Genomic DNA, 72,089 nt, shown 5'->3' with positions numbered 1-72,089 from the left:
TGTGACAACAGTGCATAAACTATCGTCGACTGCAGCCTTCCTACCTCCCATGTTATTTGCCCTTCACACTTCTCGGTACTGTTGCAAATGATCAAATCAAGCCTCTTTGCATGTCGGGTCGGTATATCCATCTATATCTTCTATGTGCGCATTCATGTCGCCTGTATAATTATCTCGCACTCTCTTCCTAACTCCTGAATTTCCTTTAATATACACTCTACCATTGTCTGGTTTTCCTCTCTGGCCTCACCTATCGCATGCATAGTCATGCGAAACATAATTAAACTTTGGAGCTGGATATCTCAGAGCCCAGATGTGCTAGAAAAAAAATTTCCAACTGAAGCCGTGTACAACCATCACTGTCTACATTTTTTAAATATAAACATGCCAACTTACCGAAGCCAGTAAAAAGTTAATTTTTAAATCTTAGTTATTTGGGTAACTGACAGCAATAATTATCATCTAATTTTCTGTTCCCCTGACCACTTAAATTATTTGCATATGCGGTTCTCACGTGATTTGAACGTCCAATTTAAAAAATCATAAAACTTAACTTTGAACACCCGGTATACATTCAGAGTAATCAGATAGCTATAACAATGATTTCTTTGCTACACTAAAACCGAGTGAAAATACATAACCTAGCGCATAGCTACCTTCATTCTCAACGACGGAAGGCCTACATGTGACTCAGCGACGACATTGTTAATTTGTTCACATTGTGAGGAATTTCTTCATGCGTAATAATTGCCAGTTCAGTGAATAGGAAAGGCCCGCAACGTATGCAGGTCCTCACACACCCATCTGATATATTTATACTTTGAATGATTAGTATTAAAGCAGATACAAGTAAAAAAATAGAACAGCAGCAACATGATTTGGGCACGAGCCTCTAACGTGGTGCGGAATCGGCAACTTCGTCAACCTTCCTACAGATGGCAGTGGTGTTGCATATGGCATAGATTCACTGTATATGCTACCTTTAAAGGTAGTATATACAGTAACTCTAATATGGTATGTTCATCCGCGTCACGTTTAGGCAATGCGAACGCGCCTACGGCACGATGCGCACTGCAGGTATTGGATGCCCTGAATCCAGTGCTTGCCAACGTTGCGTAAACACAATGATTCGCTGAAGTGTCACATTCGGACTGCCATTAATTCGTGCAGTAAGCTCACTCTTGTGTTGTCAATGAAGGAGCAGAGAAGTGTAAATTTAGGAGCTCATTTTCTTTGTTAGACACCATAATAACGAAAATGAACAGACAATGATGCCCAGATTGGTATAGGGGATGCTATTTGAAGTAATTGCAAAAGAAGTGTGCAGAAAGAAAAGTGGATGAAAAGATAACTTGCCACCAGCAGGATTCGAACCTGCAACCTTCAAATAACGTGTCCGATGCTCTACCACTGAAATATGGGTGCGATGATCCCCCCAACCACATTATTGGGTATATATGTGCATTTAAACGTGGCAGCGTCAGTCAGCGCCACCTGTAGCCCTTGCGGCGAGCGTGCAACACTCTTTTTGCTTGCTGGCGTCACGTAGCACCTGATCTTATTACGAGCTGGCAGCTGATCAACAATCCCTCGCATAGCACCTGATGGCATACAAGATTGCCACAACGAAACCCTTGCTATGAATGAAGGACAGAAGTCTAAATCTAAGGGCTCATTTTCTTTGTTAGACGCAATATCAATGAGAAATAAGAGACATTGATGTCAAGAGAAGTATGACAGATGTTATTAGAAGCAATTGCTATGTAAGTGTGAAGAAATAAAAGTGGACGAAACGCATTGGACGCATGGGCGCTTCAGTCGGGGGGAAGGGGGGCGCGAGCTCCCGCCACTGAGAAAAGTGGGGAGGAGGGGCCTAACACCCCCACTTTCGACAGTGGTTTCTCTTGGCTGCACGCTGGGGAAACCTAGAAGTAAGGCAAAGTTTTTCGTCACAACAGTAATCACTCAATTCGGTTTTACGAGAGAATGAAAATGTTACGAGGCTATGTTACAACATAGTGAAATTTTGCCAACATTTCCGCTGTGATGATTTTACTGGTAGGCTCTTCATGGTGTAAGTCCCCCATGCGACGCTTTTGCGTCTTGCGGTGTAGTATTGCATAGCAGGCAAGCGCCGAAGAGGGGCCCTGTAATATTACGTCACTTGTTCATGAATTTATTCTGCTGTGACTTGTTCATGCAGTTACGAATGGGAACGAGCAAACTTACTTAAAGAACAATGACAGCATTTGCTGTTTCCGAAAAATAATTTTCTTCGAAAATGATATATCATGACTGCTGCTCTTTCAAAACTGTTGCGAGCCGATGAGTGTGACGAATAACTTGAAGTGCGAAGCATTTCTTAGCGAACTTCGGCGACTGTAAGCGTATCTATCTATCCATCTATCTATGTATGTAGGCGTTTACGTTTGGGGGCTCTCGTGGTCACCCCCTTAACTTGGCGTGAACCAAAATTAGCATATCAGGGTGAGATGGTTTGACAAATATAACGCTCTGACAAATATAACGCTCTGGTCAAGACATGAACAATGTCACAATCCCGTCACGTACGGCGTCAAACACTTCGTGCCAGACAGTGGCACATACCCACGGGCGCGTATGTGGCACAGGTGATTGACACTTAGTATCTACCCAGTAACGACGAGAACACACATGGGCAATTTTAACGTGCAAGCGTTAAGAAATACCCGACATCGGTGACGTCGACCTGTCTAATGCAAAGAATTAAATGTTAGGGTCACTGCTGGAATCAAACCCAAGCATTCTGCGTGACAATGAAGCATTTTACCATACAACTACGCCAGGTCTCGGAACTACTTTTCAACTAGGCGCCAATTTTCGTGAAACGTCAATAGTGGCGGCAGTGCTGCCTACCCAATTTTATAAACATTACATACGAGGCGTTCTTTTTTCCTAAAAGAGCCAAATGCAGAAACCTGAACTAGGCTAAATTTCACTCCAACATAAAGCATGCCTAGGTATCTTCACTTTCTAGAACAGTTCTAATCAAAATAGAGGAATTTCTTATTGCAACATAAGCTCAAACAGGCAGTGTCTATTTAAAAATGAGCCAAGTACCCCAACTGTTTCAATCAAATAAGTGACCCAAGTTCATTAAACCAGCACTACGCTAATAAACATATTCATAACAACCAACAAGGTCCCACCCAAAATGTTTCATTTGTGTCTTAGTTGCTTTGTTATCGTATTTATGTTCTACAATTTGGTTTTCTAGCCCGAGTTGGCACTTACTGAAGGACATGATGTTGCATGACAAAACTCGATTGTAAAGAGTAAAAGACTGACTTGCTGGCTTCTTTTTGCATTGTAGTGATTCTTTTCGACTTTAGCACAACAATATCTTGTCCTCCGTTCCCTCCAACATGATATATTTGTAATAACATAAGCATGAAATAAAGATATTGGGCGTCTGTCTATTCTCTAAAGAAGAAAACGTGGTCAGAAACAGCATGGCACAAAACTAACTGGAACACTTTTCAAGGTCTTCAATAGGTATCAGAAACAAGAAAACATTGATGACAGTCCAGAATGGTGCGCGTTTTGCCAGGAAGGTCCCCTCACTCTTTAAGTCTAGTAATCGCGCTGTACGCACATGCGTTGAAGCACGGCACCAACGAAAGCACAAGTATGATGTCAATTTTATCGCAAAATAATGCTACACCGTACATTCGAACCATTTTACACTTATTTTACAAGTTAATTCCTGTCCAAGTGAAATTCTTTAATCTATACGAGCCAAATATAAACTTTACTTCACAATACTGACGACATTTGGCTATGTCCATTTGAGCCACAATAAGGCTTTGTGGTATTTAAGGGATAGGAACATACTAGCAAAAAGTTGTTTGAGCAGGCCCAACCATATTGTCAGTAGAAAAAAAGTGCGTTTTTCTCAGTTTCATTTGAAGTGCATTTGTCACTTTTAGAAACAAAACGCCTTATACGTACTCCTTTGATACAGCCGTCAAGTCGGGTTAATGTCAAAAATTGTTTCCGCTTAATTTTCTCATAAACCTGATCAGCCTTGCTTATGGTAACTTGGAGTCAGAGCGGCAGCTTGCAAAGTGGCGTAGAATAAAGCAGTGGACTCAGCATTTAAACTTTCCCCACAACTTGACCTACCAGACCAGAGAGAAGGTGAAAGACTAGCGGTGTTTACCACCATGGAAGCTTAGTTAAGAGTCGGGCTAGTTGGCTTTCACTCAACTTTAATTGCCAGTTCAAAATACATCTCCGACAGCAAAGAAGCACACACCTTCAGTGCTGCCTATTTCTCTCTCTTCCTCTTTTTCTCAGCAAGTATGAGCTCACAGAGACATATGCGCACACAAACTACGAAACGCCGTTACGCTGCAGTTGCAAATGTTTTTTTTAACTTATAATCTATCTCGCCAGCTGCCATAAGTAGCCGCTACTTATTTGATTGGCAGCTAGCCTATACTTGAATTACATTTAGAAGGAGACGCACTCCCGCTTTGTGACGTCATGTAACAAGCAGGAAATTTTGTGGCCCATGGAAAATTTTAAATGCTGAAAAATTAATGGTAAACAATTTGCCCCAAGGAAAAGAGTTTATTCTCCTCTTTTTACGTGGTCGTGCATAAGTGGCCATCACGTGATGGATCATTTTTGCGTCATATATGTTGCCTCGTGTGACAAGGTGGTCCTGTGTGCATGACAAGACTGTTTAAACCAATCATATTCCGCTAATGATCATTTCGAAAGGAATCAAGGAGGGATAGTTTAACGTTATAATTGCCCACATTTTGTTCTTTCAAAGGAACGTTTTGTTTACATCGTTTGAATTGGCGTATTTATGCAGGTGCCTGGGGGCCCCTTAAGAAATGGTAATACAAATACAATGAGTGTAAACATTGTAGTAAGCCCCTAACACCACATATTACACGCATTAAAAGAAAATGGTTGAGACGTTGATAAAAAGTGAATAACAGTCATATAACATTAGCAAAACTAGTATTACTTGCACGCTCCAGAAACAGTGCTCAGACTATTAGCTAACAAGGCAAATTGTAATACACACAAGCCTGAATATGTGCAAGAAAGTGTAATACTCATTATGAAAAACTACAACAGCAATCATTCGTTGAAAAATATAGGTTGCTCCCCCCGTCATGGAAATCGGCATAAAGCACGAAGGTAAAACGCACCTTTACAGGGGTAATTAAATGTTTCTGGTACATTGATAAAGGAGGGTTTGCCGAATGTATACGTTTTGGTGTTTGGCAGCTGTAGCCCCGTTCAACGTGGATATCTCCTCGTATACGCTTGGTATATTTCAATTCCGACGACTACAATTCATGATAAATTTAATTAACAAACTATTGTGTTATCTGTTGATTTTAACCGCAAAAGCATAATCAGAGAAAGAGGCGTGATAGCAAGATGAGCGTCGCATATTGGACGCGGAAATCGGGTTAAAGGCGCCATTCCTCGGCCTGTTAAAGTGTAATTGAACTTCACGGTATCAAAGAAAGCGCGTCGTGTAACCTCTGTGTACGCGAATTCATATCGACAAATTGCAAGCAGAGTGATAAAGTTCTCTCTCTCTCTCTCTCTCTCTCTCTATATATATATATATATATCTATATATATATATATCTATATATATATATTTATATATATATATATATATATATATATATATATATATATATATATATATATATATATATATATATATATATATATATATATATATATATATATATATATATATATATATATATATATATATATATACATTTCGGCTGACGAGTGAGGTAGGTTTGCCTTCCACCCCGCCCCGCCACTCGCAAAAGAGTTGGTACGTCACAGATCGGACGCGTTATTCGAAGGTCGCAGGTACGAATCCTGCCGATGGCATGTTATCTTCTTGCCACTTTTCTTACTTCACATTTACATTGCCATTACTTCTAATAACATCAACCATACTTCTCTAGGCATCAGTGACTGTTAGCTATCATTAATCTTCTGTTGTGAGAATTTCGGGTTTCCAACGGCCAATTGAACAATAACTTCATGAGCAAGTAGTTGGCTCAATTATTCAACACACCAGGCTATACGTCACGTAAGGCGACACGGTCACCTTTAGTGTCCGTTTCAGAATACGGAGCTCGGCGTTTCGGCTGCCATCACTGATAGCGTTGACGCCGAGTGACTCCGGTAAACGAAACGCCAGGGACGCCTGCGGAATCGCTCCATGTGTGTCGGGCTTTACATGATATCAGTCTTTAGTCAATTTCGGTGATAATTCTGAGTTTGTATACTTATACAGAGAATCTCTAAATCCATGTGTCAAAACCATGACAAACGCTGCCTACCACAAATGCAGTTTTTTTTATGCCAAGAAAGTGTATTTTTTGGTCATCTACAGCACGGAAGAGAAGTAACACGCTTGAAGTGATTCCGGCCATCGTATAAGCGCAAGAGTGCACCCGACTGCGCTGCCTCGGCGACTCACAAATGATGCTGCTGTCGGCACTGCTGAGCTACACTCAGATAAGTTGCCCACTTTGGCGAAGGTAGCTTTCACCGTTCAGGACTCTGCATAGCAACTCCTCTGGGCAAGTTGCCGCCCGAGCCTCCATTATGGTGCATCACACATCGCTACTTCTCCTTCTAGTTTCCATCTTGATTGGTGGTTCCTTGGGACAGTTTGGGTGAGTCAAATTATATTAATAAAAAAACCAACACTACGGAAAAGATACTGCTTCTCCCAAGCTGACTCTCACAATGTCACCTGTAACACGATATGTGTGGAGTCCCAAAATGTATTTAGTTATGTATCATATTTTCCCGGCCATGTTCCTCTTATCATTATTCTTTCCATCGGCAAGCATATAGTGCTCTCGTTCTCATGACGGACTTGTATCGGTGGCGCGTATACTATGCATCCATGTGGTTTCGTATACCTTACTGTGTAGCATAAAAAATTATTGCATAACAATAAAAATATTGCCTGTGCAGTTTATTATTAACGTTAATATTGCACAAGATATTGCACAAGATTAAGAGAAAATAAATACACGTTTTGTACTCGCCACACTTATTTTCTGTCGTATTTTATTACCCTTCTCACTAAAGCATCCCTTCACATTGATTCCATTATGCACTCCGTAGATTTGCATAGTTTTTTTTTTTGCTTTCAAACAAGCTGTACTGTGCTTCATCAAATATAATATTATACGTATATTAACACGTTTGTGCAACATAGCTTGGTGATTGTGCAATATAACCTGATTTATTTGTCTAACTTATTTTTTGCGCTCGCAGCATCCAGCTGCACTGCACAGATCCCAATGTAACAGAGATCCTAGGACAAGCGCCTGGTGACTCCATTCCCATAATCCTGGAGAACTACGAAAACGTAAGCAGGCTGACAAGTGCAAATGTAATATTTCTTTAAGCGTGCTGATTAGACAGCAGCCTAATGGTATTCTAAAGAACACGAAGCTAATGAAATTCTTCGCTAGTATGCCCCAATATGCCACAGCAAACAGCATTTTATGTACACGCAAAGATTCTTCATGAAGTTAGTACTTCAGCGCAGTTTAAACAACGAGATGACCCTTTGGTTCACTTCACTGGAACAGTATTGACGCATGAAGCAGTAACACCAGCATGAGACTGGGTGTATTCGTTTTTGCTTAATATTCAGTATAAGTTGTGCAATATAAGTAATGGTGTCTTTAACCAGCTTATTAAAACGCGAAACATAGCTCGTGTTGTACTATTTCTCATTTCCCACCCCTTGTACTCACAAACAGATGCAATACTTCGGCGTCCTGACCATTGGAACCCCACCTCAATCGTTCAAGGTGCTCATGGATACAGGCTCCAGTAACTTTTGGGTACCGTCAGTAAAGTGCGACGACAGCATGCTCTGCCGTGAGTAACCGCAGGCGATCGTATCGCATCACAGACTGATGTTTGGAAACTGATGTCGACAATCGATGCGAAGAGGGAATGGAAGGGCAGGGAAACATATGGCCGATGTGTTTTGCCTACTGCGTAAACGTTACATGCAAGACGCGCGCTTTAGTAATTAGTGGAGCACTAAATGATACTAATACATACTTAAGCGTTACTTTACATTTCAATTCTCCTTAGAATCAAAACTAAGTCAATATTTGTGCCTTACGTGTTGAAAAGCAAATATACTCATATATTTGTACATCTAAAACAGCATACCGTCAGTGATTGTAAATAAATTCAACGATTGTAATACGACAGTTTTTCATTATTGTAATGTGTGAATGATACCAGCACTCTTTCTAGATTATGAACTAGATGAAAGCGAATACCTTTATTTTATCTTAATAACTCTATGTAGCGTAGCTTTTAGTCTTTCTAAACTTCCTCACGGAATTGGCATATAATTTGGTATCTCTGACGGCTAGATGGAGTACTTGGAAGACATCACATTGTAGCCACATTGCTTGTAGCGTAAGGACAGTGTGGTCCACTGTTAGAGGGAACACTCGAGTGCGTGGCCGGCAGTCCGCGGAGCGCGAACTGGTCGTGAGATTTGGAAATACGGCGCTTATGCCTAGATTCATGAGCACGGTGCATGCTCTGCACCGTCTGCTATTTCTCTGTTCATGCGCTCGGCGTGTGCTAGCGAGCCGCGATTCTTCGGGCTTTTTGTTTTCATACTGTAAATCAACTGATACCAACTCGGTCTCCCGCGTTAGTAAGAAAATAGTTCGTAACTGCGGGGGTGAGCTCAGGAACGTTCGCTGCATCAGACTTTAATAGCTTTAACTGTTATCAAAAGTGGCCAGTTGCAGCTAGCAGTATGGGAAAAATATGACGCGCTTTACGGCGAGAGCTTGCGAAAAACGGCAACGATAGATAAAGCCACACATTCTTTGTACTTGCTAGAAATTCGACGAGCACAGCTTTGCCGCAAAGACGAAGCAATTAACACTATAACAACAAATTAGAAAGTCACGCTCCGAATGGCACGCAGATAGAAACGTTCCCCGCGTTGCTCACGCACAAATAATGCACGAAACGTACTCACAGGTGCAGATGATTGCAAATAAGCGTGTCAGTTGTTACTTAGCTGTGTTTGAAAAGCGCGCTTTTTTTCGCAAACGGAGACTGTGCAACGATTACAGTGACCTTTGTGCACCCGGTAACTACAACAGAAACGTTATAGTGAAAGCCCAATGCCAGCCAAGACGTACAATCGTTCTCACCGCGAGATAAGGGCGCGCGAGCGAGCGTCGACCTTTTCCACTCTGAGGGGTAAAGTAGTCGTAGGAGATGAGAACGCGCGACGCCGCACGCTCATTGAGCCATCTTGCTGGTAATGCTGAAAACACGATAGTCCCCCACCCCAAGATGCGCATCACCAGCGGTAAGGGGTAAATACAAATAGCTTGCCGTTCGTACGTTGAATGACGTTCTTGTCGATGGTCAGATCGTCATCAACATCTTACGACACCTGGACTGCAAATAGCCGTTGCGAATGCTCAATGCAGCTTGCGTTGCGTCAAACAAAGGCAGGTGCAAATACGGAATAAAAAAATGCTATCATGTGTAAAGAAAAAGAACCACCTTTTGAAATTCACACATGGTTAGCCAGGGATGCTATGCAGAATGGCCCGAGTTTCTCGGGCAGACGAGTCATAGAGTAACATAAAAATTGCAAGAGTGATCAATCACTCGGGCCAAAAGCGGGGAGCTGCACAGCTTCCCTCCAGCCGTAAGATGCCAACACATCACTCACTGCTTCAAGGAAACACGCGTACTAGTTATTTACTACTGTTCCTTTTCTAGATAATTATACGTCTACGTGTTCTTGCGACTGTGATAGTGGCATCGAGGAAGGAAACAATTCAGGAGAGGCCCTGGCTTAACTCCTTGTGAAGCCGTAGTGAAGCTGAAAGTCAGCCATATTGACTGGGCAAATTCTCCTTTCTTGTTACACCCGAATGTAAAGCAGAAGGCGCGACTATTTCTAGGGCCAAAAAAGCACGTGGGCTGCGCGGCGCGCGTGTCGTGGTGATCCGAAACTAACGGAACGGGGCTCAACACGCTGGGCCAGCGCGATGCCGTTGGCGAAACCATTTCGTCCGAGTATTACCAGCGAGTAAAAGCTCGTCGACCACGACGCAAGCACAAGAGAATTCGCAAACCACGCGCGCTGGATGCACTGACAACGGCGAGTGTTGTGTCAGGGCTTTGACGCCATTGATTCACGCTCTGTACAGACAACACGGTCGGCCGGGCGCCGCTTTCTGCGGTTGCATTCCATCTCTCACGTGGTCGACGCGGCGTCCGGTCATCGTGCCCTTTTTCTAAGTAAAACTCACCGGCCTCAGCATTGTGCAACCGCAGTGACTCTGTGCATGGTAAAGTGACACTCGAACGTGGTTGCTTTAATGCCAAAGGGGCGAGCATAGCAGGCGAAGCTGAAAAGGTGTTTCAATGCGCACGTGCAAGCTGTTACTGTACACATGTCGACACATACATGACGTCCATACATACACGACGTCCTCAGCAAAAATTTTTCGTCCATTGTCACAAACGGAAATCGTGAACAACCTTCACTGACCTGCAAGGACTTTGTCGTGATCGTGTTTTTTCATGTTGCCAAAATGCGATTTCTCTGAGCACTTCAATTACTTCATCCGTCTCACGACATTTGGATATACACGCTCGTTCCATGCACTGTTGAGGCCCCGTGGCAAACAATGGGTTTCGTAAACGTTGCCACTCGTACAACAACCACCGCAAGAGCACTGCGTAGCCAACAACGTGGCACAAAGCACGTATTTTCTTCGCTACGCATCAGTATACGAGACCTACGCAAGTGCACACGCCACCACCATGCCCGCCATTGTGCCCAGTAGATATAGACGCCATGACGTCATTTTCTCCGCACGTTTCACTTAGCGTGCCGACTAGGCATGCCCTCTCTTCTTATTCCTTCTTCTGTGAATAGTGGCCTGAATCCGTATTTGTCTGCGATTGTACGGTGCGATATTGTCGGGCTGGGATCAGGCATGAATCAGATGAGAGAGAAGTGCCAATCGCGTCGACGTGACGGCAACGTCGTCACACTCCGCGTTCATGAGCATTTAGGGCAATGAAGAAGTACGGGCAGCAGCAAGGAGACGCCATAAAAGATAAGCGATAACGTGCCCGGTGTGCATCGTGGTCTTCGCTTGTTTCATCTGCCACTCAGCTTGGCTGTTGCTAGGTACAAACTGGTGATAATTTATATGTGGGGTTTAACGCCACAAAACCATCATATGATTATTAGAGATGCTGTAGTGAATGGCTCCGGAAATTTTGACCACCTGGGTTTCTTTAACCGAAATCTGAGCATATGGGCCTACAGCGTTTTTGCCTCCATCGGAAATGCAGCCGCCACAGCCGGGAGTCGATACCGCGACCGGCGGGTCAGTAGCTGAGTACCTTATCCTCTAGACCTCTGCAGCAGGGCTCTAGGTACGAACGCCATCAATACTTTGTTGCGTATTGCATTTATCATTCAAGCCTTAACCTAACATTTCTGGCATTGTAGTGTTCGGCGCTGAGATCTTTTTGTGCTCTTCACATCACGCACAGCTTTCGTGGATGGCTTCACACGAAAGAAAACTGTTTTTAGTGTTTCGCAGCACGTATGCGAGAAAATTATTTCTTCACTCGATAATTCGAGTGACCGCTCGCGTTGTTAGGTTTTCTTTGCGTCGCTACATGCATTCGAATTCACTGCATGAGTGAGATTTTGTGAAAAGTGCAGCTATGCTCAGTATCGTTATCTGTGCCGTTCGCAAATCGCTTAAAGCTCTAGCGAGCCCAATAAGAGAGAAGTAGTGAATCTAGAAAAATGTATGTTAGGTAAAGCTAAGACGCAATCTTTGAGTAAACACTTGTGCCTCGTTAGCGCCTTGAATGACACCTAAAATTGCTTTATTTTTGCTTTGTTAACTGCCTGTGACTGTTTTTCACAAAATAGTGATGTAAAGTGTGTAGGAGAAAATTAGTGCGAGGGTGGGCAAGATAGCATAGCCAACATTTTTCTTTTCTTTTTTCGGTTCATGTCAAAGTCAAGTAATGAGGCAACTACTGCCGTGTCGCGCTTTGCACCGTATGTGTAGTTGTGTGCGTTTATTGCAGTTTTACTCTTCTGCGGGTCTCGTTATATTGTTGCCTATGTGTTTATTTCTTACTTGTAATTTGTAATCATGATATGGCAGCTGTATTTTCGCGTCTCGCAGTGCAATGAACATCTCTTGGTGCCTTTATGTATCAAACTTTAACAAAGGGGGCATGCACTTTCCAAGAATATAACATGAAAATGAAAGTTCTTGCTCCTCCAATGATTCTCATGTCTCAATTAAAATGTGTGCGTAGACACACATTGGCATCGTGTGCTTGCCGCTCTAGCAGTGGAGCTTGCACGAAGCTCATCGATGCATGCAAACGACGGGTTAAAAAAGTATAGCCACAGAGAAGAGCACGCGAGTAAAGGTGGTATCGGAGGCTGTATAATAGACCTCTACCGGGGCACGTCACAGCGTGACGTCATCGGTGCACGTGCAAGGCGGTGGTTGGCAAAACACTCCCGCTGGTGGCTGAGTCGGGTGCAGTCGCTCGGTGCTTAGGGCAACGTTCGTTGGCTTGGGGCAAGTTTTTTTTTTTCTGAGCGATTAATCTTCATCTCACAGTGGCAACATTAGCTGTAGTATGTGTCAGAGAACATCTAGGTGTGTGGTAAAGTGCGTGATGAAATATCTGCCACGCTGGCTAGCTGTTTATCTCGGAGAAGTGAAAACACGTGGCGGCCTGCGATTCATTTAATGATATGTGGGGTTCAACGTCCCAAACCCACCATATGATTATGAGAGACGCCGTAGTGGAGGGCTCCGGAAATTTCGACCACATGGGTTTCTTTAACGTGCACTCAAATCTGAGCACACGGGCCTACAACATTTCCGCATCCATTGGAAATGCAGCCGCCGCAGCCGGGATTTGATCCCGTGACCTGCGGGTCAGCAGCCGAGTACCTTAACGTGGCGGCCTGTGCGAGGAACAGCGGCATCTTCGAAAATGCGCAGTGTTGACTTTGTCGTGCAGCGTGCGTTGAAATGCATCGATAATATTGGTTGATCTTTACGAACGGTGAAACTGGGAATATTGTGCGTGGTGTGTGCAGTGTGAATAATGTTTGCAAAAACACTAGTATTCGTTGTGAGCCAGTTACAGTAACCGGTAGTCGATGGAACTTTGCGATATGACATTTTAGCCAAGGTAAAAATGCATTTGACGCGATCATCTGTGACTGGGTACATCTCAGCATATGCGCGGCGTGCAGAAAAATAAAAGTGCATGATCTCCCTGGTGATATATGACTGCGCATGAACTATAAGCATGTTGTAGCGTGGCAGAATCTGCATATACGCTTCACCACGACCATAACTCGTATTATCGGATACCTCATAAGTGTTAATGGAAACAGCGGAGATTTTCGTTTCGTATCTACTTTGTACTTTTACGGCTCGATCCTTATGAAGTGACAATGCGCGTTAGAAGTTTGTGTATAAGGCCTAAAAGAGCAATATAGGTATGAAAAAACGTTATAGGTGTAAAACTCAGCATGGTAACTGTGCCAGATAATACTATATATTATTAGGTTGTCAGATTTTACATCACATCATTTTTCACTGGGTTATTGAGAAATGCAGCGGCCGAATTTTACTTTAATTTTTACGAGGATATGTTAACCTCACCCTAACGCACGGAAGAAGTGCTTCTTTTCTTTTTTTTATCCATCTCCGATCACACGTTTGCGCAATGAGTGAGAATCTTATCCGCGACGTCAAGCACAGCAGCTCAAAACCACGCTGCCGCCAATGCTGCACCTCGTTTAAAACTGCATTGCGCATGTCACGATGGAAATTGAATAAGTTTACATCCATCTCATATAAATATTCCTCAAAGTGCCAGTCACCGTGTACATTCAAAACATTCGCTGTCGAAAAAGATCAGATTGTTTATAGCTGCCATCTACGTGGGTGAAACCCAGTGCGTGCTATAGTCGTGTCTCTCAGTACTCAAAATAGTTTTTCCATCCATCCATCTACGAAGAGCAAATTTCCACACTATGAACAGTGACCCTTCAGTGACCCCTTTCTTTTCAAAGCTGTGACTCTAGGACATAGTGATCCAGGACATAGTGGTCTCTAGGACATAGACTCTAGGACATAGTGGTCTTTGATCTATGAGGCTCCGAAGGTTCCCAACGACAATAAAGTTTTATACAATAATGACTAGAGGGGTATCTGGCGCTATTGTCTACGCGGGCTCCTTCAGCGCCGCTTGTACCCCCATGGGAATTATGGGAAGGAAGTACAAGCTTCGGATCCGCTTTGAATGGATTACATTCTTGAGATTCGCGATGCTTCTTTTGTGAGTGTAAAACAAAGTGATATGAACATTTGTTTGATTGAAACTTGCTTGATTTATTTGTATGCAGCTTTATTGCAAAATGTTTTTGTGACGAGGCGGCTAAAGTGAAACTTGGGCAAATTTAATCGTCACGGTTTGCTTCGCTCTGCCATTTTGTTCCAGATTTAGCATCAAGACTTAATAAATTATATTTTACAACACTTCAAAATAAGCATGCTTGCTTTTCTCCCAAAAGTACGCATTATGTAAGTATGGAAATAACAGTACAGCGTTGAGTGGGAAACACTTAACGTTTCGTCTTCTGCGATGCTAAGTGCGTCTGTCCAAGTGGTCTACTTCCAATGCACCTCTAGTTTGTTTTGAAGTCAAGTCAGTGGAGCGTGACGGTGCGTCTATACTTAGTTTCGTCATCGCTTTGCAGTCTATTTAAAGCGAGTTTAGGCAAGACGCGCTCGTGAAAAATAATGAACTCTATGCAATATCATGCACTGGCATGAGACGCTACATCTATGCAAAGCGTTGAGTGGGCGACGCTTCGTTTAAACTGTCAAATACGACTCGTAAGGCTTCAACATCACAGGAAATTTTAGACGTAGTGGTACTAAGCCTTTTTGAACAACAATGGCAATGCTTTAGTGATTTTCACCGCACTCCACTACACGTTCAGGGTGAAAAACGAGACTGAAACTGTATAAAAAAGTCTATAGACAGTGCGCTAGGTAACCCTATCGAATCCGAAGCCTTTACTTCCCATAATTCTCATGGAGGTACACTATCACAGCGCCAGATTCCTCTCTAGGTATTATTATACGAAACTCCGAGCCAACGACCATTTGTAGCGCTGCGAACCTAAATCAGCCGCAGAGGTCTATGGGAGTGTCTTCTCCTAACTCTTAACTCTTAATTCTTAACTATGGGAGTGTCGTCGCATACTCTGTGGACGAGTTTGCTCTGAGCTGGCTCTGTGGCGGTCATGGCATGAAGACAATGCAGAACGCGTGATAGCAGCGTTGATTAACACGGTTACAGGAACGCGGATGGCATTGGAAACGCATGTGGGATATTCTTTGGGCGCTTCCGCATGCGAACACGTCAGCGCCGCCACTCAATCAACATTTTAACAGTGCAGTGACGTCAGCGTAATTGTCGCGCTGCCTGTTTGCCAACTCAACACACACCTCCCACAGGCGTGTTCGTGCGCGTATGTCATCTTTCGGATAGGTTCTGTCGTTCCCATAGAGTTTCCCACAATACTTACTAGAGGGAACTCTGGCGCTAGTGTCTATGGGAGCTGCAACGCACCGCGATTCAGCGAGCATGGGAATGATGGGTAGTACACACCTTTGTCTAATATTCGTACTTCTGGCCTGCCTTTGGCTCCGTGTGTGTTCGTGTGGCTTGGAGCTGTTTTCTTACGAAACAAGTATTAGCAAGTGTCAGCGGTTGCGTTTCACCATTTTATTTTTTTAGACGTACTTTCCAAATTGGCTCACAAAGTTCAAAAGCGTTCAGTCTTTCTTTCAAAACAAAACCGAAACACAGCAATAAAGGAAGCCGCAAGTACGATTCGCCGCCCGCAAGTACGAAGACTAAGCAAGTGTGTGTACTACCCATCATTCCCATGGTCGCTGAACGATCGCAGCGCCAGAATGCCCTCTGGTTAATTTTGAGAAACTCTATGGTCGTTTCACCTGCAGCATGGAAATTTTCACTCTCGAAGGCGGCAACGGTGCACACTCAGAACTCTGGTGCTGCTCGCTTTGCTTCCATCAAACATTCAAGATATATATAGGGACAGGTGGTCACCGGGGGCGCTCGCATCATGGCGGCAATAAAGTTACTGTATATGCTACCTTTAGGTAGCATATACAGTAACTCTAGGCGGCAACGCGGCGGTGATTGGATACGTCGTGCGCGGTCAAATTAAATGTGAGACATTGTAGCCACGCGGTGATATCACTTTTACTTGTGCGTGCGTGTGTAGTCTGCGTGATAAAGCTGATAGATTAATCGTGCCGCTCGACGTGAGTACTGCTCCTCGGCAAGATTAAACGTAGTGGGCGTACCCGATCTTCACCGCGGGCATCTGTTAAAACTGATTGACGCGTGAACTCGGATACAAACTCGTAATACTGAGAAGGCCCGAGTTCAACCGAAACTGTGATGGTGCCGGTGTGACTGTCAAGCGTTTCGTGCGTTGAACACAAGCGGCAGCTTCTTTGCATATAAAATAATTCGGTGAGCTTACACTCCTTGTGCAAGGCTGCAGCCATAGATGAACTTGTGATAACCTAGTTTCTTGCCGCTTTTTATATTGGTCGTCAATTCATGTGCGTAGTTGGCTTAGAAGTGAAAACTGCATTAGCTCTGTCTTAATTTTGATTGTACTCACTGACTGAGGCTTAACGACCATTACACTGAGCTGCCTTGTCTTCAAATTGATAAGGCTTCAAATAAAAGGCAATTATCTCGGACGCAATTAGCAAGACCATGATTAGTATATAGTTATTAAACGTTAGCTTGATTAGCAATATACTAATTGTCACCATATTAGTAAGGGTTAATTATCACGGTTTTACTAAACGTGCTTATTATTAACGTCACATTAATTAACACAGTTTAGGTTGCTCGTCAACTAGCACGCTTTAGTTAGCGCGGTTCTCGCTTTATATGGCTTCATCAGCACGGTCTTCTTAAGATGTGGCGTAATTACCTAAGCCTTACCACGACTTGACATAATTAGCCAGGTTATCGCATGTCCTTGCCTAACTAGCAAAGTATACCATCCAGCTAAAAATTCGGCAGGTCCCACGTACCTGGGAATTGACGTTATGCGAAGCATGTGAAGAGAAGGTAACCGTGTTGAAATTTTTTATTGAGCGACACGTCATGAAATATATGTGCAAATGTTGAACGCGCAGACGTATGTTGAAGAGTTACGGATGTTTAAATAACCAGTTGTTTGCACTTGCGCAACGATACCACCTAGAACATGCGTATTAGCAACACCAAAAGCTGATATGAAGTGCTGATGCTCCCGAGGATGCTAACCCTGCACACCGCTACATAAGTCAACTTCAGTGCAGGCAACTAACCACAATTGACGTTAACCCCGCGTGACGGTTGTATCAAAGGAGTACATGTGAAATGTTTATAAAATTGGGTAGGCAGCCTTCTGATTTATTGATTGATTTGTGGGGTTTAACGTCCCAAAACCACCATATGATTATGAGAGACGCCGTAGTGGAGGGCTCCGGAAATTTTGACCACCTGGGGTTCTTTAACGTGCACCCAAATCTGAGCACACGGGCCTACGACATTTCCGCCTCTATCGGAAATGCAGCCGCCGCAGCTGGGATTTGAACCCGCGACCTGCGGGTCAGCAGCCGAGTACCTTAGCCACTAGATCACCGCGGCGGGGCGTAGGCAGCCTTCTAACCACTATCGATGTTTCACGAAGATTAGCGCCTATTTGAAAAGTAGCTCCGATACCTGGCGTAGCTCTGTGGTAAAATTGTTCATTGCCATGCAGAATGCTTGGGTTCGATTGCAGCTGGGACCCTGACATTTATTCTTTGATTGATTTGTGGGGTTTAACGTCCCAAAACCACGCTATGATTATGAGAGACGCCGTAGTGGAGGGCTCCGGAAATTTCGACCACGACATTTATTCTTTGCATGCGGCGGGTCGATGCTACCGATGACGGATATTTCTTAACGGTCGCGCATTAAAATTGCCCCTTTGTGTTTACGTCTTTTTTGGGTAGACACTAAGTGTCGATCAATTGTGGCACATACCCGCATACCAGCGGCACATACCCTCCTGTTGGTATGTGCCACTGTCTGGTGGGGAGTGTTTGACGACGTACGCGACGGGATTGTGACATTATTCATGTCCTGACCACCGCGTCACATTCAAGCCATCTTACCCTACCATGCTAATTTTGGTTGACGCCAAGTTAAAGGGGTGACCACGAGAGCACCCAAACGAAAGCGGCTAGATAGATAGATAGATAGATAGATAGATAGATAGATAGATAGATAGATAGATAGATAGATAGATAGATAGATAGATAGATAGATAGATAGATAGATAGATAGATAGATAGATAGATAGATAGATAGATAGATAGATAGATAGATAGATAGATAGATAGATAGATAGATAGATAGATAGATAGATAGATAGATAGATAGATAGATAGATAGATAGATAGATAGATAGATAGATAGATAGATAGATAGATAGACAGACACACTCAAAGTCACCGAAGTTCACTAAGAAATCTTTCGCATTTAATAGCTAATTAGCCGGCCACACGTGCTCGGGTGCTAGCGGGCAATGACAACAAAGACGCGTACCGGCCGAGCAGCGCGCTAGAATGGACACGCTGACCATGATGATTAACACGTGGCCTCGGGTTTAGCTGCGGTTGTGATGTCGTCAGATGCTCGGCCATCACGAAAATGTTTTGACAATTTTATTGCATGGGTGCACTTCTGCACTCAGTAGAACGACAAACAAATTATAGAAGATGCCTCTGGTTTGAAAACACCGCCCAACTTAATCGACCGTCCTAAACATACGTATCTAAATATCCCGGCTGGTAAAATAATTTGATTTCAAAAATGAGGTACCATCCGTTCCATGGCCGATCGTCCGTGGTGGGTTGCGCCAGGACTATGAGGACCGACCGACCGACCGACCAATGAACCGTCTTTGGCTCGATGACTGCTTTCATCATAACCAATGAAACGCAGCGCGCTGACGTGTAGATTTGACCTTTTCGTTCTATTGGCTCGTTCATAAGGAGGTGTCGCCAGAACTCGGGAAGATCCCGAGTTTAGCGAAACTCTTGTGAAACTCAGTCGATCCTGCATATCGCCACAGGACTCAGTCACATATGAAGTGTCGTGCGTACTTTTAATCTGAACACAAAGGTTAATTTTTTTGACGAGAAATGCAGACATCCTTTTAAAAAGGTGAACTTCACCATTCTATTTCTTTTCGAAACATATGCTATATTTTGAGTGTCTCCAACATGTTTTTCTAGTACTGTGTCAAGCAGGCCATCATAACATATTTTGTCTGTGTTCTTTGAGTTTGCCATATTTCCGCAAGAAATACTGAAGTTCACAGCTTTATTCAATACTGCTCGTGCTAAAAACATGGTTGACATATAGGCATACTCGAGTAATTCATTACTTTCCCAATCACATCACTTAATCAGCTTGTTATTAACGCCATAGTAAGGAATGCATCACAAATTAATACTAAAAAATAAACAGTGTTTTTTGGTGCCATCTAGCTCAGTCGGCTATAAAATACCACAAGTAGGCAGTAAATATTTGTCAAAAAAATTAAACGAGTAAAACGAGTTTTGAACCTTAGAAAAAAGGTGGAACTCTTTGCAGCCATACTTGTGATTGTCGGGTAAAGGTTGGCCAAGTTGGCAGGGGATAGCCTACTTGTACTTATTGTACTTACCTACAGAGCAGAAACTTGGAGGATTACAAAGGGGGTTCAGCTTAAGGTGAGGACAACGCAGCGAGCAATGGAAAGGAAAATGATAGGTGTAACCCTGAGGGACAAGAAGAGTGCAAAGTGCATCAGGGAACGAATGGGTGTTAAGGACATTATAGTCAAAATCAAGAAATTAAGAAGAAGAAATGGTCATGGACAGGATATAGCGCAAAGGCAAGATAACCGCTGGTCATTAAAGATCACAGACTGGATTCCAAGATATATAAGGCAAGTGGGTGAGGGGAAACCATAAAGTGAGGTGGGTAGATGATATTAGGAAGTTTGCGGGTATAAGGTGGCAGTAGCAAGCACATGTTACTGGCGGAACATGGGAGACGCCTTTCTCCTGCAGTAGAAGTAGTAAGGCTGATAATGATGACCTGATTTGATTGATTGGTATGTGGGGTTTAACGTCCCAAAACCACCACATAATTATGAGAGACGCCGTTGTGGAGGACTCCGGAAATTTCGACCACCTGGGGTTCCTTAAGGTATACACCCAAATATGAGCACACAGGCCTACAGCATTTTCACCACCATCGTAAGGGCAGGCGCAGCAGCCAGGATTCGATCCCGTGAACTGCGGGTCAGCAGCCGAGTACCTTAGCCACTAATTGTTCATAAACTTCTATGTCAATTATACGAGTGTATACAGCGGAATTGATTGTATCCGCATGCATTTTGTGTATGTTTTTGAGTTGTTTCATTGATATTGCTTAGGTGTGAATTTTAACGAGAGTGACCTCTAATTCTTAAAATGTGTTATGTAAACTTCTTATGCTATTTATGTTTGAATTTTGTGTTTACAATTTCAGGTTGCTTGAAACCAATGTATTGAATATATGTATTGTTTGTTAGTGCTGATGTCTAAGCTTTGCACTGTCACGGACTGCGGAGGGACAAGGGCCTTTGTCAGGCTGTTCGCCTTTAGCCCTTTGCCCCTGCAGTGAGCTCTGTATCCGGCTTACTGTAAATAAAAATACTACTACTACTACTACTACTACTACTACTACTACTAGACCACAGTGGCGGGGCTGATGATGATGACCTACTTGTACTATTCCTCGCAGCATTCATACTTGTATTATTGCACCCTGCGTGCAGAAGAAGAAACACGCTCACGCTAGTAGTGTTCAACTTCGACTAAATCTGTGCACATTTTAAAAAACCACACTTTCATCTTAAGGGTGAAGCAATGAAAGTGATAGCATTAAATTAGAATTTTATACGAAGTTAAGGGGGAACGAGGGTCTTGAAAAAGTTTTTTATTTATTATCCTACTGCCATTAAAATCATCAAGCATGCGTACCATTGAATGGAGATTAAAATCTGCAAACACATTTCAAATTTCTCACTTGGAAGAAAAGTAATGACAAATTTTCACATTATAATTTGATGATTCCTTAACAGGTCGTTATGGTAACTTGCAATGAAAAGGTTATTTTTCAAGACTAACTACATGTTTCCTCTAAAACGTTCATCCCACAGGTTAAAGAAAACTAGATGTCAAAACGGCTATTTCTTTGATCAGAAATAATTTTTGAACTTGTAAAGTAAAAACGAGCTTCTTGTAATGAGCTGGTATTTATCATATAATTAAAATTTTATCAAGGTTGAGATAAAAAAAAGCTTTAGCTTGTAGTTCAAGTGCTGCGGAAAAGAATGGTACCAAGTTCTTTTTAGATATTATCACAGAAACTTGCTCAAAGCTTCTCTAAAGCAGATTCAGTTCACAAAAATAACAATGCCAAAAAATACGTTTCCAGTTTGAAAAACATTTGTAATATCATGTATTAATCTTCTAACAATAAGAAATGACAAATGACATTTTGTCATAATATAACATTTTTCCAAAACATACTTTCGAATATGAATTCCTGAAATGGCAATTTTTGAAAGTCAACATTCTTTACAATTTTGTCCTATTTGAAGACCGTCGTCCCCCCTCAAATCTAGCAACTAACTGATTTAGCATCCGATCTGACACAAGTTAACAAAATTCTGGCATAGGGCAGCCAGACTGCAGCAAAGAGTGGAGTAACTTTCATGCTGTATATCGCTTCGACGCAAACTGAGCTATGAGAACACAGCACGTACAATGCTATGAATTTTCCACTGATCCCCGTCATGACGCGGCGCGCGCTGCCACGGATAATCGCGTCCGGCAGTCAGGGTATGAAGTTTCTGCCTCCCGTTCCTCCTGCATGGGTCTTTGGATTGATGTAAGACGGCCGGCGTGGTTGCTCTGCGCTTCAAGGGCCCTTATGGCCCTTACACGCGCTTCCCGCACAGCAGCAACGCACGTGCCGAGACCCCTGCGGCACGCAAGCGGGGGACGAATAAGCCAATTGGCGATGTCCTTTCACCCTCCGCAGCGTCGCCGATTGGCTTATTTGTCCCCTGCTTGCGTGCGGCAGGTGTCCCGGCACGTGCGTAGCGGCTCTGCGGGAAGCGCGTGTAAGGGCCCTTAAACCTCATCCAGTATTTTTTTTTTTACAGCGAAAGCTGTTATGAGATATTAACTCGGGTAACGCGCAGCTGTCCGCCGCCGGTGTCCGCAACCACATCACGCGAAATTAGAAAAAAAAAACTAGCACCGATGAGACAGTGGGGCTCGAACACGGTTGCGCTCGGTGCTAGCCCAGCGTAACTCACTGTAGCGCATACTCACTTTAGGCATGATTCCTCGTCGTCAGCCACTGCATGAACAATTGGCAAGTGTTTCGCAAGTGTTTAGCGGATACCACGCTTCTCAGAAGAATGAGTAAAAATAGCATAGCGAATGCCGGCCTGCAATATAAAAAAAATGCTAATAGTAATGTTCTAGTGGGTATCAAGCAAGTGCGCTTGCAGTAGTTACCCGATGAGTGTTTTAAAAGGCTCTAAAAGGTCGCTCTTCAAGCTTTCGCCGTGACTGTGCTGCGCCTTCCACGCAGGCCTGGCGCTTTTTAACATTTCACGGAAACGTGCGCATTGAGTTCAGAATGCATTGAGTTCAGAATTGAGTTCACGATAAACAATGCCGGATACGGCAGCACTATGAGCTGTGGGCACTACACTAATTCCAAGAAGCAATCTCTTCTCCGCTCCGGGTCTTTCATAAATCTTCATAACTTCACCATTCCCAGTGACGTCAACATTCTTGCCTACTATGAATCTAGATCACCTGTTTGTATGCTCACTGGCACGAACTCTCAAAGTTCTTCCTTCTCGCGCAGTGTGGAAGAGCACATGGCCGGGAGGAGAGCCGAACCGAGAAATGGAGCATAGTGAAGGAAAATACAAATTTACATAGGGCAGAATTCACACCTGAAAAAAAAAATTGGCCTCTTCCTTGACCTTAAATCTTTTTTGTGGTATCTATGGTCTATTCCAGGTCACAGCGCAAAGTACGACAGCAGCAAGTCCAGCTCGTATACCAAAATCGGATTCTACATTCGCATCCGTTACAGCGGTGGAATTGTGCGTGGCGTCACGAGCATGGACAACGTGGGCATCGGTCCTGCCACCGTGACACAGTACAAGTTTGCCGAAATGAATCACGCAGATGGAAAGTTGTTCAAAAACGCTAAGTACGACGGTATTTTGGGCCTGGCGTATCCCAAGATTTCGCAGAATAACCAGCTACCACTGTTCGACGCCATGGTTAGACAAGGCGTTGTGCAACATGCCGTGTTCTCAATCTACATGAGCAAGGAGCCCAGCGAAGAAAATGGCGGAGAGATCTACTTCGGGGGCATCAATTCAGAGCGCTACACGGGCGACATTCATTACGTGAATGTTAACCAGCAGACGTATTGGCAGATCACTGTGGACAGGTTAGTCATCACTGCATATATCTCTGATAATTCATCGCATGGGTACACTATAGAAGCGGGGCTGTTAAAGTGTTGATGTACTGCATGTTTCCTATATAAAATTATGATTGGTATACACTGGTCGCTAACGCTACGGTTGTCGATACGATAGAACCCACTACTGAAGGAGATATCCACCTTGTACGACTACTCGTGCCATCCAACCGTCCGTCCATCTGTGAGTCCGTGCGTCCATTCGAGCATCCACCCATCCGTGCATCTCTGCGTTCGTACTTCATTCCGCGCGTCCACCTGTGCGTCTGTCCATTCGTCCGTCCATGCATCTGTATGTCCACCCGTCCGTCCGTCCATCTTCTCCAAGTACCGTCGTCACGCATTTTGTCATCATATGTTGATCATAAAGAAGTATCCAGCGGACATTAAAAGGACTAAACGAGAGGTGGCTACCTACTAATACTACGAAGACTACTACTACTACATACATCGCGGACGCATGACCCACGGCTTGAGGAGCTTCGCCCCTAAAACGTTCTGATGCATTGCGGCAATTCGACGATCGGTCCCTCTCTGTGCAGATGCTGCTGTAGCACGTCCTCGTCTTTCGTCGGTTCACAAGGCAGTCAAAGCCCTCACGTTTTTTGAGGACTACGGGCTTATGTGAACGTCTTCGACGTTTGCATAGTGCCACCACTGCATACGCGTCAGCCCATGTACTGACCATCTCCTCGGCACTTTTCATTCCCTCTCCTATCTCTCCCATCTTTATACTCCCCTTCCCCCAGCGTAGGGTAGCCAAACTGGCATGTGCCTCGTTAGCCTCCCTGCCTTCTCTCTTGTTATTCCTTCTCCCTCACTAATCAAATTGGCGAACAACTTCTAGTAAGGAAAGAAAAGTAGAATGTGATAAATGAGACGCAGACTGCACGTGCCGGGTCATAATGGTGATCATTTTCTACCTACGACACCCGGCCAATCTCGACCTTACAGCTCTGCTGTAAAAAATTAGGGCGAAAGACTTTAGTGGCTCATACACGTGGCGTCCGGCCATCCATCCGTACGTGGCCTGGAATGGTGCCAGCCCTGAAGGGTGACCCAGAGGAGTGAATTAAACTCCCTCCGCAATCATGTGATGGCACAGCGGCTCGCGCGGTAACGCTCCTTCGTCAGACGATTCGTTGCTGCAGTCGAGTTAGTTGGATGGCTCCCAAGTGGTCCGGCGTTGATTACAAAGCAAGCAGTTCTAACAACAGAAGAAGGTCGAGGACACCAAAAACGCAAGGCACAGTCAGCCAAATGGCCACATGCTTTCCAAGTTCACATTATATCATTTGTGAAACTTATAACAAAAAGTGATAAACCTATTGCTAAAGGCACGAACGCGCGCCGTACGATGACAGTGTGACTAGGTGATGAGGGGAAAATAACGAAAACTAAACACTCAATAGTTTTTTTGGAATACTGATAACGTTTATATATGCCAAAGTAAACTAGAAAGTTTCTTTACGGTTTATCTGACACTTGCCTAAATTGTTGATAACCCCATTTTTTTTTTTCGCGTCGAGCACCAAAGATGAGGGGATGTTTGCATGCAGCCTGCTACGTGGGCTTGTGTTTTGTTTGGCCGGTTGGGCTCACGTTGTTGTGGCGTTTGGGTATGCGTACCTTCCGTAGGTTATTTATTTGCTTATGCGCTGTTTACTTGCGTGGCACTTGAGAGAAGCTGAACTAGCTCACAGACTGTGTAGATAACGACTCATGCGACTGCAGACTGCGCTAGCTGGAGCATGGTTTGCGTGTGCTCACCTTTCATGACACTGAATGCGGCATGCTGAGCGAAAGAAACGTTGTAATAAGCGTTTAATTGGTTCTATCAAGGCTGCTGTCTCCTTCCAGTAGTTTTTCTCGACTGGACCACGATACTTTTTAATTATTGTGTTATTGTGCTAGTGAGTAATTGTATCATTCTTTTTTTAATCAACAAACTACTTTGGTTCTAATAAAAGAACCTCGCTTCCCAGATATTGTTTGATTATCGTCCTTCTCTCTCGCACACGCAATCAGCCAGCCATAAACATGCAATCAAATTGTGTAGTTATTCACTGCATGTCAAAGGTGAGCAATTAGAAAGATTCGATTTCGCGCCGTGTAGTGCAAATGCATGACGTCACTAGCATGTCTGGTAGTGACGTCGTAATTCATTATTTTTTTGCTCGCTGTTGTCCCCACGATATGATGTCGACGGTGGCAACAAGCCGCCAACTACTTGGTACATTACCTGTTTTTTGGAATTTACGCTACCAAATTACATATGTCTTCAGCTTTCGACGAACACACAGAGGAATTCTCAGAGTGCCCTTCAATTGTGGATGATTTCCACGAATTTTAATAAAGAGCCTCTTACATTGTGCTGGCCTTACTCGCCCTTCTGGTGCACGTCGTGACGCATGAACTGCCAACGTCTATAGTGCACATAATCTCGATTGGCCCGTATAAACAAAATGTCACATGTGAATTGTCTCTTACACTGCTCTGCCACGCAGCCGTCCACCCTTTCTTCCTTGTCTCGCACGCCTCTTGTGCGCAATCAACTGATTGTACTTCCTTTTGTGCCTTGGCGACTGCAAAAGCGGTTATATCAGCACGTAGTCGGCTACCATGAAATCTAGATTGGCTGAACGCTTAGTGCTTATCTTGTATTCATGTTTTGTTTTAAGAAATAAGAGGCGATGAAGAGGTATCGCTTCTACGAAGCGTAGCGAAGGCGAGCCACTCCCTCGACTTCGAATGCGGGGCGATGAGGGGCCCAGCGGTGTTGTGGCGTCCCTATAGCTTATTGGAATACCATGGCTGTGTCTTTTCTTTCCACTACATTTAAATTTTTCTTTTACGTTTCATTGCATTGACGCGGAGCTATTCTTCTGGATAGCATCGAAGTTGCAGGCACGAGACTCTGCATCGGTGGCTGAAATGCCGCGGTCGATTCTGGAACATCATTTCTTAGTGGGCCCAGAGGTGAAGTGCAAGAGCTAAACAGGGCTATTGGAGCTACACGAATTGGTCCGGGATACGTACGTACAAGCTGCACGGCTCTATTCAAACCTAGCTCTGTCTTGTGTGGGTGCAGCGAAATATTGTTTAGCACTTTTATTATTAACACGGAAGCGTTTTATGCTGGGGTGCCCCGTGACTTCACTGACGTACTTCCGTCACGGAAGTGACGTTGAATAGTATATACTGAGAGATTGCAGAAAAAAACAAACAAAGGCAAGCATTCGCAGTGCGGGATTGAACCAGCACCCGCTAGATTCTCAGCGCACGGCGGTAACTCCTACGCCACGGAGCGTATTTGTCTGGAGCGCTACAACGAGAAGCCACTTATATACACCATAGACTATTTGCTAGTCCTCAGAGCTTCAAAGCTTTAGTGCGTTTTTGTTATCAGTGTCGAGATGGGGCGACGGGCTCGCGTTAGGCCCGATATAAAGGCCGCCGCCTCCACGGAGCGTGGTCTCCCTTGCGCGCGCGCTTATCATACTCGTAATTCGGGAGAAGACTAAGGCCACTTCAAACACTGCCGTGTTTACGAAAGGCGCACGCTGCTGGCACACGACGCAGGAAGAATTGTGACAGTTGTTCGCACCTGCCCTGTATATACTTGGGCGCTCGTTTTGTGCGTCTTTCTTTTGTTTGAAGAGCACGCTTTAAATGTCGATCTGTGACAGTTCTTAGTCTGCGCTCGTCCTGTGTATGCTCATTTCGTGCGTGCTTTCTGCTTGAGGTGCGCGCTGCAAGTTTCGAGCAGCTTGCTGTTCTTCGTGTGACTTAACAATTCGTTGCTGTAGCATTCATTCCTTCGTGGCGAAACAATGCACAATAAACGCTCAACTATCTCTGTGATGACACGTTTCACTTTCATGTTATACCGATGCCTATAAAAAAGGATCAATCATGTTTTTTGTTTTATTTTAGTTGACTAGAACAAACGTCGGCACATAGTAACATCCGATAATTTTGAAAATAAATGAAAAATCAGTATATCATGCATAAGCCTTCGCAAAAGTGGGCCTGTTAACGGTATTTATTCAATATTTCACAATCTTAATATCGTGTAACGCAGTTTGCAAAAAAGAAAAGAAGTGCTTATTCACTGAATTACCTATACAGATATCAAAAGAGCTATAATAAACAGGGGCCCTTTTTTGGCATAGATCAAAGGCCTTTTTGTTATTGCATATAAAAAAACTTGAGATAATAACTCTATGCTTTTTGCCTTGACTATCACAATGTTGTCTATTATATTACTTGCAGTATGAAGTCGACTGCAACCGAGTACCCAACCTTCCAGCAATCACCTTTATGCTGAATTGGAAAACCTTTGCATTAGCAGGAGAGGAATACATTATAAAGGTGACCTGAATCTTGCTTCTTCATAACTACTATAAATAATTTACTAAGACAGCAGTTAAGGGCTCAAAATTTGGTTTCTCTTGTCTCCGGAACGTACATTCATACAATTGGTGCAACTGAGGTGGTCATCAATGACACTACGATGTGGTTTGTCATCATCCAAGCAAAACTGTGCAGCCGTAAAGGTTAGGCATTGCGAGAGCACGAAGCAAAATTAATTTTTTTTTTTTGTGGTTGCCCCTGAATTCCGAACGCATGCTAGTGAGGCAATGAGCCAAGAATACTACTCACTGAATAACAACCCTACTAACCACTAAGCAACACTTCTGGGCATAACGCAAAAGTTTACACCAATACTTGAGAATTTGTCAATGGCGACACTTGGCAGAGAACCATGTCGAAACCGTGCCTGACGTCATGTTAAAGAAAATTTAACATCAGCAAAATACAATACAGTGTACCCAATTGGGCATTCACTTCTACTTTTCGGGGGATACATTATACAATACTGCTGTGGTTGTAAGGAATTAACTCTTTAGTTTGGTGAATACCGTGCAGTGGATATGAATAATATAAAGTAAAAAAAAACACAATAAGGCAAGTTAGGTAGGTGGAAGCTGAAGCTGTCGCATTACACGTGACAGCAGCCGTAGTAACCGTGGAAATCTGAGGTGTTTCGTTCTTGTTGTTGTTCGAGATAAAAAGAATGGCCAATGTTACAAAAGGCAGCTCCCTAGAATTTTTTACCTTTTGCACATGCAACATGCCTTCTATGGTCTCATTGCCAGATCCCGATCGAGGGCGGAACTGTTCGATGCTTCACGCGCATCTCTGCAGAGGCTTCGGGGTCCCGCCTCTGGATCTTGGGTGCCGTGTTCACGCGCAAGTACTACACCGTTTTCGACAGGAACGAAAACCGCGTTGGATTCGCCACGGCAGCGTAGCTGAGTGCCATCGTCGCCAGTTTGGAAGAACAAGGAGGGCTGTGCCGTTTCAGCAGATACTAGGTGTTTCGTGAAAACAGTACACTAAATAAAAGCCTGAGCGTTACTTGTATACAGGGAAAGTTTGATATGCGAAAAATGTTCTCAATAAAGCTTCTTGCCGGATGAGCTCGTTCAGGCTTGAAAGGTCAATTATACACACCAACATAGTAAAAAATAACACGAACAAGCGCAAACTTTCAACTGGCTTAATTTTTATCGCTTGTCATACTTCGATATCTACGCATTTATACCCCGGAAAGTCCGAGTAAAGAAATTATCATAGAAAAAATCGGATATCTCGTTTGTTTGTTCTTGGGATACAACAGAACACATTTAGAACAGCAAGTTGCAGTGGTAGAGATGTTACATATAAAAATTACAATTTGTATCAAATATACAGTGAGCTTTCCAGAAAATATATTAGCGACACGCCACTGCCATGCTTAAGCCGCTATAATAATCAAAAACACAATTTCTTTCCTTGAAGAGGCAAAGTGTGATGCCACATTTAGAACAAATGATAGAACCGAGCTTATTCTCGATTGCCGCTTAGTTCCTGTGGTGATGTTGCGGGTTCATCACCAGTGGGTAATGCCCAACACCACCTTTCCTGACGTCATCATTGGTCTCCCTTAGTGAACTCTTCTCTTTTTAGGTAGCAGGTGATGGTAAGCTCAATGGACATCCCTTTTTGTGTCTTTCCACACAGCGTCAGGCACTGACAGCACAGCGATGAACACATGCAGCTGTGTGATTCCACGAGAGATAGACACGGATACGAAAGTTAGTATTTTAGATTTCTTTATTTATTTTGTGCACATACCACCCAGTGGCCCGAAAGTGACCTTCGTTCTTTTATTAACTGCTTAATTTAGAAGAAAAAAGTATCGAAGTTAGTTTGTACGGAGGGACCAATTTCATTCCTTGTTATTTTCAAAAGTTAACGACGACATAAAAACACAAATAATAAGGTGACAAAGACGATCTTTTTCTAATTATTGTACGTGTACTGAACAGTGAAATAGCATTGTTTAAACTTGGGTGCTGAAGCAAACTGTTTTTTTTTTTATGTCTGAACAGGTGACATTTTTTAAAGCTGCTATATTTGAGTTCTTTTTCTTCCTAAGATAAACTATCTAGCGTTTTATAACTTGGGGACCTATTACAACGTAATGTTTTCAATATTACCGGTCCATACTATAGCTGTACCTCAAACACATATTTTTATAAATGGCCTCAAACATTCAATCTTGTCGACAGTAAGCCCCATTAAAAATCAATACCTAAAAAACCCATCTTCAATTTTTCTTCAAATCTCACAAAAGATCCCTCGAAGATCACAGATAAAGAATATTTAAAAACATGTTACATTATTTTATTTGCAGCGACAATACTACCGGTAGAAGTTCCAGCTTTTTGAGGATGCACTTAGGCGATAAACACATGCGAAAGCGGACTAAAAATAAGAGTAGGCATGAACTTCTGAGTCCTTTCAACAAGACCAGATTTACAGAGGAAAAACAACAAAACCAGAGGTGCGTTGGAGGCAGACCACTTGCACAGACGCACCTATAGCGTCGCAGAAGATGAAACGATCAGCGTTTCTTCCTTAATGCGGCACTGTTATTTCCATAAATAGATAATGCCTACTTTCGAGAGAGAAACAAGCATGTTCGTTTTCAAGTGTAGTAAAAATTATTCATTAAATGTTGATGCCAAATCTGGAACGCAAGAGCAGAGCAATGCACACGCTGTTGGTTAAATTTGCCCAGGTTTCACTTTTGCCGCCTGGTCACAAAAAGTTTTTTCAACAACGTTTGCGTACAAACAAATGAAGCAAGTTTGAATTACACATAGGCTCATATAATATTGTTTTACGCTCGCAAAAGCACAAGTCTCAAGAACGTTATCCATCCGAAGCGGATCCGAAGCCTGTGCTTGCCGTAATTCCCATGGAGGTACGAGCGCCGCCGACGGAGCCTGCGTAGACACTAGCGCCAGATTCCCCTCTAGGAGGGGCTTCGCACTCGCAGCCCGTTTGATTGCGTTTGCCTGCACGGCGAGGCGCGCGCCTGTTCAAGGCATCCAAAGGTATAAAGTCTCTTGCGTGCGCCGGTGAGCCGGCTTGGGCTGGTTGGGGAGTGTAAAATATTTTTTTTCACAAAGCGGACAAATTAATAGGGGCGTGCAAATTATGCGAGAGCGCAAATTATGCGAGTAAATACGGTAGATGTGGTAAGTAAAGTGTCGTTCACACGGGCGACTGGCACCGGTCGCGTAATCGAGTGTCGCAAAGGGCCGCTTCCATCACAAAACGACTGCTTAGCCCTAAAGATCCCTAAACCACTTCCGATATTTCACTGCTCACATAAAAAGACCCTTAACCACTTTCGATATTCCACTTCCGATATAAAAAGCCCCTAAACACCTCCCGACACCAGATAATCAAGCAGCGTGTGACTGAGCCGAAGCAGTGACTGTGTGACCCAACAACCATTTTTCATAAACCTCTGTCGCGCAACTGGCGGTAATCACTGGTGTGAACAAGCCTTTAGTCGCTCACTAACTTCCGAACCGATCAGACGTGCAAGAAGAGGACGTTAGTTCATTTTGCGGGGTATTGGCGATGCCAGTAGACGTGGACAGGTCGCGAAGTATCGACTGGTGCAGGTCGCAAGCACGTGGGACCGCCGGCAGCCTTTGAGCCGCGTTTTTCTGGCCAGTCGCAAATGGCCACGTGACTATATATAGACGCAAGTATATATAGACGCAAGTATATATAGACGCAAGTATATATATATATATATATATAGACGCAAGTATAGACGCAAGTATGGACTCAAGTATATAGACGCAAGTATATAGACGCAAGTATAGACGCAAGTGTGAATCAACCTTAGAGGTCTCCAAGTTTTCGCGATCTTCTGTTGGCAACTTTTGGCGTAGCTGCTCGCAACTCTCGTTCAAGCCGCTCACTGGCAAAATGTCGAAATGTTCACTTAAAATATGGATGACGCATCGTCTGCCGGAATTCGTTCAGTAGGGAAATGTTCTGCGGAGTTCTTGGAACTGTTCTGCCGACGCGAACGACCGAGTACTTCCGCATGATTGGTGCTTTCTCCGACTATGCTTCACGAAAAGTTCTGTTTTGTGACTGCGCTCCAAAGTTCTTCGGAGGTGCGGGCGAATGCACTGCCATGAGTACAACATACTCTTAAAATGGGCTGCCGGGCTGTATGGAATACTACTTGTATTGTGATTGATGGGGCATATATTGAAATGGCACTACTCTCGATGGATTATATTATTACTGGGGTTTAACGTCCCAAACCCATCACAGGATTACGAGAGTCATGAAATTCACAAAAGTTACATTTACAATAATCGTCACATGAATGAATTGTATGGTTGTTGCAACCGAACAAGAACACTGGCAATTATATATATATATATATATATATATATATATATATATATATATATATATATATATATATATATATATATATATATATATAGATACAATAATAATGAGATCTAACAGACAATTATGCCAAGGAATGTATCGGGGAAGTTATTAAAACCAATGTAATCTAAATAAGAAGAAAGAAAAGTGGGTGAAGAAATAACTTGCCGTGAGAAGGAATCGAACCTACGACTTCCGATTAACGCGTTCGATGCTCTACCGCTAAGCTATCACGTCGGCTATTCCCCCAACCACTTTATTGGGTTGATATGTGAACACTCACACGTTTAAATTCACATATAAACCCAATAAAGTGGCTGAGGGAATAGCCGCGTGATAGCTTAGTGGTAGAACATCGAAAACGTTATTCGGAGGTCGTAGGTTCGATTCCTGCTCATGGCAAGTTATATTTTCGCCCACTTGTATTTCTTATTATTTACTTTACATTGATTCTAATAACTTCCCCGATACATTCCTTGGCATAATTGTCTGTTATACCTCATTATATTGTGTCCAAACACAGAAAAACGAGTCCTTAAGTATACACTTCTTTCCCATATATATATATATATATATATATATATATATATATATATATATATATATATATATATATATGGCAAGTTATCTTTTTACCCACTTTTATTTCTTCATATTTACATTAAAAGTCGGTCGAATAACTTCCCCAATACATTTCTTGGCATTATTGTCTGTTGGATCTCATTTTATTGTGTCAATGTCAAAACACGAAAAAATGAGCCTTTAAGTATACACTTCTTTCCATATATATATATAAATATATATATATATATATATATATATATATATATATATATATATATATAATTGTGTGTGTGTGGTGTGTGTGTTTGTTTGTTTGTGTGTGTGTGTGTGTGTGCGTGTGTGTGTGTGTGTGTGTGTGTGTGTGTGTGTGTGTGTGTGTGTGTGTGTGTGTGTGTGTGTGTGTGTGTGTGTGTGTGTGTGTGTGTGTGTGTGTGTGTGTGTGTGTGTGTGTGTGTGTGTGTGTGTGTGTGTGTGTGTGTGTGTGTGTGTGTGAATGTTCGGTTTTGTCATCACAGCAGAGTGTAGTCTTCTTCAGGCAAGCAAAACGTGTGCGTTCTGACACGCGCTGCTCAGGTCAGCGCGGCACGTGTCGGAAACAAGATTACAGGACCGCGCCACTGGCTGGCCTCACGTCGTCTCTAAAAAAACACAGCGTGGACGGGTCATGTCGCAAAACTCGACTTCTGAGCTACTCCTCTGAAATATGTATACCCGGGTGTAAGTATGCTCTCATCCCTCGCACTGAACTACAGAAGACTTTTGAGAGAGCAGAAATCCCTCCTTTTTAACACTTTCACAGACAGTAATTTACAGACAGTTCTCTGGAAAACTGCCTGTAAATTTGTCAAATAATACACCGCCATTTTAAGGCACTAAATATTTTAATGCAAAAAAGTCATTTAATACTCGCAGGTCGCGGGATTGAATCCCGGCTGCGGCGGCTGCATTTGCAATGCAGGCGAAAATACTGTAGGCCCGCGTGCTTAGATTTAGACGCACGTTAAAGATCCCCAGGTAGTCAAATTTTCCGGAGCCCTCCACTACGGCATCTCTCACAAGCATATGGTGGTTTTGAGACGTGAAGCCCGACATATCAATCAATAATCATCATCGTAAACCGGTCCACGCACAGTCACCACCGAAGCACTCGATACATACCATTAACAAGAGACGGTGAAACGTGTGACCCCTAATCAGTGTTTATCGCCCATGTGCTTCTTTTAGTTTAGGTGGACGAATTTGGAAGTAGTGGGATTCGCCCAATTTCTTCGGCACACACACACTATAGGAAAAAGAAAGGATAACCATGTATGGGCGATTTTCCGCACCTGGCTCTCTCATTCAATTCTAGATGGCGCCACAATGTCGTGGACGTTTCCCTACCATAGCCGTTTTTCTGCCGTGGCCTTCTGCAGCACTCTTCAAGGAGCACTTCACGTCGTTTGCTCATCGTCCCCGTAGCATCTGCGTGCAGCGAGTAAAAGCGAAGCGGACGCTATGTGAACGCCGAGCACACGACGCGACGCGGATGTTCAGCAGTGCTGTAGAATGCCACGGCAGAAAGATCGCCACGGTAGGGCAAGTCAACGTGGCGGCACCTATGGGTGCAGTTTCCTTTCGCCTCGATCTTATCATGTCATCGTCCTGCGCTGTGTGGCACATAAGTTCACAACGAACGTGTTTTTTTGCTTTGTATTTACGTCCTGGAGCTTCGAAAGCAATGCATTCGTCAATAATTTGTAGTGTTTTCTAGATTATTTCTTGAATTTTAGGAGACAAGGCACAGCAGGCATGGCTAAATAAACACAGCTAATCTTTTTAATAAAGAGAGTACATACTTGATGTCTTGTCCCCAGCGTGCGATGACACAAAGCGGTAGCTTATTTCATTACTTACTTATCGCTGTGACGACAGCGGGCGAGTAGCAAGTGTTAGTTGGGATCGGAGCAGGTGGTCGCGTCCGCACGGGTGCTGCCATGATGGCTTCTAAACCGGCTACCGGCGCATACGGCCATGGCCGCTTTGCTTGCAATTCATTCGCTTCGGCAACTGACTGGGAGAAGGCCGGTTCACGGTAACGTCATTAAACATGCGAGCGCGCACGTGCCGCTGCGCAAAATCGTCTATAGCATAGCATAGCATAGCATAGCACAGCATAGCATAGCATGGTGCAGCGTGGAGTGGAAAAGAGGGTGGTGATAGGGTTAAAGCACAGCCAAGCTAGAGCCAAATAAGTGCCCACCAGCTCTCTGTGACCGGGCCTTGCGTGAGGTCAGCAAAACATGTGGAGCACACTCAGATTCACTTATGGAATATGCCAGTGCGCTATGGACTCACTCGGACTCACGCTCACCAAAGTATCAGTCACCCGGGTTCGCTCAGACTCAGACTCACGTCTTCATGCGAATCTAAATGAGTCCGAGAGAGTCGACTCATGAGTCCACTAGCCTAGAATTATGTTTTTCAACCATGAGTTCAATGCTCTATAACACTAATATATCATGTAATCGGTGCGGTGCTCTTCTTGGCACCTTTTGATATAGTACGTTTGAGTAAGTAAACCAGTGAGCTCAGTTTTCTTCAAATAGATGATAACATAAAATATCTTTATGAAAAATGCTTTGGAAGACTTGGCAGGGAAAGGAGGGTCAAGGGTCTCTCTTATGTAATTTGCACCTCTGATCAATAAATATTGAAATGGTGTTTGAAATACACTGCTTTAGAATACCTGTGAGTAGACGAGTTCATAAACGTGAACCCAGGTTAGTCTGATCTTCAAGGTGAGTAGATATCACAAAAAGTGGGTAAAAAGAAGTGAAGCTCACTGAGACTCACTCAGCAAATATATTTCGTGCTTTGGACTCACTCGGATTTACACTCATAAAAAATATCTTCAACCGGACTCCGACTCAGACTCACACTCATTAAAATATTACTTACCCGGACTCACACATACACAGACTCGTGGCTCGATCTGACTCTGAATGAGTCTGAGTCGACTCATGAGTGAGTTCGCCGACCGAAGAACGCGACATATTTGTGTGTTTGCGTGTGTTTGTTTGTGTGTGTTTGTTAGTGTGTGCGTGCGTGTGTGTTTGTGTGGGTGCGCGCGTGCATGTGTTCATATATTCTTTTGTACACGTAAACAGTTAGAATTGTCACTGGACAAAGTTCATACATATTGAAAATAATGATAAAAAGTTAAAACTATAGCTTTAAGGTTTCTTATCTGTATGCGTATACAATAATCTCCGCTATATTTGAGTTTTCCGTTGGGGTGCTTGTTTTATGTACGTTGGGCCGATGATGGCTGGTTGTTTTTCCTTGAAGGTAACGTGAAGATGACTGGGAGACTGAAAAGATACGGGTCAGAAGACGTTAAAAACACCTTAGGTGGTGAGTACGTAAGTTGAGAAGATGCCCAAATGCGGCCACCTATGCGACTCTTCAGCGCCGCCGCTGTAGACGCTTGTGTTGCAGACGCCGATAAGAAACGTACTTCATAGCGGACAGACTCGAAGCTCAGAACAGTTACGGCTGTTTCTCCTGGCAAGTCGTCACAAGACAAGTCACCAACATGGAGCTCCAGACCACGGTTTTGCTGGTTTTCACTCTGATCGTCGGCTCTAGTGCCGAGTTCGCGTAAGTTAGCTTGAACTAATCGGTGATAGAATGAACTGACCATAGTTCGCATGCATATACTTTTAGTGCTAAAAATAGTGGAAAGAAGAGTGTCACGATGACACTCACATCGCTTCCGTTGTTGAGAGAGGTGCAGCTGTACCGTTGTACTTAGTATACTAATTAGCTTTTTTACACGCCTATAGTGTCAAAGCACCAATCGAAACAAATCTAAGAAAATACCGGATGAATTTTAGGCCTGCGCTGTTTACGGAGATTTATTGCAGATATTCTCGTTAAAGCGAAATCTCCAGGTCATTGTTGCCACTTCGTAACGTATTTAATTCATTTTTTTTATTTATGCTAGAAGTTGGAAACAGGAAAGAATTGATTATATGGCCAGTTACAGTGACATGGTTTCAGAAAAGCATGAAACATATCATAATACAGAGGCTTCAGCGTATCCGAAAATTTGGGGATCAGCCAGTGCTACTTGGCTTTTCTGTAGCCTGCAGATTCGCATCACATCAATCAGTTACTAACAGTGCGCTATTCTCGGAAGAGGCATAACGTGGCATAAGAAAACGATGGTTAAAAAAAAGACATGGTTATGCTGCGAGATGCGATTTGGATAACATTAAAGTAAAACTTGCACCCATCACTCAGCGTTTAACTAAAAGTGGATCCTACTGGTAATCAAAACTCTTTGTGGTATATTATCGGTCATAACGTACAGATGCCTGTTGCAAACCACGATGCTATCATGAGCCAAGCTGTAGTGAGCAATTTCGGGTACTCTTCGGCTCCCTGTTGTTCTTTATCGTGTGTCTAAATTCAAGCTTTGTTGCTTTTCGCTCCCATCAAAATGCCACCGCAAAGGCCGGGAATCAAACCCCCGTCCTCAAGCTGGACGGGTTTTTTTTGTCTTACATTTTTTGTCTTACATTTTGTCTTACATTTTGTCTGACATTTCATATTTCCTTTTTCTTTATTTTTTCCAGTCTCCAACTGGGATGGCACGACCCAAATGTGACCGAAATTCGTGGACGGGCTCTTGGTGATCCCATCCCGATAATACTCACCAATTACAACAATGTAAGACAAAAAATAGCAAGAATGTGGTTTTATCTATTTTTAATTATTTATGTACCTTCAAGACCTGAGGGAAATTCATGGGGGCGAGGGAGTATCGGCATACAGACATAAAACTATCATTAACAAAAAAGTTAAAACAAATTTGATAAAAACAAATAGATCGTGTCAATAATAAAAATCAGATAAAAGTAATTACAAGGACAAAGTGCACTAAAAAGTAAACGTAACAGAGGAATGAACGAGGCTGGATATTTCTCTCCTGAACAGAAGTAAAATGTTGAGTTATACCACGGGCTCAATAAAGCACTATTTAAGCACATGCGCATCTAAGGCACTTTTACGAATTCACTCAAACACCAATATGCCGCTTTAATTTGTGAGTGAATTCTTCGTGGTTATTTACCCAAACAGTATCGTTATGCAGTTGATTCCGATGATTAACATCAGGAAGTAATGATGAATACAAAAACAGGTTTGTTCGGGCGAATAAAAGTTCTAATTTGAATTCGTAATCCAGATGACCGAATATTTGATGGGCAGGTATAAAAGTGCAGACAGTCGCGTATCGTTATGATAGAGATTGTGAAAGAGAGACCGAAATGAGAACAGTCTGCGGGACTGCAAAGACAGTATACTTTCAAAGACTGTTTTATTTTACTTATGCTAGAAGTTGGATAGTGATTTTTTATTATGAAACTGGCACTTCCGTTTTGAAGAGACTTCCGTTTTGAAAATAAGCCAGGGGGGGGGCTGCATATTTGGGAAGCATAGTGAAGTTTAGAGCGGACTAAATGAAGCTAGAAGTTTAGTAGTAAATTGGTGAAATGTAGGTTACGTCTGATGAATCCCAGTGTCTTATAAGCGCTGCTAGTGATAAGGTCAATGGTTACGTTCCATGATAAGTCACTCGTTGAATGAACTTCCGAATACTTAAGGGACACCAAAGACAACTATCAAGTCGGCGTTGATTATTGAAATAGCAGTCCAGAAACCTCGTAGTGTTACTTTATTGCCAAGGAGGAGCTTATTTTGAAATAAGATCACGTTTTAGTGGTCCACAATGGGTTAGCGCACTTCAAATTACCCTCCTCAAGAAGCGGACTGACTCACGTCACTGTTGCCGTGCACAACGTTGCCCGACTTCATTGCGCGGTCACCGACACTAGTAGACAGAACGAACGCAGCGGAAGCCACACCAGCAACAACGGCCATTGATAAATTTCCTACCATTGGCTCCGAGATTGCAGACATGCTTTGGTTCAACTGCACTCCACTAGATGGCACGATCTGTCCTGGGGCACCAGCTTTTCTACACAAAAATTGAATTTTGCAACCGCTCACGCCATTCCCTATAGTGACGTCCGGCGGTTCTTTTTTCGATGAATCAAACAGAAACGAACAAGCAGCATTTTATTGCACCTCTTGATGCACACAGCGTTTTTATTCAGTGCAGCTAGATCAATTACTAGTGATTAATTATAGACAGTTCGTCTGACGTCATCGGTATCATTTTGAGAATGTCCTATTGTGGCGCATGTATTCTTGTGCATTTACATTAATTTCCCGGTAAATAGGGAACTGCTGTTGATAATATTGTCGTTTTAGATGTTGTCATACATGAGCTTTCAGTGTGAGCTAAATTGTTATTTAATTTTAGTGTCCCTTTAAAGTTGGATACACTGCCCCGCCGCGGGGGTCTAGTAGCTAAGGTACTCGGCTGCTGATCAGCAGGTCGCGGGATCGAATCCCGGCGTCGGCGGCTGCATTTCCGATGCAGGCGGGAAAGTTGTAGGCCCGTGTGCTCAGATTTGGGTGCCACTTCTGTCACTAATTATTATGTCCCAACTGATATTCAAATTATCTAAGTTAATACAGCTCAATGCCAATAATTGCGAACAATACAGCTGGCCCTACATTTATGCGTTGTGTGCACTTCCCGTCGTTCATTTTTTTTTTGTTTATCTCGCACAGATGCAGTTTTACGGAATCATTACAATTGGCACCCCACCACAATCCTTCAAGCTTCTAATGGACACCGGCTCCAGTAACTTCTGGGTGCCGTCGATTAATTGCGATCAGAGTATGGCCTGCCGTAAGTAACACACGCCCACAGTTACATTTAATTTCTGGCGCCCTTCTGAAATTTTATTGTCGGTCTCTTACCTTCGCGCAATCGCAGGTGACCATGCCAAGTACGACAGCAGCAAGTCCAGTACGTTCACCAAAAGCGGACGCTACATCCGGATTCGCTACAGCGGCGGCGTTGTGCGAGGTATCACCAGCATCGACAACGTGGGAGTCGGACCAGCTACCGTGACGCAGTACAAGTTCGCTGAGATGGACCACTCGGATGGCAAGCTTTTCAGGAACGCCAAGTACGACGGCATCTTCGGCCTCGCCTTCCTGAGTATCTCGCAAAACAACCAGCTGCCGCTGTTCGACGCAATGGTGAAACAGGGCGTTGTTCGACAGGCCGTCTTCTCGCTTTACCTGAGCAAGCAGCCCAGTGAGCAAAACGGCGGAGAGATCTACTTTGGAGGCATCAACGCGCAACGCCACACGGGTGCCATTCACTACGTGCCCGTCAGCCAGGCCGCTCACTGGCAGGTCGTCATGGACAAGTGAGTCCACTTAAATTGACTCGCTTCACATTGTTTGGCCGTTGATGCATAGTATGAGTCCATAGGTGAAGTCCCCGCTGTGCCACAACGTGATTTTCCGTCACTCTGTACTTTCGTAGCTCTCAAGGACATTTCAACAAAGGTGACTCTCGCACAATGCCATAATAGAAGATTGCTCTTTACATGCACTGGCCGATGTATTGTAGCAAATTGGGCTAGTTGGAACATACTCATCCCGATCAGCGTCTGATGTGACCTTGAGCTTTGTGTAGGTGTGCTTATCGTGATTAGGGCCGATGTATTTCTGTGCACGTAAAAATTTCAACGTTCTCTATAAACATTAGTCGTTAATGTACAGGGTGCCTTAGCTATCCAAGACCGAGATTTAAAAGAAGGAAAGGCTGCGCTACGTGGCAAGGACGTTGGGCATGTTGTGCCTTGTACACCAAAGTTCCCGCCGGGAGCTTTTTATTCGTTATATTTAATTATTTTATGATAATAAATTTCAAAACGCGTGAAGTGTCTACATAATTAACAAATAATAATTGAGTCATTGGTTGGCATGCTCAAGTGATTTGTAACTGCGACATTTTTAAGAACAGACTAATTCATGTCATTTATATCTGGCTGATGATGAAGCCCGGAAAAAATTGTGAAACTACTTCATGACTACGCCTGCAACCGGATGAGGAAGTGGCGTCCTCAAATAAGCTCATTGAAAGTAACTGTCTAGCCCGTCACGCATAGCCAGAGACAGCGTTCTGGATTTTGATAATTCTAAGAGAGCGTAAGGCCAAAACGAGCGCCAACAATATGTGCCACGAGTTTTCAGTGCCACTTGTAGGAAAAATTTGCCATCCATATATCATGGCTGGCTCATCCCGTCGGCAAAGGGGTTGGAGGGTTGTGCTGGCCGTGGAATAAATTGATCGATTGGCTTTTGTGGTGACAGTTGTAGTTTAAAAGTCAGGAGCCCTTGCCCTAGCGGTAACATGGGGACAAACGACGCTTGGTGAGTGCGTTCTTGACGAACTATCTTCTTGTTTATTCTTATTCTTCTTCTTTTTCTATTCCATTGAGCATTGCTCTTTTTTACTGTTTTTTTTAATTCACGTCGGAAATTGGGGCGTCATGCACGTACTTAGAAGAACAACACTTCAGTTGCTACAGGCAACAGCCACCGTGATACGCTCACATCCGGCAAAAATTAAATTTTCCAGCTTCAAATAAAAAGTCAGCTTGGTAGCCTCGATAAAAGATCATATTTCTGCATAAGAAACGGCAGATCGCCGACAAGCGCTTGATCCAATCGCGAGAGTATCAGTTACTTAACCGCGAAGCTGTTTTAGCTTGGCAAGACTCCGGGTGGGTCACACACAAAATTGGACCATAGAGAGAGAGAGAGAGAGAGAGAGAGAGAGGGAGGGAGGGGTAAAGGAAGGCAGGGAGGTTACCAGATATTGGCATCCGGTTTGCTACCCAGCACTGGGGGTGGGAAAATAGGGGGAAGAAAGTGGGGGTAAAAAAATGCACGCGTACTCATGAGAAAACACAAACGCATGCAGGAAGGGCGTTCTGGCTACAACCGTTCAGTCGCAAAAAGTTCAGTCAGCGCTTTCAGGGCCTTCTTCTGTGAGGTTGCATTTAGTCGATATTGTAAAATTTTTTTCTCCGACAGAAGTGTATATTCTAATTTGCTTAGTTCCTTGCGAAGGCTAAGTCATTGTTTACTATACTCTAAGCAGTCACAAATGTTATGTCGGATGGTTTCTTCGTTGCCACAGAAAGCGAGTATGTGCCAAGCAGCTTCTATCATAGCATAGCTATACATTGTACAGTATAGCAAAGGGGACTAATGTTGGAGTGAGAAGGAAGAAAAGTAGAAGGTTTAGAGGGTAAATCATAGCATAATGACCTACAATATAGCATAGCAAGAAATGGGAATGAAAATTATGTGCCAAGCAATGGCCATGCATAGTATAGTACAGTTTTGTACACGTTAGCGAAGAAAATTAACCGAATAAGTTGCTCGATACTTCAACAAAAAAGGAGCACGTTACCGACCTGCATTACCTAAAAAAAAGGTAACGCATCACCGTTACAGAAAAAAAAAATAAAACGTTACCTGTACCGTTACTCCATAATCATATAGTTTTTATCAATCTGTCTTTGCTGCAGGAACCCACGACCAGAATTTTGATACCGCAAGTTTATGTTTCGCACTAAACTATTAACCCAAACAAATATTATACTCAAAATGCTCATTTAACGAGAATTATTTGTACTAGTGTACTGGACCTTGGCAGTGTATAGGAGCTTAAGAATATCTGTAGAGTTACATGTGATGGCTTCTGACTCTGTTGCACAGGCTCAAGCTATTTTTCTCAATAGGACAATATACGCAATGTGAGATTCAATCATCCACGCTATCCACAAAGGGAACATCACTTAACTCTCAATAAATTATCAGTAATCGCCTTGTTCTAATACGAACAGGACCTACCTGTGAGCTCGTCAAAATCAGAACTGGGGTGATCCTTCGCCTCCGGAATGACCCGCTGCGCCCCAGTAAGCATTCATGGAGGCCTGCATTCGCGTTTTTTTTTTTTTTTTGACAAGGGGGGGTGGGGTCCACATTTGTCGTCTGGGTTTGGCCAGCGAAAATCATGAAGGGTGCCTTACGCACATGGACAGACTATATACGCGCAAAAAGTCCATTCTAACAGCGTGCCTCTACAAGCAAAGAACATGCGCAAACTTTCCCCGCCGTGGTGGTCTAGTGGCTAAGGTACTCGGCTGCTGACCCGCAGGTCGCGGGATTGAATCCCTGCTTCGGTGGCTGCATTTTCGATGGAGGGGAAAATGCTGTAGGCCCGTGTGCTCAGATTTGGGTGCACGTTAAAGAACCCCAGGTGGTCAAAATTTTCCGGAGACCTCCACTACGGCATCTCTCATAATCATATGGTGGTTTTGAGACGTTAAACCCCACATATCAATCAATCATTAATCAAGATCACTGAGCGCCTATATATAGTGTAACACCGCCGTCTACTCAGGTGATCTTCGAAAGTAATGGCAAGTCTAAGGCCAGAAGTATTTGTAATAGAGCTTATCTGAAATATGTGAGCAATATAGTAAATACGAGGGGTGGAGCTCCTTCAAAAGATTTATTTATTGTATTTTGCTGTAACGTAGTTTGTGTTAAGTAATTTTTTCAGTGCGTTCTCTCTGTCTATTACAGCATCGACGTCAAAGGTACAAAGCTCTGCGTCGGTGGATGCCCTACAGTGGTCGATTCTGGAACGTCGTTCCTCAGTGGACCCAGCGCTGATGTGGAAACTCTCAACAGGGTCATCGGTGCCACGAAAACAGCGGCTGGATACGTACGTACACAGCAGAAGCTGTGCCATGATAACGACAATGTGTCTGGATGCCAATTACGAGTGTTCGTGATGAGAATATTTGCTCCATGTTCTCATGAAATAAGGCGTCTTAAAGGGCCCCTAAACGACCTCTCAAAATACGAGGAACGACGGCGTTTTTTCTCTCCCGGAATTTCCTGTCTTTGCGGCACAATTTGCGACGCCAGTAGTTTGTTCACGCGTCGTCAGATTTTGCCTCGTTTCGCGTCACTATATTGCGTGGGATGAACTGATTTCACTTGGTTTTCTGCATTTGCGACTGTGCAAGTGGAGACAGCCGCCTGTAGTCGAGAAGCGCAAAATCCTGACTGGCTCTACGCTTAGTGCTGACATTCCACGTGTTTTGTGAAGGAATAGTTGGCGGGGAAGAGATAGTGCTTGTGGGGAAAGTCGTGAAGGGCGAGAAAGAAATTACTATCTCCTCCTTGAACTCGGTGTGGTTTAGGGACCCTTTAACATTTACACCATACAACTTTCTGCACGCAAATCACAGGCACATTTTTCACCCGTACGTGTGTGCCGGCCTATTAAGTATGCGAAATTTTGTCGCCACTAAACGTGTGTTATCGCTCCTGCAATGGAAACTTTGAAGTATAACGAATAATATTTATTTTCATGCGTACTCCGCTCATTTAAAATAAACCCGCATTCGCCTAATATCACAAAATAGGGCGAAATATTTTACTGAAGAGGCACACTGACTTGGTTAGTGCATAAAAGACTGTTCGTTGTTAATGATCCCTCCACATCAAAGTTGTCTATTCCTGTCCCATCTGCAGTTAGATGTCGGCCAACAATAAGTGATCATCATGAATTGTTAGCGGCAATGTAGCAGTTCATTCACAAACAGCTGTTAGCAAGAAAACTTAAGCTGGAAGTGAACTAGCGTTTTCAAACGTAGAAATTTTCTCATTACAAAACAGCTTAACAGATTGAAGTAAACTCTGCTGCGTTTTAGAAGAAACCTAACATTATCAACTACTGAAAAAGTAATATTGCACCTTCCCCCAAAGATTATTTTTTGAAAAACTTTGATAAGGTATTCATTATTCAAGTCAACTTTAGAACTTCATAACTGCTAAACGTGCTAAAAATACGCATGTTTAAAATATGTGCTAGTCGTTCGCTAAGACTATTTTTTGCCGCAAGGAAGGCCACTCGTATGCACGGGAAAACGAAGCAAAATGGTGTTTCAACGCGCGCCAACCACAGTCCAGAGCAAGCGCAATGCCAATCTATTTTTTACAAAAGCTGCTCCGGGACCGTGGCAATTTTCTTTTTTCGTCGCCTTCTTCTGGCATTGCCATGGCTCACTGGTTGCGTGCACAGTTATACGCATGCAGGGACTAAGGCATCCCGGAACGTCAAAAAGCAGCAGCTACCAGCCGATATATGCTCAGATGTGACTAGTAATGTTTTGCAACGGCCAATATAGGAAACAGAAAGAGGAGGTATAGGAAAGCTTAAGGTTAATTATAGACTACGCCCACTTGGCTACCCAACCCATGAGGAGCAGAATAATGGAGTAAAATAGAAGGATCGATCACTGAGCGAGTTAGTAATTTGTTACTACGAACTACGCGAAATAAACTGGGACAAGCAAGACACACGCACAAGCACATGCAGACTAGCAACTGAAACTTTATTGCAGAAAACACAAATATAAAGAACGGGAAAAAAAGAAAACCACGTCAATGATTATAGGTTGGCAGCTATAATCAATCTCTACTTTGTGCAATGTAACCGATGGCCTCACAACACACGTATTACCATACCTGTGAATGAAAAACGCTTCAACTACCTCTCGCGTTGTCCTATCTTTACGCCGAGACAACACCTTTCATTCACGCAGCAATGGGTGATGTTTGCAATCTCTACAGTTCAAGCACCAATTCAACGATGCCCTATGATCCATTAAACGATTATTTAAACACCTACCAATTTGGCTGATATACCACTTCCCACAAGACAAGGAAATGAGATACATAGCACAAGTTCCCTATACAACGAAGCCGACCTCGTGGTTACCTACATTATCACTCCACATTTAAAGACGATAGTCTTTTTTTATACTTGAACACAGAAATTTTAGTCTGTCTGTCTGTCACATGATTCCGTCTCGAGCACTGCACGAGCCCGGGTCGACCCAGAAGCCCAGGCCCGGCCGGGCCGTCGGAAGCATTTTCCGACAGGCCCGGGCTGGTCTCGGGCTTGAAAGTGCGGGCATGGGCCGGGCTCGGGCTGGAGGGCACGGGCCTGGGCCGTGCTTGAGGATGCAGGCTAGGCCAGACTGGGGCCCACTCATTGAAAAGCCTAAGTCGGGCATGACGACAGTTATAGCGCGAGAACAAAACGACGACACAGAGACAAGAAGGACACGAAAGACACGAGTACTAACTCCAACCTGATGTTGGAAGGTAGTGCTCGCGTCTTTCGTGTCCTTCTTGTCTCTGTGCCGTCGTTTTGTTCTCGCGCTACAACTGTCGTCATGCCATACCAACTAGCCCAAGCTGCCACACTTCTAAGTCGGGCCTTCGAGCACACCCGTACGTTATGCATTGCATGGCCTACGGCATACTGTGCCAAGCAGAAGTGACACGTGCAAAGAGCTGGCTCTTATATAAAGCTTAGAAAAAATAGAACATTTAAACTTCTTTTTTTTTTTCGCCACAAAAAACGTACAAGCATAGCTTCCGCGAGAGGAAAAATGAATTAAACAAAAAACCGCCCTTCATGCAATTTCCCCTTTACCATATTTTTGCGATTACACTCGATACTATTACGTTATCATAACGCTAACACTGAGTGTGTATATCTATACTGGTGCGTTTATGTATGCTACTGTATTCTCATTAATTCACCTGTATGTATATATATATATATATATATATATATATAAATAAATATATATATATATATATATATATATATATATATATATATATATATATATATATATATATATATATATATATATATATATATATATATATATATATATATATATATATATATATATATATATATATATATATATATATATATGTTTGTCATAAGGGCGGTATCATTACGAGGCACGGCGTAGTGGGGACTGGATAAATTTCGACTACCTGGAGTTTTTTTAAAGTGCACCTAAAGATGAGTACACGGCTGTTCTTGCATTTTGCCCCTATCAAAATGCGGCCGCCGCGGCCGTGGTGATCACACCCGCGTCCTCATTACTAACGGCGAGCAGCTTAACCACTGAGCTACCACCACGGTCAAAGCAACATTTCGATGCAAGTTTTCCATCCGATCACCGGCTACAAACTACAAAGCGCAAGACATTATTAACAATCATCATCAAAAACAAATATTCTTTAGCGGGCCCGGGCTGGTCCTGGTCATGAATACTCATGCCCCATGGATAAGTTTAGTAATAAACGCCAGGCCCCGGGCCGAACTCAGGCTTGGAACCACGGGCACGGGCCCACCTTGGGCGGGGGGTTCGGTTATGCACGCCCAGGCCCGGGCCGAAAAATCGGGCCCGTGCAGTGCTCTAATTCAGTCACCCAGCCAAAGTTTAAGCAGCTGCTGAACGCCCAGCCATCTTCGACTGGTGCCTGCGTTCACACTTGTGCAGATTGTCGATCAAAAATCAAATAGTGTTACGCAAAATCTGAGGCCCAACATCAATACGTAAGTATTCGGTGGTGTGTTTCTTAACTAGAAAATATATACGTAATTCTGAAAACCCCAGTGTTTCTTACGGTGCGCTGATAACGCTATGCACGAAAAAGCACTCTGCCGACGATACGGTGATGCCACCTGGCAGTGGCCCTGGGTTTTGCATAAGGCCATGTTTCCCGATGGCATTGCCGGGTGGCGACTCAGGCAGCGTTCCCTTTATTTTTTTTTAATGCCAGCCAGATGCGGCTGATTCAACATAGAGGAGGCACTGTCTGACACAATGCTGCAAAACATAAAATGGCCACTTGGCTGGCAGACGACTATCGTCTTTCGACGACATTTGCGGTGAAGCACACAGGCACGCGGCCATGTTTTTCCTTACCTCAACTTCCCTGCGCAGACGCGGCTCAACCTAACCCACGAAGAAAAGACCACCTTAACACCAAAGCAATTTCCCGCCTTTTTTCACATGGTGGAAGAGCGCAGGGAGATATGAAGTGCAGATAATGGGTGTATTTTCCTCACTGGTCACCCTCTTGTCAACGCCCTTCCTGTTTGAGTTATTGAATAAGCTTCTACTAAGAGAGGACAAAGTTCCTTATGGAAAATTTGATAGCCAAAGCCTGTTGAGCTGGTTCTGACATTTGGTGCAGGCCCGACTTGCGCAAAGCGTATTATAAACATGATGTGGCGTGATACTATTCTTCACTTGCTTGAAGGGACAGGATTGAAAGTCCAGAAAGGGTTTAACTGACCTAGGCGAATACAATAACATCAGTGCTTCTGTCCGATCTTGATTTTCAAATTAAAAAAACGAATACAATCTTTTGGGACCTCAAACGCAAATTTGAAACCCAGCCCCTTTTTCTTTTCAACACTTTAAGTACATTTACTTTTAGAAAACATCATACTTATTTTTCAACAAAAGCAAGAAAATCACAAACAAAACGCATTGCTACACACAACAAGCGCTCTTACAGGTCAGGATCAATCCTACTTAGGCGCACACTTCACTCAGAATAGGCACCACCCGCGAACCAATACATGTACCAAATTTCCCACGTATACACGCCACCCTCCCACTCAACCAGAATTGAGCTTAAATACATCGACAACGGCTGCAGGAACACCACTACGAAGACACCACAACCATTCTGGAACCTGTGTTCGTCATCTACTTCCTTTATTCAGTCTCTCACAATTTTTAACAAGGAGTCATGCTCCAACGAGTAGAACACTTGCTCCACATCTATTCTAAACGCAGACAAAGGTTTCAGGCCTTTTTTTCATTCACAAGTATGGTAATGTATGCGTTGCTAGGCCATTGGTTACGTTGTGCAAACTATAGGTCGATTATCCACGCTGCGAACCTCTAATCTTTCACGTGGTTTTTCTTTATTTCTTGTTCTTTGTATCTGTGCTTTCTTCAATAAATCTTCAGTTGATAGTCTGCGCTTGCTCGCTTTTCTTCCTTGTCCCTATTTATTTCACGCAGTTCTTCGTAGTAGAAAAGAGAGTGATAGAAACAGCGAAGGAAGATCACATTTCACAGCGCGCGCACAACTCCTTTTTCCCCTCCCCACACACACACGCAGTGCAGGGTTTCACAGGCGGTTGTTCAATTCTGTTGCCTTCAAGTACTGCAGGAGGGCTCGTGTGGCCTTCTAGGCTATTGTGCTGTGAGACAAGGCTCCTAATGTCTTTCCTGTAGTTGCCTCAAGGTACCCTGGCGAGTACGTAGATCTTGCTCAAACACGGTAAAGTGGCCAAAGACATTATCAATAGTCTCTACACAGTAGCAGTTATTGCACGTGATCACTCTGTCATGACAACGCTATTGCTAAGTGAGTTGGTAATCGCTGCAAAGACCCACAACCAATAAAATATGGACGGCTCTTGCGGGGTAGTGGACCAATGGCGTTCTACATTTGAATAACAAGGTGAGGATGGAAAAAGCGCTAGAAGGTAGCAACACTGGTTTTAATCTATTACCTAAACAACGCAGCGTGCTGATTGGGCACAAGCTTTCAGAATTACATTATGCTGACAATATTGTATCATCTGTGGACAGAAGAGATTACATACAGTGGCTGGCGGATACCTGTGGAAGTTAAGGTAAAACTTGGGACTAGGATTTAGTGTAACAAACTGGCGAATGACGGTATGAACGATCCCAATGATCGGCCTCGACGTGGTGGTCTAGTGGCTAAAGGTACTCAGCTGCTGAGCCGCAGGTCGCGGGATCGAATCCCACCTGCCATGGCTGCATTTTCGGTGGAGGCGAAAATGCTGTAAAGCCGTGTGCTCAGATTTGAGAGCACGTTAAAGAACCCCAGGTGATCAAAATTTCCGGAGCCCTCCACTACGGCATCTTTCATAATCATATCGTGGTTTTGGAACGTTAAACCCCACATAACAACAACAATCTCAATGATCAGGCTGTGTCCATGCAGGGTTAAGAAATACTGAAGGTAAGAGAATTCAATGACGCCGGATTATGAGTAAGTGATAGTGATAGGTACTTGGAGGTACAGAAAAAGATAGTCCGCAGCAGCGGGAAAGGGAAACGCTGCAATAATGAAGCACATAGCGTTATGTGTACACAACACGTACGAGGTGCTCCGACGTCTGTGGAAAGGTGTAATGGTTCCGGAAACTCAATGTGGTATGCATGAGGTCAGAGATTCAATCAGAAATAAATATGAGTCAAAGGACTGTGGGACGCCTCCCGCTGGGCGCTCCCGGGAAGACGACAAATTAGGCAGTAAAGGGCGCTATGGGATTGGCAAGCTTTGATGTGAGGGAAGCTGAGAGAAATGAGGTTCAAAGAGAGGCTAAAAATTATGAAAGAGAGCGGATGGGCCGAGATGTTCCCGTATTTATATACGAAGAGCGCTGATACTCATTGGAGAAAAAGAACTAAGAGGCTAATGGGTAAATATTCGGCTGTGAGTGATACTGCAACAAAGCGCGTTACGCAATAAGTACAAGAGGCGAGAAGGATTGCAGATGAAAAAAAAAATTGCTCTGAGTAAATAAAAAATAAGGAGAGAGGTATTTTAAGATAAATCAAAAGGAAGCGCTTCACTGTCTGAAGCAACGTCGAATTGCTTTAAAACGCCCGATTATGATTCGAGGTTAAGAAAAGAAGATAAACAATGCACGTGCTGGGGGGTAGATAAGGAAACCAAGAAGCATAGTCTGATTGAATGTGGAAATATTCACACAGGCGTACGCTTAGGCATAAGCCATCATGAAACGCTGAGTTTTAGGCACAGCAATGGAAAGCTGAACACGCCTACGGTATAAGAGACGGCTAGAATACTGGTGGCAGAAAACCAGAGAGGTAGGACAAGAAAAAATGGTGGGGAAAATAAGGACAAAATCACAGAAAGGTGAACCGAGTTGGCTGGGCTCAAAATGAAAGGAAAAGGGGCAGTGCTGGAACGAATACAAAATACGAGGTGACGACAGAACATGCGTTGTACTCAACTGAAGTTTTTATTGCAAATCGTCCCTTATACACAGCCAGCATCGTCACACAAAATGTCACAGAAGGCGCGAAGCGGGCAAGATAAAGATACTAGAGCGTACACAGCCGCTTAGAAAGACACACAACAATAAAAACTACATGTGATAGGTCACTTTGCTATATATGCACGCTATTCTCTCACTACATCATGATAAAACGACAAAAAAAACTAACAGAAGCGTTTCACACCTCCATATTAAAAGGCAAATGCGTCAGCCAGGCCTCTGTAACCTCTCACTTAAAGAATATGACTACCTTCGTCACATGTGTATAGCATAGTGACATGTCACATGTTATTGTGTGTCTTTCCATGAGGCTCTGTGACATTTTGTGTGACAATGCTGGCTGCATATTAGGGACACTCTTCAATAAAACCTCCAGTTATGAGTACATGCAGCGCATGTCACGTTGCCATCTTCTCCTTTGTGTTCGTTCCAGCACTGCCTCTTTTCATTTCATTATAAAAATAAGAACACTCTGCCGTAATAAAGCAGAGACCTAGGCTGTGAAGTTGTTTTTTTAATAGTAAGATTGATTCATTTGAAATAGCCAACGAAAAAAATTCTTTTTTTTAGTTTTGTCGAGCCTGGCGCCGCACATGTCACTGTTTCATTCCTTATAGTAAAAGGCAACTTTTTTGCTTTGCCTGTACAAATCTGCTACGGACATTAGGTGCTGTCTCCGACCTCCAAACTCTAGGCAGTACGTTCTGGAGCTCCTTACACTATAACAAGCTTCAGATCAAGGTTATTTGTAAGAATAGTGAGCGGGAGATGCAATTTGAAAACAGTGAACGCATATGTGTTTAAATGTAATGCGAGTAAAGTCTGTTACAACTTTAGTAAAAATGTGAGCTCCGCTCACTGAGCCTCACCTTTCCTGTTCTTGACTGTGAAAGGGTTTCGTGGCGGCTTGTTTCCGCTTGAACCTGAACTACTTTGTCTCGGCTAACGTAAATACTAAACATATTACGAATTTGAGGTTCACTATTATTACCTAAAATAGTACGGTTTGTTGAGAAGCTATATCGAAATACCTGGCAAACTTTACCGCCACGTTCTAGTTGCCGGCTTATAGTCAGCGACAAAAACGTCTGTATAAATGGGAAAGTCAACTATCTGAAACACCTATAAAAGCTTGACGTCGTAAAAATTTGTAAGTACAATTGGATGGAGCATTTTCTGCAACCATAATATAACGTATTTTAGCGTGCTCGTCTATCTCTATCTTGTCCTGCGCTTTGTGTGGGCTAAACTAAGTGATGATACGGATACATAGCAACTCGCCCAGCTATTAGTTTCACTGCAATAGATTTTATGCATTTTTTTTCAGTGGGAGGAGCAGGTATGTTTTTGTAAGCTGTAGCCGTGTATGTGAATGAGGTAATGAAAACAACTTTTAGTGCCCTTCAAAAGTAAGCTTCATGGTTTTGCTTCTTTCATTTCTGACGTTCGCAGTTTGAAGTAAACTGCGCCACCATTGCCAGCTTGCCACCAATCACCTTCAATTTGAACGGCAAGTCCTTCCCGCTCCAAGGAGAAGCCTACACGATCAGGGTTAGTGCCCAATGTTTAATTCGATTTCGTAAGCATATTGTGTTTATTTTTTCTTGAAAAGTGGAAAAGCTCTAAAGTCACATAATACTATAGACATTAACGACAGACTACCATGTCATTGATCCTGTTCTGACGCTCTGCCATTCTTCACAGATTCCGCTCACAACTGGCGGTGAGCAGTGCTTCACTCGCATCTCGGAGTCGGACGCATCTGGTACAAACCTCTGGATTTTGGGCGCCGTCTTCACGCAGACGTACTACACAGTGTTCGATAAGGTCCAGAACCGAGTTGGATTTGCCACAGCGGTCTAGACTGTAGTTTTTTCCACCCACATGAAAGGATGCGACCTTCGTAAGGCCGTCCAAACGATGGCTATTCGCTGCAATCGGGAATTTATTAAACTATCCTCACTGTTTCGAATGGCATCATTATTTTTCCAGCTTCACTATTCTATCGCGTTGCATACGATATGAAATAAATTGCACGATTTTCCAGAAGCGCAGGGATCGAAAAACTACTTCGTTGGGTATCGCTTGAAAAAAGTTTCGCCCGCTTTGAGACAAACACTCGGTTTCAAGGTGAACTGGCATTGTGGCAGGTACAATAAGAACCACCTATAGTCTTCAGTGCAATTATTTGAATGTACATGCAATTGCACCACGTGACAGCCTGCGTCAGAACGCCGTCTTCACAACCCCTAGCGACATCCTACAACATTAACAATAATCAAAGTTGAGCTGGCCCTGTCAAACGAAAACGAATAGAAAGTCTCACTTGCAAGAACACTGCAGCAATGTCGCATCTTTGTGAAATGCAATAAGAATGTTATTTTTTTTATTTCTTTTCACGTGGTGTGTGGATGATGCTACCCCTAGCGGCCAAGGTACCTTTCATTTACTTGATAGGTCGGAGTGACATCACTTTATACAGGTGACGCAGACGACATCATGTAATACCATACTGCATACTTACTCAGACGCGATATTTAAATCTGAGGTACTTCTTTGCAATTTTCAGCTGAAATCTATCTATCTATCTATCTATCTATCTATCTATCTATCTATCTATCTATCTATCTATCTATCTATCTATCTATCTATCTATCTATTCGTCTACGACTTCACGCCCAGGTGATCGTTTTGCTAACCTGATACATGTCAAAATCGGTATGGCACAGTATGAGTCTTTGAGGAACATGAATTGGGGTTCGTAACATGACAATCCTGGCACACATGTCATGTATGCCATGACTTAAATGAACCGCTAGTGGTGTGACCTCGGCTGTGTCATTAACTTAATGTTACCATAATCGGCATTACATGGCTTGTGCATGATGAATATAAATTACAGGTTGTGACGTGAGAACCATGGCATAGATTGCGGTTTCTAGTGAACGTGGACTAAAGGAAGGCACACGTCTGTGTGTTCATGTGCCTTCCTTTAGCCCGTGTTCCCTAGCGCTAAACTCTTCCAAGAATGCATTGATGTCTGATGCGATATGATTTAGATTACATAACATTTGTACTTTCGCGGTCTTTTCATTAACATGACATGCAAAAACAGCCATGGCATGAAATGAGTGTATGACGAACACAAATGAAAACTTATACCTCGCAAATCATGTCATGCAATTGGTTACATGATCTGGTCTCTGCTTTAATAAAAGCTTTGAAGCCGCATTTCAATCCTTAAGAAGTGTAACTAACGTTTCAATCTAAACAATTATCAAAGACATCTTTCATGTCAAATAATTATCAATGAAGCATAATCAATGTGATATAAATATTTAATTCATAGTTGAAACACGACTTTGTTTCACAACAACGCGTGGAACAATCGCCGTCCGATTTATGCAAAGCTAATACTTCAAACACGCACTCAATTACACTGAAGTTAGCACTTACTATCACAAGCACCAGACTTGGTAACACGATTTCGCTCAATTTTATCATTGCCAAAGTGGCTGACAGTACTACTCCTATTTTAAGCTCAAAAGAAGTGCTCGAAGAATAAAATAGACCACAGAGTACTTTAATCATTCTTAGTATTGTATGTACAGTATGGTCCATTGTTAAAGGGGACACTCGTATGCACATCATCAATATTCCTGGCCCTCTGAGAGCAAGTGGATTAAGAAACAATCTTCATGCAAGTCAATAGTCTGTCAAGAAGAGTCGGAACTTTTAGCCACCAGTAGTCTTATGCATATCCAAGCCGCTATGATTCCGTAAGATAGTGAAATGTAAACATGGTGCTCGCGCAGGTCTTCCCTTCAACAGTAGACCCGTCTGTACATCAGAGCATAACAGGAAACTAACTTAGAAGTGTGGCAGCTTAGGCTAGTTAGTATGGTATGACGATAGTCGTTTTGTTCTCGCGCTATAACTATTGTCAGGGGACTAACGCTTTCATTATATCTCCATGTTTCCCTCATGCCACTTGTTGTTAATCCTCACTGATGATAAGGAATGTAGCACTTAAGAACTTTAGAAGAATTGTAGTTCAGGCCAGCTGGTGATGCATATTTCGTAAAAATAAAGCGCAATAGACGGGATGAAAAGGTAAGACAGGCAGCACGAAAGGCTACTAACAACTGTAATTAAAAAGCATTGCCGTAGCTAGATACTATACTTATGAGCACGACACATTTGATAATAAGCAACAAAAAAACCAACCAACAAATAAACAGAGCCAGGCATGAGGTAAACCCCAGTAACAACACTAACATGTGACAGATGAATGGGCAAGATTGTCCGCCACCTCACAGCCTTCATCCAAGCCTCCATACTGCCTGTCATGCAAGCCACAGTAATTCGTTGTAGTTTGAGCAAAATTATGTTCTGTAACGGCAGAAAAAAATATGAAAGAAAACTAACACAAAAATAACATATTACATTTCTGTAATTACTCAGCTACTTTATGAGGTAGTAATTGATCGCTGCAAATGAGGTTACAGCACGACATAAATGAAGCGCACAGCGAGCCCCTGGCGGTGCGATCTCTGCCACTGCGCATGCGTCGTAACTCGAGCCGCCGTTCGCGTTCGCCCCCCCCCCCCCCTCCCGCAGAAAATTCGAAATGGCGTGCGGCGAACGCAGCCCACGAGGCCCACAAAGTGCTGTGTGTAGCTTCCATGCATTTGGGTTTGCGGTCCTGGTGAAAGTCCCTAGACTTTTTCTTAGGGGGAGCCAACGCAATTCTAAAGCTCATATGGCGCCCGCAACTAAAGCAACGCCCGCAACATTTGCGAGCGTTATTCCAAACCTCCATATGTCTCGTATTTATATTACACCGCTCTCGCGATATATCCAATCACAGCCGCGTTGCCGACTTTTTTTCATGGACTTTATTGCCGACTAAAGTCCCTAGATGAAACAAGTTTCATCTGGGGACCTTATTGCCGACAAGATGCGAGCGCCCTTGGTGAGCACCTGTCCTTACATTTATCCGCAATACTTGATAGAAGCGAAACGAACAGTACGAGAGTACTGCGTGTGCACCCTTGCTGCATACGAGGGTGGAAATTTTCATGCTGCAGGTGGAACGAAAGAACCTGTGTGAAAGAGGACATACGCTCACGAACATGCCTGTGGGAGGCGCATGTTGAGCTGGCAAAAATACTGCACGACAATCATGCTGACGTCGCTGCACTGCTAAAATGTTGAGTGAGTGGCGGCGCTGGCGTGCACGCACGCGGTTTTTCTTTGAGAACTGTCGCAAATGTCCTACATGCGTTTCCAACTCCACACGCGTTCGTGTAGCCATTTTGATCAACGCTGCTATCAAGCGCTCTGCAATGTCTTCATGCCCCGACCACCTCAAGCGAGCTTGGAGCAAACTCGGCTGTCCCTTAAGCTCGGGTCATCCTGCATATGCACTCCTGCTAGGCTGTGAGGTGGTATTCTACATTGCTAAGAAAGTTCAACAAAAACCTCTACTTAGAAATAGCGCCGCAGCCAAGAATGAAATGACGAAATTCAGTTAGAATGCAGAAGCCGGATCATTCCCAATAGCATATTTACTTAAAACCAGTGATAAAGAAATTGTTAAAAAAAGAGGTCTAGAGAGCAGCTTCACTGGCGACCACTTGGTGGTAATGCACTTCCTCACCCCAGCAGGATTGCCCACCCTGATGCAGTACTTGGCCACTACCTCCAATGACTAAGGCAATTAACCCTTTGCCCTAAATGTCCAGCGACTGCGAGACAACTGCCCAAGGCGGCGGTGAGACCTGTGACGCAGCGGAGGGTGCTAAGAATCTCTGGGTGCGGACAGGCTGGAATCTGATACTGGCTACGTTCAACGCTAGAACGCTATCTAGTGAGGCTAGTCTAGCTGTGCTATTCGAGGTATTAGAGGGTGTGAAATGGGATATAGTATATAGGGCTAAGCAAAGTTAGGAGTACATGTGAGGTTTATACAGTGCTGAAGTAAAAACACGTTTTATGCAACCGTGGATTTGTTGACAGAAAATACAAAGGGGTGGGGTTCCTTCTACACAAAAATATCGCTAGCAATATAGAGAAATACTATAGCATCTGCAGAGGGTTGCTAGTATCATAAGTAAGTTTAACAAAAGGTAGAATATGAAGGTGGTACAGGCCAACGCGCCTACATCGAGCCATGATGATAATTTGGTTGAACACTTTTATGAAGACGTAGGTTCAGCCAATAATAAAGCATATAAAGACACAGCATACTATTCTGATGGGTGACTTTAATGCCAAAGTGGACAAGAAACAGGCTGGAGACCATACAGTTGCGAAATATGGCATCGGCTCTAGAAATTCCAGAGGGTAGTTATTAGTGGAGTTCGCAAAACGTTATTATTTACGCATCTTAAATACCCTTTTCAGAAAACTGGCTCCCGTAAATGGACACAAGGAAGTTCTAATGGCGAAACTAAAAATGAAATAGACATCATTCTGTGTGCCCACCCAGGCATTGTACAGGATGTAGAAGTAGTTGGTGAGATCTGATGCAGTAACCATGACTAGTAAGCGCTCGTATTCGCCTAGATTTAAAAAGACAAAAGCATAAGCAAAATAAAAAACTGTGAGAGGGAAAGTACAGGAATTCAGAGTTTTGCTTCAGAATAGATTCGAGGCTCTAAACGAGATAACCAACGTTAGCGTTGACACAATGAACAATAATCTTACTAGTATCATCAAAGAGTGCGCAATAGAAGTCGGAGGTACGGTCACTAGACAGGACACTGGTAAACTATCTGAGGAGACAAAAAACCTGATTAAGAGACGACAAACCATGAAAGCCTCAAATGTAACCGACAATACCGAGTTAGTGAAGCTTGCGAAGTTAATCAATAAACGCAAGGAAGCCGACACCAGAAGGTGTAACATGTAGAGAAGAGAGCAGGCTGTAAAAAACGGCAGAAGCCTATAACAGCTGCGAAGGCTAACCTTTGCATAGGCGAAATGGAATGCATGCATTAGGCACAAGGAAAGCAATGCCATAATTAATATGGAAAGGATAGTTGAGGTGGTGGAGGAGTTCTGCAGAAAGCTGTTCAGAATCCGAAAGAACCAGGATGATATCGTAAGAAGCAATAATAGCCTGGAGGAATTCGACATCCTAGAGGTAAGGGCACGGGAAGTAAGGAAAGCCCTACAAGGAATGCAAAATGCAAAGCCGCTGGTGATAATAAGGTAAAAACGGACCTGCTGAAATATGGCGGAAAAACTGTGATATAAAAATACTGGCCACCTTATATACGAAGTGTCTCTTGACGGCAAGGGCACCAGAACCATGGAATAATGCTAACATCATTTTAATTCATAAGAAACGAGAGGTCAAGAACTTGAAAATTACAGGCCAATCACCTTACTATCCGTTCTTTACAAACGCTTTACAAAAATAATAGCTAATAGAATTAAGGCGACATTAGAGTTCAATCAACCACAGGACCAAGCAGGATTTCGTACAGGCTACTCCACAGTAGACCATATTTCTACTATCATTCGGGTAGTAGAGAAATACGTGGAATCCAACCAACTCCTCAACATAGCTTTCATAGATTACTAAAAGTCGTTTGGCTCAGTCAAGAAATCAGAAGTAATGCAGGCACTACGGAATGAGGGCATCGGCGAACCCGACATAAGCATAATGGAAGAAATCTACAGTGGATCCTCAGCCACCATAGTTTTTCATAGAGAAAGCGACAAATTCCCAATAAAGAAGAGTCTAAGGCAGTGTTTCGGAATGGCCACTCCGGAATTGGAATGACTCCGGATTCATTCAACATTTTCGCGACGCCGAAATGGGGAAAGCGCGTGGAGGATTGGAATGGGGATGGAATTGCGCGCCTTTGGCACGAAATAGAACGGGAATGGAATGACGTCTTTTTTTTTTTTCAAAAATAGAGCACGTTTTCGTCTATGCGCTATTTTCTAACGTCAAACATTTGTAACTGAGAGCCTCGATTTAACCATAAAGCAGTATTTTTTATTGGCTTGGCTGATTACAAGGATGTTATATTTATAAGGACAGCACCTACTGCACTTCTCACCTTTTGCCAGCAGCTCCTGTTTGAGAAGCGCTACGCATAGGTAGACGGCAATTGTTTTCTCCGATTTTTTTTCCTGTTTGGATCCACCCGTTGAAGTAGCCGTCAGTCAATTTTCGTGTTTTGAAAACTGACCAACGAAGCGCCAATCTAGCTCATATTATATTGTTGTAGAATTTCAAGGAATAAAACCAGAATAAAGCTTTTTTTTACCATGCACTGCTAGCGACCTTTATTCCAGCATTTAAAAAAGACGAGGGCACCTAGGCACTTTTTATGGCGTAATTATTGCCAAAAAACTAGTGACCAATTTGCGGACGTCATGTTGTTGTACCCATATTTTATTTTGAGCCGGTAAAAGTAAAATTAAGGTGTACGGCCTTTTTTTTAAGTTCCGAAAGCTGCTATAGCGACCGCAGCTGCCCCAGCCCGGCAGACCAGGCGTTGCTGAGTCTCGAACTGAGAGATGGTCAGCCCGCACGCCCATTGCTCCGGGCTGCGATTATTTCGCTATTAGCGCTATCCTTTTTTACCTTTGCATCTTTTCTTTGCTCGGTCGCTGCAACTTGGCCCGTACCTATGTTCGCATCGCCTACCAAGAAGAGCCTTGAGGAGGAACACATTTTTCTACACCATCATTGCTACTACTTTAATATCGTTACAAGCCGCGACGAATAAGAAGGAATGCTCTATTGAGGTGATAAAGACGACAATTGCAATAGCGCTCGTGTTGTTGTTCGTGTGCCCCCATCTTGGCTGAAGGACTCTCCGTGTACATTGTAAATACGTCTTTTTTCTTCTTTCTTAATTTCGGATGTTGAAGCGATAGCGTTAAAGAGCTCGTTTCGCAGAAATACCGGCGTCGGTGTCAGTGGCCGTGAGCGAAAAACCATCATCATGTGCGTGACCGAAAAGTCGAGAAAGATGTAAATAAAATACTAAAATTCGACCGACCCCACGTACCTTGGGTATCGACGTTATGCGAATCATACGGAGAGATGGTGAACATCTTGTATAATGTATTGATTGAGCGACACATCATGAAATAACGCCAAATACATGAGTTTCCTTAACACAGGTGCACGTATAAAACTGGGACCGCTTATTTCTCTCCCATAGTAAAGTACATTGCTCTAAATTGTCGAACAATTGTAAAGAAAATCTTCTACGCAGATATATACGTTGAAGAGTTTCAGATGTTTATATAACCACTTGTTTGGCACTTGAACAAAGATGTCAACAGGAACATGTGTATTAGAAACACAAGAAAAAAAGTAAGCCTGTCTGAAGCGCTAGTGCTCGTGAGGATGGTAGCCCTGGACATTGCTGCATGAATCAACTTCAGCGAATGGCATCTTACTACGAGAATCGACGTCAACTCGACGTGACAGCTGTATCATAGGAGTATGTATGCAATGTTTATGAAATTGCATATCCAACACTGCAAACGTCAGTTGCGCAAACACAACTGACGTTTCATAACCATTGGGGTCGATTTGAAAAGTAGTTCCGAGACCTCGCGCGGCTGTGTGGTAGAATAATTGATTGCCACGCAGAATGTTGGAGTTTGATTCTTGCTGGGACCATGACATTTATTCTTTGCATTCGTCGGGTCAACAATACCGATGTCAGGTTTTTCTTAGCGCTTACGCGTTAAAATTGTTCATGTGTGTTCTCATCGTTTCTGTACTAAGCCTCAATCACATATGGCACATACCCGGCCATGTGGCACATACCCGAGGAATTGAAAGGAATGGAATTGTGGCATTGTTGAAACTCACCTGAATGACATTGGAATGGGATGGAGGAGCTCATTCCGCAACACATGTGTAAGTCAGGGAGACATGATCTCTCCAATGCTGTTCACCGCGTGTTTACATGAGGTTTTGAGGGTCCAAGGATGGAAAGAAATAGGAACAAAAGTTAATGGAGAGTATCTTAGTATATAGCATTCAATTTCTTGATGACATTGCCTTGTTGAGTAACGCGGGGGACGAATTACAGCTCATTATTTCTGAACTCAACACGAAAGGAAAAAAGTAGATCTGAAAATAATATGCAGAAAACTAAAGTAACTTCAACAGCCTCGGCAGAAAACAACGTTTTGCAATAGGTGTAAAGACACTGGAAATTGTTGAGGAATATGTCTACTCAGTACAAGTAGTAACCGAGGAGCCGAACCTTGAGAGTGAAATAAGTATGAAAATAAGAATCGAGTGAGTCTCATTCTGCCAGCATTCTCTAATCATGAATCTTAATCTGCCACTAACCCGCAAGAAGAAGGTATATAACAGCTGCATCTTGTGGTACCTACCTACAGAGCAGAAGCCTGGGGGCTTACAAAGAGGATTAAGCTTAAATTGAGGACGACGCAGCGAGCAATGAAAAAGAAAATGATAGGTGTAACCTTAAGAGACAAGAAGAGAGCAGAGTGGATCAGGGAACAAACCGGGGTTAAGGATATCGTAGTTGAAATCAAGAAAAATAAATGGACATGGGCCGGACACGTAGCACGTAGGCAGGATAAGCGTTGGTCATCAAGGGTAACCGACTGAATTCCCACGGAAGGCAAGAGCACGAAGGGGAGACAAAAACTTTGGTGGACCGATGAGATTAAAAATTAAGACGTTCGCAGATATAACGTGGCAGCAGAAAGTACAAGACCAGTTTGATTTGCGGATCATGGGAGAAGCCTTTGCCCTGCAATGGGAATAATCAGGCTGATGAAGAGGATTTTAAAAATACGGTTTCACCATGCGCATGTTATCAAACTAGACGTAATCTAGTTAACCTCCTTCTTACCTTATATTCCTTCTCTCTTTACCATTTTCAGGTATATTGCATCATCATCATCATCATCATCATCATCATCATCATCATCATCATCATAGTGAATACGCCCATTGCAGGGTAAAGGCCTCTCCCATGATCCGACAATCAACCCGGTCTTGAGCTTTCCGGGCCCACCTAACTTTTCTGCTTTCTGTGTCCAGTTCAGTAATCATGAGGCGTAATTCGTCCTCTGTGTTACTATGTCTTCTCAAATGCCTGAAGACTTCAGCATGATTAATTTATATACCAACACATTCGCTCTGAGAGCATGTATTGCGGTCATCTACTTAAATTCAAAATAAGTAACTGGGGAAAAAGAAACAGACTTGAGGTTTCGATCTGGTGGCGTTACGTCTTATACGGTGCGCATGCGCAGTTACCACTCGGAAGCCTTTTAAAGCAAGAAAAGTAGAAACTTTTAGCGACTGCTTGTTCAACTTTACAGTATTTCAAAATGTCGAATGTGTTTGGAAGCATCCAATACGAGACGGGATGGTCGATACTCAATATTTAGAGCTTGCGCATACAGGTACCTTATCAAACAATACATGCACGAAAAAACGCCGACAGCATCTCCAGTTGCACACGTAAAGACAAAGGCTTGTTTTTCCCATTGAATCATTTGCTATTCTTGCAAAAAATAATAAGCAAATCGCTGAATCAGATAATGCCATCCTGGCCGATAACGATAGCATTACGAACGTCGTCACATAGAATATTGGCAATAATATTTTTTGATCATATAAACTCAGTATTATTCCATCGCTCGCATTAACTTTTACCAACGTAAAATTTTCGCATTAATTGCCCGTTCAGCGTAAGTTTTGCAGTCCTAAAGCAATGAAGCTTGTATTGAATATAGGTATTTATTTTCATGAAAGTCATCAGCATTCTTGCTCAGGTCAACGGAACTGATGCACAATGAGAATGTAATCAACACTGCGAAGGCTTCAATGTCTTGTTGCTAAAGATGGTCGTAAAAATGACACCTATCTACAGCAACTACACTTTGATTGCTATAGAATGAAAGAATGTTAATTTAATCCTACGTACGTACATCCTATAAAAAGCTAATTTGGTCAAAATGGTTCAGCGATATACGCACAGGGTACTATGCTTTTTTTTCTTGAGGGGGAAAAGGGGAAGATTCACAAAACAATGTAGCAAATCAGACATGATAAGACCATCTAGTAGTAGTTGCTATGTCCCGATGCTCTAAAAAACGCACTGTTTGGATAAGAGGTTGTGTGCAGTTAACGCTAAGATTATTATTTCATTAAACGCATAAAATTTGCCTCTTTATGAGTCTGAAGACGATTGCCCGATATCCACTCGATATCGCAGAGCCATTGTTTTGTTGATGTCGACCGCCAGAAAAAACAAATGCAAATCATCCACAGGGCGGTGAATTTATAGAGAACAAGCAAAATAACGCGCGACGCTGATGCTGCAGTCGACGGTGTTTTGTTTCATTCCGATAAGACGCCTAATAAAGCACGAACCATTGGCACCATCGAGCAGTTGTAGCGGCCCTTGCAGCGGAGTTTCCGCCACAATGTCCACCCCGGTGTCGTCCCAGGCCACGCTCCTGTTACTTTGCACGCTGATCAGTGGCTCTCTTGGACAGCTGAGGTGAGTAGTTTGCGCAGGCCACAATGCGGCCATCAACCGAGTTGTACTACGAGTTGTTATTTTATTGCTCTGCAAAAAGCTTAAAGGTATCGCCTTCTATCGTACTGCCAAAATTGTTAACGCTCTACAATGTATAAATTGTAATAGGCAAAATTTCTAACAGAGCTCCCACGCTGTTCCCAGGGAGCAAAACGGCCGACTGAAGTTTGAAGAGTGAAAAAAAAATGGGTCGGAATAAACATTAAGTTCGAGAGAAAATAAACGTCCTCATTTCGAAAACAGGACAGGCGTCTTTTGTCCTGGGTGCCTTGATCTCGGGCAGAGTCCGGGGTCCTGATGACCATGGTCTTAGCTTATCCTCAAGGTTGGAGCTGCCCCAAGATATCTTCCAAATGTCGTTGCCGTGGTGTATATAGATACGTATACATATACGGTGAGCGACGCCGACGCCCACATCAGCGCCGGCGGCAAAATCCAGCCGAGAGTGTCCATATCATTGCTATCGCAATAATAACTATATGCAAACGATCAAAACACATATATATTTCTATCTGCCGGCAATCGTGCGTTGGTAGGCGCAGCCTGATGCATCATCGCATTGCGCACCCTAGACGCACAGTGCCTCAACTGACAATCACATGACGCGACAAAGTGGTGCAGTCATGCCACAGCCTCAAGCAAATGAAGTTTGTATTGCTTGCTGCTTAACATTGGTAAATGAAGCCTAAGCCATACCAGCACACTACTAATAAATCATTGTGACGTGTCTCTGATATGTTAGCCCATACATTCATCTGTTAAGTTAAAACAAATATGCACTACCCTTCAAAGCTGCCAGCACTGCTGTGAGGAGCGTGTGATACACGGAAATGCGTGATTTGTTTTTTTTTTTTTTTTGGCGTGCGCTAACGAAACTCGGCCGGCGAAAACTCTTTCGAAGCCTACAACTGCACCCCTCAAAGCATAATGAGAGGGAGCGAAGCACGGCGTACAAAGGCAGAAAGGAGGAGATATTCAATGAAAAAGAAATAAAGAAAAAGAAAGAAAACAAAAAGGGGTAAAAAAGAAACAAGAAAAAAAGAAAAAGAAAGAAAAGAAAAAGTAAGAAAGAAAGGAAGAATGAAAGAAACGAAAAAAGAAAGAAAGAAAAGAAAGAAAGCAAGAAAAATAAGAAAGAAAAGAAAAAGAAAAATAAGAAAGAAAAGAAAAAGAAAAAAAAAGAAAGAAAGAAAAGAAAAAAAAAGAAAAAACTAAAAAAGAAAGAAGAGTGAAAGAAATAAATAAAGAAAGAATGCAAGAAAGAAAGAAAGAAAGAAAGAAAGAAAGAAAGAAAGAAAGAAAGAAAGAAAGAAAGAAAGAAAGAAAGAAAGAAAGAAACTGAGACGAAAAGTACGTGGACCAAAAACACAGGGAAGATTAAAAAGGATAGAAAGAGAAGAATAAAGAAACATAAAATTGGCAGAACTTAAATTGGCAAAGTGCCCGTCAGCTCCGCTGTCTCTTTAGCAATGCGCCATCGGTGTAAGCTACGGTAATTATTTTTTATTTGCATGTACCGCCATCTTACACAGTAAGATGGCAGTATAGGCCGTATATTGCTAGAGCTACTGTATACGGCTTCTGTGGGAATATGCAATAACTCTAGATATTGCAGAAGTGAGTACTTTTTTCCTGCTTTCCGTTCCAAGTTTCCACATTCAAACATCTCAACCCCGTTATAAGGTGTCTAAAAAATTAACCAGCTTCGTATATTCGTTGGAAGAATATTTACCATTGCACAAGTGGCGAACACAGCCGACAGCACACTCCACATAAGCTGTGGGCACAGGGAATAAATATCACGTTTAGCAACATAATATTTCAATATATATATTGTCATAGCTATGCGAAATGATTCCGTTGTACAGGAACATAGATACGCAATCTCACTCATCGGTCGACTCGCTCAGACTCAGACTGAGCCATGAGTTCGAGTGAGTCCAAGGAAGTGATGTTCGGTTGAAAAAATTGTAGTGAACCTGAGTTTGAGTGATTCCGCGCCAAGAAATTTTCGGTGAGTGTGTGTGAGAGTTAGTTCGAAAGGAAAATATATTTCATGAGTGAGTTCCATATTTTTTGCTGACCGATGTACAGGAACTTGAAAATGTTTTTTTTTTCTACAGCAAGAGCATTTATTCATTTCGTATTCTTTTCAGCATCCAACTGGGATTGAATTTGCGTAATGTCACCGAGCTCAAGCTTGCACGAGCACCTGGCGACCCCATTCCTGTGGTCCTGAACAATTACCAGAACGTAAGACTTTCATACAAAGTCGCTAACGGCAGGGTCAGTTACGAAGCCACGCAATTATGTCTCATTTCATTCAAGACATCTAGTATATTCTTGAAACAAACCTTGTACAAAGAAATCTCCAAATTTTGATTACAACAATCGTGCCTCGCTCTCAATGTAAAGTCAATCTATCGTGATGAAAATATTTCATGACTTCATCAGTGTTGCAGTACCATAACAGACTGGTAAGCTTGTAACTTGCGCGTAAGCCTTTCGTTGCACTGAAATCAAAGAGCACCGTAAGACCTGGCTGTGAATCGATGCTGGGCTTCTCATATGAATATACGCAAATGTATAATGTTTCACAATTTCTGCCCTCGCACAAGCATGTTTCCTAAATTGTCCAAGTCATGAGATGCATACTGTATTGAATGAGCTGCTGCAGCAGCTCACTTTCTTATTATGCCTATCATCATCATCGTCATCAGCAGCAGCAGCAGCCTGACTACGCCCACTGCAGGACAAAGGCTTCTTTCTCCAAGGTTCCGCCAGTCCACTCGCTCCTGTGCTTGCAACTACCATTGTACACCAGCAAACTTCCTATTCCCATCTGCCCACCTAACTTTCTGTCTCCCCCTCATACCCTTGCCTTTTCTGGGAATCCAGTCAGCTACCCTTAATGACAAACCATTATCCTGCCTATGCGCTACGTGCCTGGCCCACGTCTATTTATACTTCTAGATTTCAACTATATATGATATACTTTAACCCGGTTCGTTCCCAGAGCCACTTTGCTCTCTTTTTGTCTCTGAGAACTACACCTATCATTTTCCTTTCCGTCGCTCGCTGCATCATCCTCACCTTAAACTGAATCCTCTTTGTAAGCCTCCAGGTTTCCACTCTGTAGGTAAGTACAGGCAAGATGCAGTTGTTATATACCTTCCACTTGAGGGATAGTGCCAGTCTACGAGTCATTATTTGAGAACCGTGCTTGCTGAATGCGCTCCACCCCATTCTTCTAGTTACTTCAGTCTCGTGGTTCGGATCCACGGTTACTACCTGTCCTATAGGTAGACGTGCTCTTTTACAACTTCAAGTGTATGGCTACCTATCTCGAAGCGCTGTCCTCTTCTGAGGTTGTTGTGCACTACTTTCGTTTTCTGTAGATCAACTTTAGGACCTACATATCTGCTCTCCTTGTCTAATTCAGTATTCAGGAGTTGCTATTCGCCCCCTTGGTTACTCAGCAACGCAATTTTATCGGTGAAGCGTTGCTTAATAAGGTACTCTCCATTAACTCTTATCCCTAACTTTCCATTCTAGGCCTCATTCATTCATACATAAATCACGTGATAAAAATGCTCAGGATACACCCAACCACTATACAAAGCCTTTATAGATTACGAGAAGGCATATGATTCAGTAGAGATATCAGCTATCATGCAGACACTGCGGAATCAGGGTGTGTACGAAACATATATAAACATCCTGGAAGAAATCTACAGTGGATCAACTGCCACCATAGTGTACCATAAATCAAGCCACAGCATACCAATAAAGAAGGGTGTAAGACAAAGAGATACAATATCCCCAATGCTATTTACTGCGTGCTTATGCCTATATTATATCCTAACGACACAACCTTATACCGTTGCTCGAGGGCCCTAATGTCTTACTGCTCTTTGCTTAGGTAAACACAGCAGCTCTTGATTTGATTGATTGATATGTGGGGTTTAACGTCCCAAAACCACCATATGATTATGAGAGACGCCGTAGTGGAGGACTCCGGAAATTTCGACCACCTGGGGTTCTTTAACGTGCACCCAAATCTGAGCACACGGGCCTACAACATTTCTGCCTCCATCAGAAATGCAGCCACCGCAGCCGGGATTCGAACCCGTGATCTGTGGGTCAGCAGCCGAGTACCTTAGCCACTAGACCACCACGGCGGGGCAGCAGCTCTTAGCAAGTGACCAGAAATACATCTTATGTTCCAACCACCTATATCAAGTCGTGCATCAAATCAATTCGTTTCCCCTTCTTTTACTACATGCACAGTTTATGATCAGAAAATTCTCGCTCGAACAATGCAAGAAACTTCAACTGAGTATAGTCACCGTAGTCGATCCGCGCCGACTGCATAGCATGTTCAAATTCTTCTCATCATCTCACTTGAATTACTACGCGCTGCATTATAACGCCATTGTCAAAGCGAATCGATTTTGGTAATCTAAACGCAATTTCGCTTGAAGACAGCCGTTACTATCTGGGAATCCACCAGTTGAACGTGTTCGTTGGTTTAGCCTCCCGAAATTCGCAGCATACCACTTGGAGGTGTCCCTGGGCTGACGTACGTGCAACGATGTGCAGCAGCTGGAGGAAGGCACTCATGCATGCTTCTTCGGAAAACTCTAAACAATATGTGGTAGTTCCACGGAACTCTTAAGTGGATCAACAATTAAGAAGTAGAAAGTAAGCTTATCATTAGATCGTCAAGAGTCTTAAATAATGACAAAGTCTCCGCGTCTATACAGCTTTATTGACAAGTATAGCGAGCTACAGGTTGCTGTTTACTATTATTAAACATCAGGGAATCAAAATGCCACATCAATTAGGACTTCCTTCTTTTTTAACTTTCCCAAACAGATGCAGTACTACGGAGTCCTGACTATCGGCACTCCTCCTCAAACGTTCAAGCTCTTCATGGACACGGGATCCAGCAACTTCTGGGTGCCGTCGGCAAAATGCGATGACAGCATGGCCTGCCGTAAGTATATGCGCTGGTCATCTATATAACATCGTGTGTATTCATATTTAGCATCAGTTATGTACGAAGCAAAGGACGATGTCAGGCGTTCTTATTTGTACTTGCATGTTCACAGGTGACCACGCAAAGTACGACAGCACCAAGTCCAGCACGTACACCAAAAACGGACGGTCCATCCGGATTCGCTACAGTGGTGGCATCGTTCGGGGTTTTACTAGCATTGACAACGTGGGCATCGGGCCGGCCACTGTTCAGCAGTACAAGTTCGCCGAGATGGATCACTCGGACGGCAAGCTGTTCAAGAACGCCAAGTACGACGGCATCTTCGGCTTGGCCTTCCCGAGCATCTCACAAAACAACCAGCTGCCACTGTTCGACGCAATGGTGAAACAGGGCGTTGTTCGACAAGCCGTGTTCTCGCTTCACCTGAGCAAGCAGCCCAGCGAGCAAAATGGCGGAGAAATCTATTTCGGAGGCATCAACACAAGACGCTACACGGGCGACGTACATTATGTTGCCGTCAACAAGGCCGGTCACTGGCAGATCACCATGGACAAGTCAGTTGTCTTTCCAACTATTTCAGTAGCAAATACGGTCGGGACGAGTGGGCCAGCGGTGCAGTATGCTTTTGTTGGCAGAGCTGAGACTCACGGCTTCCGGTCAAGTTTGCATATTCTAGAAAAATGGGTTCTGTTGTCCCTAGTATAAATGTTGGCGCCTTTTTTTACATCGTAGGGGGTAGTGACGTTTTTTTTCTACCACAAACGTGTGACTTCAACAGATAACACATAGTTGGAATGCTCTATGGATGAGTGGGGAGAGAATCTTGCTACCCAATTGCGACTGAGTGGTTCGTGACTTGAATAGGCTGGCATCAAGCCACAAGCACGCCGTATAGAGCAGGAATGGCACATTGCAGGCACATGTCCGAAATAGCATAACTAGAAATTGCATCACTGCTCGAACCTACCTAAAATATCGCTATGCGTATTAATGCGGTAACCTTCGCTCAGCGCACAAAACGACTTGCAGGGAAGGTTCTCTTTCATCAGGCCCAAAAACCTACGAAATATAATTTAGTCAAATAGGATGAAGCTAAATTAGGTGCGACGTGTTCACTTTCCGCGCTTTCCTTATGCACTATGAATTACTTCAACCTCTGTTCAACAGCATGGACGTCAAAGGCACGAAGCTCTGCATTGGCGGCTGCAATGCCGTCGTCGATTCCGGGACATCATTCGTCAGCGGGCCCCCAAAAGACGTGGAAACTCTTCACAAAGTTATCGGTGCCAAGCGCACGGGTCCTGGATATGTACGTATCAAGTATTTGCTTCATCTAGCCTCTATAAGTTCGTTCTGTATATACCTCCTGCGATCTAAATAGCTGCGAACCTAATGTCCGGAACCCACCACACGAACACCGCATACTCTCGCGCTAGTTAAAACGGCCTCCTGGACGTTGATTTACCATAGATGTGCAGGATTCTACATTCAGGGAAAAATGCGAGTTGCGGCGTTGTGTATAAAGGCGAGGGGGCACGTTTTACTGCTGCGCCCTCCACTGAAAGGAAATGAGCCCCAGAATAGAGGATACAAGAAGGAAAATCATAGATGGCATGTTTCTCACAAAAGCCTGCAATTGGTCTCCGGTTTGCCGGCATCAAACTGGGAAGTAAACATTTCTTACAGAAGCATATGTAAAAACATCGCCTGATGACCACGTCATGTACCTGAACTGCAATGTTACAAAAAAAAAGACTTTAGATTCGTTTGTCTCCTTGCGACAATGCGAAACGAGTCAGTCATTCTGCCACAATAATCGAGAACTTTAGGATAATCGTGATAAACAAGCTTTGAAAGTAGGAATCATGTTTCCACAGGTTGTTTATCGCGATTATAGTATGTCAACATTCTACAGAGAGCTTTGTATGTTTGACCTTCGCATATGGTAATTTACCGTCTCTATGCTTTTAACTATTCTAGTATGAGGTAGACTGCAACGAGATTTCAAAGCTGCCACCAATCACCTTCAATCTGAATGGGAAGGCCTTTCCGCTCAAAGGAGAAGACTACACTATCAAGGTAAGCAGGCATCCATCTTAATTCTTCATCAAAAACTCGATTAACTTGAAGCCCCTGACGTGCCTTACTAAAACTCAATGGCAGAAATTAGGCCCTTTACCACCAGATCTTCCAGCCGTTCTAGCATGCTGTTCTTTCTTTCCAGATCCCAGTGCAAGGCGGCGTGCAATGCTTCACCAGAATCTCAGAGGAGGAAAGATCAGAACTCTGGATCCTCGGTGCCTTATTCACGCAGAGTTACTACACCGTGTTCGACAGGAGCCAAAATCGCGTCGGTTTTGCCACTGCGGTCTAGTGGCTCGTCTTCCTTCACGCCTTCAGCCATGGCATGAAGCGTCGCTGTACAGCATGCTTGAAGAAACATGAGTCGTCAACCAATAAAAACGTCGTCTTGTAGGCTAACAAGTTGTACCGTTGTCTGTAGATACGGGTCTCATAAGGAAGAAAAATAGGAAAAGAACGGTAGGGCGGTTAACCAGCCTACAGGCAGCCGGTTTGCTACCCTGCGCATGGGAGGGGGATGGGCGAGATGAAAGATAGAGAGCAGAGAGGGAACGAGTCTCATAAGTCGCCAACTATAGGTCTATGCGTTTGCATGGGTGCGATCGATTGCGTTGGGCGATCGACTCCACTGGGCTGTAACTTCGTTGTGACGCAGTGCGCAAAGGTTAAGAATCGACCATGCTACGACCCGACCGATTCCTCTTTACGTAAGGTGAAGCGCGTACCAGGGCTGGGCAGAGATACTTCGAAATCGTAACACAATACAATACATATACTCGGCAAAGAAGTACTTGAAATACTCATAAAATATCCTTTCGGAATTATTGTATCTAGTATGATAATTCGCGATGGTCTTTTAAGACACTTAGATACATTTGCGAATTTGCTATAATTGATTCTATAATAAAGCAGCAAAGGCAGAAGTTTCGACTTGAAAATTTTTAACTGTGACCAACTTTGTTCAATTTCAATGAACTATCTGATCGTATTCCCGAAGCTCCATCTTTTCTTACTGAAAGCATACTACTTCCCTTTCGAAACCGCTTATTAATTTTTTTCGGCTGCTCAGCATGACTGCTTTTTATACGCTTGGCTGTCAGTGGTATTTGCTTGGCCTTATTGCGTCTGGCGGGTGTCGCTGTTGAACTTGGCGACCAGCTAGCGGGTTGTCATCCGCTTGCAAGATGTCAACTAAGAAGCCAACAAA

At 43.4% G+C, this 72,089-nt stretch overlaps 2 protein-coding genes and 1 pseudogene across 2 annotated transcripts; all 3 read left to right on the top strand.

Moving 5' to 3' along the window:
• The first annotated feature begins 6,564 nt into the window (after positions 1-6,564).
• LOC119176768 (lysosomal aspartic protease-like) lies at positions 6,565-29,351 on the top strand (annotated as a pseudogene).
• A 7,390-nt stretch (positions 29,352-36,741) lies between these two features.
• Positions 36,742-53,188, top strand: LOC119176766 (lysosomal aspartic protease). The gene is made up of 7 exons (XM_037428124.2): positions 36,742-36,897; positions 37,878-37,971; positions 39,943-40,063; positions 40,151-40,592; positions 43,834-43,975; positions 52,673-52,771; positions 52,925-53,188. The coding sequence occupies exons 1-7, from the start codon at positions 36,833-36,835 to the stop codon at positions 53,081-53,083; spliced, it is 1,122 nt and encodes a 373-aa protein (XP_037284021.2). The 5' UTR covers positions 36,742-36,832; the 3' UTR covers positions 53,084-53,188.
• Positions 53,189-63,603: 10,415 nt separating this feature from the next.
• Positions 63,604-71,284, top strand: LOC119176763 (lysosomal aspartic protease). Its single transcript, XM_037428120.2, has 7 exons — positions 63,604-63,759; positions 65,955-66,051; positions 68,677-68,797; positions 68,913-69,354; positions 69,968-70,109; positions 70,781-70,879; positions 71,025-71,284. Exons 1-7 carry the CDS (start codon positions 63,683-63,685, stop codon positions 71,172-71,174), a joined length of 1,128 nt encoding a protein of 375 aa, XP_037284017.2. The 5' UTR covers positions 63,604-63,682; the 3' UTR covers positions 71,175-71,284.
• The last annotated feature ends 805 nt before the right edge of the window (positions 71,285-72,089 follow it).

The sequence above is a fragment of the Rhipicephalus microplus genome, chromosome X (assembly GCF_043290135.1).
Source record: "Rhipicephalus microplus isolate Deutch F79 chromosome X, USDA_Rmic, whole genome shotgun sequence".
In the NCBI taxonomy this organism is placed as follows: Eukaryota; Metazoa; Arthropoda; class Arachnida; order Ixodida; family Ixodidae; genus Rhipicephalus; species Rhipicephalus microplus.
Note: the sequence above shows the minus strand (reverse complement) of the source record. Positions and strands in the feature narration are given on the sequence as shown.

What these genes read in the sequence shown, in the direction of transcription:
- LOC119176763 (XM_037428120.2), top strand. Translation starts at nt 63,683, where the DNA reads ATGTCCACCCCGGTGTCGTCCCAGGCCACGCTCCTGTTACTTTGCACG. An exon ending in TGGCAGATCACCATGGACAA is followed by an intron (nt 69,355 to 69,967) that starts GTCAGTTGTCTT and finishes TCTGTTCAACAG; the next exon opens with CATGGACGTCAAAGGCACGA. An exon ending in GAGAAGACTACACTATCAAG is followed by an intron (nt 70,880 to 71,024) that starts GTAAGCAGGCAT and finishes CTTTCTTTCCAG; the next exon opens with ATCCCAGTGCAAGGCGGCGT.
- LOC119176766 (XM_037428124.2), top strand. Translation starts at nt 36,833, where the DNA reads ATGGAGCTCCAGACCACGGTTTTGCTGGTTTTCACTCTGATCGTCGGC. An exon ending in CGATCAGAGTATGGCCTGCC is followed by an intron (nt 40,064 to 40,150) that starts GTAAGTAACACA and finishes GCGCAATCGCAG; the next exon opens with GTGACCATGCCAAGTACGAC. An exon ending in CGAAAACAGCGGCTGGATAC is followed by an intron (nt 43,976 to 52,672) that starts GTACGTACACAG and finishes TGACGTTCGCAG; the next exon opens with TTTGAAGTAAACTGCGCCAC.